Here is a 67,295-nt window from a genome sequence, read left to right as displayed (position 1 = left end):
TCACGACGAGATCCAAGCCCAAGGAGTAGGTCTCACCTTGCAACCGCAAGCCCAGGCCCATGCCACCTTGGAGCAGCGAGCCCAGGCCTGCGTCACAAGGGAACCCAGCTCGGCCCAGGGGCATTTTTACAACATTTCTCCGCGGATTTGACATTTCCCAACTCAAATCTCGCGCTTAAAGTCTACCACACTTCCACTACTCAAGGAGACGCATTTCGTCCAAGTTCTTCCAACCCAAATGGTGAACAACACTTGTCTCAACAAGTCATAGAGTTGACTCTCAAATGGTGAGTCAACTCTTGTAGCACACCAAGATGCAACGTGCCCCTGACGTGGTGTCCCGAAGTAGGATAAAAGCAGATGAAACACCTCTTAGCAAGGTTCTGGCAAGCAGCCACTCGACCAGCAACGAACTGAGCGTTCCAGCAGTGTACACTCCCGATTGGGCCCCCGAGATAGCGTATACTCTCATCTTAGAGCGTGGAGGAACGTGCACTCTGGATTAGGCCCACAAATGAGCATACCCTCACGGTTGGGACTACATTCCGATAATCAATATAAGTAACCTTCCAGGCCAAGTGTTTACTCACAGCTAGGCCCGCAAGGATCATCCTCCATCTTACATCGGAGTAGGCAGCACGACAAACGGAGAGAAGCAGTCGCTCAATCCGGTTCAAGTTCAACTAGCAGTCCGCGAAGAATCTACTTGCCTGTTAAGGATATGCCACAAGCACCGCAATCGCAGCATAGACAAACCGAGCATATAGAAGAACAACCTAGACCAGCAGGTCAAGATCGAGGGCAGCCGAGAGCTTTGCTACCTCAACAAAGGCAAATTCGAGAAAAAGTAAATAGGCTCTTGACCGAGCGATTGCATGACTTCCAATGCAACGAGGTCATCGATGAGGCATTACGATGGGACATAACCAACATGAACAAGTCACCCTTCACGAACGACATCGAGCAGGCAGAGCCTCCACGCAAGTTTAGCATGCCACATTTCACATCTTTCAAAGGAGATAAAGATCCAAATAGACACTGGAAGCACTACTGAAGCACAATGGTAATTTATTGGAACAACGATGCCCTTATGTGCAAGATATTCGCCATCACTTTGCAAGGCAAGGTGTAAGATTGGTTCCATACCCTACTGTCATAATCCATCGGGAGTTTTGATGAGTTTTCCTTGGTTTTCACCAAAGAATACTCATTTTACCACTCGACCAAGAAAAAGTTCGATCATTTGTTCAATATGAAGAAGAATCCAAAGGAGTCGCTCTCCGACTACATGAAAAGGTTCAAAGTAGAGAAGGTGAAGATAGTTGGATGTGACGACTTAATAGAAAATGCAACCTTCCAAAAAAGACTCTCAACAAACCACCCGTTATTTGGAGAATTGATCATGAAAAAAGATCTAACTCTGGCAGACTCTTTTGCACTTATAGAAAAGCATGCACTTTGGGACGAAGCTCGACGAGCAGACAAGGCACCCGAGTAGCCTCGAAAAGAGTCAGCAGTAGCTCAAAAGAAGAAAGACGGAAAGTAGTACAACAACAAAAGCAGGCAAGGGGTCAAACGTAAAGACCGATCCCCGACTAAAGGAAGCCCAATGCCCAAGAACTACTCAAAGTTCTCAATTCCAATCCACCAAATCCTTCACGACATCAAAAGCGAACCATGGTTTAAGCTATCGAAACAATCGAAGGGAGATACTTCTAAGATGGACCACACTAAGTATTGTGCATTCGACCGAGGTCCCAGTCACACAACCAACGACTGCTATACTTGGAAGAATTACCTAGAAAAACTCATGAAGGAAGGCAAGGTCAACATATACTTGGACAAGCCAGCTGCACAACCTAGAAGGAACGCAAATACAGATGAAGAGTCACCTAACAAGACGATTCGGATTAATGGCATCTTCACCGAATCTGAGCATTTGGGGGCCACAAAAAATTCTAAGAAAATGAAGATCCAGCAAGCTCTACTAGTCTCGTAGATCCAGCCAGTCAACACCCAACCTGGACCCATCATTGGCTTCACCGAGCAAGATGCCGAAGGCGTTGACTTCCTACACGATGACGCACTGGTGGTATCTGTCCAACTAGCCCACGCTATAGACGATAGGATGATAGTTGATAACAGAAGTGCAGTCAACCTACTTCAGCTCTTAGTAATTCAAAAGATGGGCCTGGAAAGCACAATCATACACCGAGCAGATTTACTCACCGGATTCAACATACACACCTTAACTGCCATAGGCCACATCACACTTGATGTGAAAACACCACCAATTGTCTCAAAGCAGATGTTCACGATAGTAAGCGACATGTCTCCCTACAATGAGATTCTAAGGCGACCTTGGCTAATAAAGCTGGACGTCATCACTTTCATCAAGTATCAAAAATCTGATCCCGCATCTCTAAATGAGGAATCGAAGAAATCAAGTCTGACCAGGCCGTATCTCGACGGTGCACTGTGCAAGTACTTAAGGAGTAAAAAAAGAAGACCTTTACCTATGTAGAGGCTACCGAGGTCCAAAGGGACAACGAAGCTACCAAATAGCAATTACAGCAAACGGAACAAGAATATGGCGTCCAAACCCACTCGTCAGCAGACGAGACAGGATGAAAATCCGAAGAGGATGCCGAGCACATCATTCTTGATCCTCAACAGCCGGAGAAGACTGCTAGAATTGGCTCACGTCTGAGCCTAAAAGAAAATGAGGAACTCTCGGCTTTCCTTAAGGAAAATAGTGACGTCTTCGCATGGTCACCTTCCGACATGCCTAGCATTAACCCCAAGATAGCTTGCCACAAGCTGCATGTCAACCCCCCTGCCAAACCGGTGATCCAAAAAAGAAGGCATTTTGCACCCGAGCGAGTGAAGATCATCGAGGCAAAAATTGACAAGTTATTAGAAGCCAGATTCATATAAGAGGTAGCACACTCAGCATGGCTTGCCAACGTCGTGCTAATGAAGAAAAAATAGAATGGCAAATGGAGGGTTTGTGTAGACTACACCGACCTTAACAAAGCATGCCCAGATGATCCTTATCCACTTCCCCGAATCGATCTATTAGTAAATTCAACTTCTGGGAACCATCTGCTCAATTTCTTGGATGCATACTCCGGCTACAACCATGTAATACCCCGTATTAAAAAAAATGAGTATATATATATATATGTACATGTGTATGTATACGTGATTAGTATTTCTATGTTACAAAATTTTTGTAATATTTTTTTATGAAAATCTATTCTTAGGTACTTGTATTTCTCTATTTTGGTTTAAAATCACTTTACATAAATACCTAGCTACTAATAGAACCGGAGGTGTTGTCATAGCTTGGAAACATGTCTTTGTGCTTACTAGTGTACTTGTAAGTAGTTTTTAGTGAAGTTTTATGAGAGAAAATTGGAGCTTTTACCAAACTCCATTTGTATGCCTATTGATTGTAGACTTACCCATGTGTTTTGATCTAGGAATATAACTTAAGCTAAAGCTCAATGCGGCCTTAGATGCTTGTATCCACCTTGCATGGTATTGATTAACTTAACACATGTCTCTTTGCCATTTGCACACATACCATTATCAATGATTAGGTTAACATTTGATGTGTTTCTATTAGAAAACATATTAGGGCTAATGATTAGCTTAACATTTGTTTTCTTTCTATTGGACCACATATCATGGTTAATGATTGGTGATGATTCATACCCCAATTTTGGAGAGGTGGGATTCTATATCCCTTAGAGTTTGGACATGGCCTTTATGTATTTGTCCACATGCATTGTAATGATGATCAATTACTAATGTTTCCAATGATTGATGTCCAAGTGTTGCAAAACAATGGAAACGTGTCCTTAAAGGCTTAGTTGAGGATTCCATTTCTTTCTCCATAAAGGCAGAAGGAAGAAAGAACACGAGAAGAAGAGGACACACTAGCAAGAATCTAGCAACAACAAGAAAAATCTCTCATTCTCAAACCACTCTCCCCACCATCCTTTTTTTTTACCTTATGTAAAGGCTCTAAGCCATCTTCATTGTATTTTGTAAATCTTTCATACATAGTGAAAACATAAATGCACATGCAACTCTAGTGGACGTAGCCAGTTTGATGAACCACTTAAATCTTTGTGTTCATTATTACAATATTTGCAAGCTTTCATCTTAATCTCAAAGATAATTCATCACTTCAAATTCCAAACCAAAATTCTGACAAACCAGTAATAATATAACAGTATTGAGTTTCAAAACGAACTACATCTTTATACATAAACAATCCAAGCATCCAACATCTGTCTTCTCCATCTTTTCATCTTTGTCTGACCACCACCACGATGCAACAACTGCTACGCTTGGCCATTCACACTCACCAATGGCAACCATGACGAACGAGATGATGGATGATGTCGTTATGGCTAAGCTCCCAATCCAAATTAAGGGGGACTAACGCCCCCGTGCCTCTCTCTCTCTCTTAATCCTTTCCCACATGAGCCCAAACTTAGCGCCCCTATCCCTCACGCACCTAGCCCATGCCGCCACACCAAGCCGACAACAGCAAGCCGCCCACAGCAGCCATGTCGTAGCCCTCTACAACCACTTTTTGACACATTCTCAACCACCGTCGAGCCAAATTTCAAGCCCCGAGGCTCCCAAAAATTACAAAGACGAGGAAAAATTAATTTTTTTTCTTACCTTGGTGTAGCATGAAGATGAAGAAAGCAACAAAAGACAATCCTTTTCATGGGCATGTGTAGAAGATTGCTAGGGAGGGGGAACAAATATCCTCTAGTTTTCTCTCTTGTAGGGTAGACTAAATTGCTCTCTGAAGTTGATTTAATAATCTACTTAAGGTAGACTTAAATAGACTTTAGAAGTAATTTATTTCCCTTTCCTAGAAGGATCTAATTTCCAATTAAAGAGATAATCTACATCAAAATAGGAAACAACCTTATGTTTCCTAAAACGAGAAAAGATCTCTACACATGCTGCCCTTTCCTGCAAGTAGCCCAACAGGTGTGGGGGCATTTGTGGAGCCAAAAATAATCAAGAAAATTATGGAGGCGACACGTGGATTTTGGGTTAAAATGACAAAATTACCCTTGAGGCACATCGAGATTCCCACACGCATACAACGAACAATAATAGCTCAATCAAGGTCAAAAGTGATCAAAATGGTATTCTTTTAAACCCTCTCATCACTCCTCATCAAATCTTCACCCACAAGGTAACTCCCAATTATTCTTTTCAAATTGGGATTAACTGCCAAAATTAATTGATTAAGTACCTAATTGATTGCAAGATATTATGTAGCTTAATATCTTGCAATTAGAGCCAAATGACCACCATAAGCGGCTGGTCCCTATTTCCCCAAATAGGACCGGCCACACCCCTATATATAGTCCCTCATTTCTCCAAAAACCTAAGTTCACTCTTCTCCTAAAATTCTCTAAACCCTTTCTCTCTCAAATTCTAACTTTGGCATCAGAGATTCTTCGCCCAAAGCCCCCCATTCATCATGGACGCATGAGGCTCTTGGCCTTGATCTTAGGTGTTAATTGTTTTGCAGGTGCATTTTCGTCCAAGAAGAAAAATGAGGAAATTTGCATCCACAATAGTCATCTTCACTTGTAAGTAAGACATTTTAGGTATGAATCTCGTGAATTTATTCTTTCACCCCTTAGTGTAAACATATCATAATATAAAAAATGGAAATGATACACATTATTTGTAAGTTCATTCCTTATAAGCAAACATGTTTCTAATTCATTCTAATCCCCTCAAAATGATGGGAATAAATTCCGTCATATTAATTCCACGATAATCATCTAAAAATAAAAAAGTTCAATCCCACACCAAACGGCCCTATGTGCTATGTCCAGTCCAGCCATGCACCATTGGGCTCTACATTTTTGCCGCTATGGCCTTCTTTTAGGTGCTGTTGCACTTTTGGGTTCTACCTAGCTATGGGCACAAGAAAAATGGGTCGGCATACTCTTGGGCCATCGGAAAGAACAGAGCCCATTGGTACATCATGTGCCAAATCCCAAGAGGAAGATTGCATTGCATTTCTTCCCAAAATATGGGTGATTGACATATCATGTCATAGAATTTCATAATTCGTATTAACACAATATTCAACAACGCATTCCGAAATAGCAACAAGTAATTTGAAATTACACTATAAACAATGTTTGCCACGAAATTTTTGGGTGTGCTACTTACTGGTATTACTAATTTATATACTAAGATACTATTATATTAATAGTATACATGATTTTTTTTCTTATGGACTCAAAGTGTACGACTAAAAAATTGGTATACATGTTACAGTATAAGTCTGAAATTATTATCATGTGATGACGAAATTGTCAAACAGAAAAGTTCACCAGCACTCGTTGATACGTTAACTCACGTGAGTGAGCAATTCGAGCTCTAAAAGCAAGTCAACATAAGAAGTCCTTTTGCACAAAGTTTCTGTGTATAGTCAGAAATTAAATCAAATTTTTGGCACATAAACTCGAAAGTAACATGAAAACGTCACCTTTGAGCTCCTTTTGTTTCCAAGCAATTTAATTCAATCTATAAAGTTTCATATTGATAATGTGATTAATGGAATTTGGAGGAGAGCTTCAAACCTTGAAAATATATTCCTCCCACTCCTACTCACTAAATTAATGTCTGCTGCAATCTACACTTGGATCGCATGCACAATTGGCATAAATATATTATAAGAAAAAAAAAGGGGATTTTTTTTATATTTATATATATATATATTTTTTTTTTTGAACAACCGATATTTTCTATACTAAGGGGCGAGGGAGTGGCTAAGTCTCACAATTGACTAGTAATAATGTTGTTCAAACTCACATTTGGTTAGAACCCAACATCCCTCTCACTTACAAGTAAAAAAAGAATATGCCTATATTGTAGTACTAAGTGGCATTTATTTATTTATTTCCAACAAAAACTCGAGGGCCTTGCTCTCCTGGCATTGGTCCTACTAATTTAAATGCACCAAACTTCTGTGTGCTTAAATTGCAAATCTCCATCCTCTAAGCTCTCATCATGTTCATGTCTCCCACACCCACCTCTCACGTTCTCATTCAAAGCTTAAGAGGACCAAAGAAAAAAAAAAAAAAAAAAAAAAAAAGGTTTCCTTGTATTATCATCCATGTACCCAACACTGCATTCAATGTTTAAATGCAAATTCAACACACATTGACTATATACATGGCCTGAAAACATAATATAAATCATGATTTTATGCAGTCAAAAGTTTGAGAATATAAACATTTGTTCGGTTACAGTTTAGCAGAGAAAAAAAAGCGCTAATAGGTTTTTGGTTCACACGAGACCCAGTGCCGCGAATGCTTGTCAAAAAGCGTTTGTAACTAATCGTATCGGGAATTTTGGTGTATTATTAGGAATTTTGGGTTTAGTGTTTAATTTTAAACAATGATGAATGAAGAGTTCATAAATCCTCACATTGCTTTCAGTAACTTTTACACTTTCTAGGAAGTATATCAATGTTATAGTTTAAGGTCTAAAATTTGAGATTTATGGAATAAAACTAAAATTTACAGTTGAAACAACGTAGTTTTGAATATAAACATATGATCCAAACTTACTTTGCTCTAATACATGTTATTATGTCTACATAATGATTGTATTTATCAATCATTTTCCAACAAACGTCGTGCATGAGATTTGAACTCAGAACATTATCGACGAAGTGAACAAATATGATTGATTGAATATTAGCAGCATGCAGCCAGCTCCATCTGATGCGGCGCCAATGATGGAGATGGAGTGCATATCTGTATAAATAGGCAATCGATATCATGAAAGTGAGTTGGCCTGCGGACTCCAATTAGGGCAAATGAGCAGCCAAGAAAAGTTGCGTATATCTAAAAACACATACATGTTTCCATGATTAGAAAAAGCCAGCTAACCCAAACATTTTCATGAGTTTGGGAATTAATATTAGGAATTTAGGATTGACTTATACATGTATAACCTAGGGTATTGAATTAGGTGCCATCACATTGGATCATGTAGTTTGTTTCACACAATGAGATATGGATCGAGACATGTAGAAATTATGGAAATGAGGAATGTTGTGAACTAGGGACGCCACGAAAGTCTCTCTTTTGAAAATGCAAACATTAAGCGTATAGCTATATATATAGGGTTAGAATTCAGGAACACATGTTGTTTACACCTATTTTGTAGGATTTATTTGGTAATGTATTTTAACGATTCGAACAGTCTATATCTTACGGAATGAGCCCCTATATCACTCAAGTGGGGATGTTAACACAATTTTGTCCATCTGCTTTCAGAATTATGTTGAACTCTTGAATTTTTCTGGCATAAATTTGTTAATTGAAATGGCTGAGTATAGGAGTAGTAGGACAAGGTTTCTGTTGAGACAAAGTAAAAGTCGTGTTCCAATGACTTAAGGAGGAACGTCGCCTCGCCTGTGAGAGGGTTACTACACGGCAATGGTCCCGCCTCCTCCTCCTCCTCCTCCTCCTCCTCCTCCACACTGTTATCCACAGCCGCATGTTATGGCCCACGGCCAGAAATAATACATCCGGACTACTGTGGAAGATTGACGTACCCATCACGGCTTCAAGATCCGACTACGTTGGAGCCCACTCTTGCATGTGATTTGGTATGCTGGAGCCCACATTAAAAGTATATGCAGGTAACTGATGGACTCAGCAGCTGCAGCAGAAGGTGAGGAGATCGTGTTTGTAAAGCGTAAAGGACTTTGGAGGATGGATAGATTTGAGATGGTCAAATAGACGTACTAGGTACAAATGAAGGTCCAAAAGGCGACGTCCTCCATGACCATTTGACTATCACGGCCTAATGTGATGTAATGCCCTCTTTCGGGGGACTTTTCTGTATATCCAAAACAAAATGTAGTACACCATATGTCATAATATAAGTAGATGTGTTGTTGTCTTAAAATATAATACATGACGTATCAGATTGTGTTTTGGTATACACAAAAATTTTCCTCTTTCAAGAAGACTTTCATTTTCTTGACTTTGTTGCCTTCATCCGTCACACCTAGGGTTTTGTTGTGAATGTATATCCTAAGTTCCTTAGTGTAACACTAGTTTATATGCACATTTCACGATCAAATTGCAAAGCTAGCACTTTTTTTCAAATTTAGCAGTAATAATATGGAGTCCGATGATAAGAGTTTCTGAAGTAATTTTGAAAAATGTGCTTGTTTTACAACTTTAAAATGCCAACCTACATGCTCTAGTTTCAAGTATTTGGTCGTGCATGTAGGAATAAAGTCATCCTAAGAACACATAATGTTAGAGAAATGCACTTCAAGAGTTAAATATATATAATTGTTTTTACACAATATTATATTTTTAAATTGATTCGAACTTGTCATTTACGATATTCAATTTAAGATATCTCACTTATAAGTGAAAATGAATACTACTAAAACTTTTTAAGAATCAAATATTAGAAAGAAAAACACACTTACCCACCATGTAACCAACCCTTGCGTTTTACTTTTACGTATACTGTAAATTATATTTTTAATGATCTACTTTTACACTTTTGTCAAACGATAATTTGCAAAAACGAATATAACTCATTCCAAAAACAAGATAGGTAGAGATTTTGTAATTTAAATCGAACCGATCATCAAGGAAGAACGCTATAACCATGGTGGATCCATGCATGTTTGAACGTTGGGGGTCCCAATATTAAATACAAGTTTTTAAGATAGGAACAAAGAGTGAAGCGTGCAAAAAAATCAATCTGTTTACTTGGTCGGCTTGTTGTCCATACATCAACAGATACCGGCATATTTTAAAGCAATTTGATTAACGATATAAAGAGAATTTGTTGAGTATTTTGCCGATGCAACATGTCAAATATGCCTAGCATGCTTTATATCAAATATTTAGTAAGCACAAAAGAAACTTGTACCAAACATCTCGAGAGTATGGGAAAGACCTTCACATATATATTTTTCGAATTCGAATGATCCTGAAACCGCCTTAATCCTTATTTCCATCCGCCCCGGACTGTAACGATGGAAGTTTTCAACGACAAGCTCAAGAAGCCGACGGATACCAACGATCCGGGCATTTCGTATTTCCGACAAGCCGTCCAGTTTGCTTTTGTTCCCCGTCTCCTAAACTTTGCGATTTCCACTATTTTCGACATATAATAGTTTATAGGAGGTCACCAGGTATTCAATCTTAGCCGCAGGATGAAATCTGACGGCCTCCAAAACTTTGGTATGAATACAATGGCGCACCGAAAATACATCGTTAACTCTCAATCTCAAAATCCCACCGTTCAATGGTTCCAGCTGACCAAACCCAACAAGATCCGATCCATTCATGCTTAGGCCATCTCCAACCGAAAGAATGTCATAGAGCTCTTTATAGGTCTCCAAAAATTTAATATTTTAATAAAAAGTGTCATGTCATATTTTTTATTATCTCCAACCGAGGGGCCAGAGGGTCATAAGCCAAACATAATCCTGTAACAAAAAATCATCTTCAACCGAAGAAATCAAAAGACTATAGGACGAAACATAATTTATATTATTTTAATTAAATTAATATGGGAATCGTAATTTATTATTAGTCAAGAATGGAAGCTTAACTAAGTCATGAGAAAAAAGGAAAAAAATATGTAAAAATTTATACCACCTTTATCGTATTCAATACAGCTTACAGGGAGAAAAAGTGAAAAATAGATGGTGAAATTTCTTTTGTACATGAACAAAAACCCAGCACATTGACACCAAAAGCTGACCCAACACTTCTGGGAATCATAATTTCTTTGCAATTTGAAAATGGTATCAAAATATCGGTATTCAAAACAAGATCATAAAGAAATTTCAATACAAGTGTAAGTTCCTCTTTCCAAATTTCAAGGGTTACTGAATTATCTTTCTGGGGTTCGAAAAATAGACAGCCAGCAGAGGTAAAATGGGGAACAGATCTTATCTTCGATCAACCGGCCGCTGCGAGCGAAGAAATTCACACATACACTAGGAGTGTGTTGTGTGTATCTGTATATATGTGTACAAAAGGGTCGCATTTTGAAGAGGAAAAATCAGCATACAGTGACAGAAACAAAATCCAAGAATAACCCACATGAGAAGACATCTATATCAACAAAACATGGATTTTACACAACTCAACAACTTACAGCTGCTATGCACTTAATTATGCCTAAATTCCAACAATTAAATTACAAAAAATAAGAAAAAAATCTGGAAATGACAGCCAGATTAAAGCATAAATAATGGGGAGAGAGAAGAGCAGAGAGAGAGAGGGAATCACCTGAAGAGATGGGGAGGATTACGTTTTGGGGTTTTTCCAAAACCCTCGGTTTGCCTCAGCTTCCTCGATTCCAGGGGAGAACCTGAAGCGGTTCCAGCCTTCGCCTTTCGCTTACAAGCCATTCTACGTATGGCCCAGCGCTAGCTGGCTGGCCCAAAAGGCCAGCCGATTGGCCTGATTCTTGTTTTTTTTGCCCGGTGGGGCCTACGAACATTTTAGCCTAGTTCTTGGTTAAAGATGTTTTTCGTGTCATTTCAGATTATTTTTAACCTTCTAATCAAATCGGTTGGAGATGACCTTATTATTCTCTCTCTCTCTCTCTGTGACACCAAAACAGCGTTACACTCTTAGTCAACTGTCATCCGTGACTTGTGAATAGTTGTGAGATGATCAAATAACGCTTCACAAACGTACGTACACACATGTCAGCATCTAATCGTGCAACAACGCCAAAAAACAAGCATTAATTGACAGCAACCAGTTCTCCCTGTCGCGAGAGGATCCTCGCCGGATCCTCTTTGTGAGGATCCCGGGGATCTTCAAATCACATCCATTCATCATACATCGTGTGGTCAGAAATCATTGTACTTTTTGTATTTTAAATTAAATATAAACAGTTGTTTGGGCCCAAAATAATATTATTGGACCGAGCTTAGGTTTATGTTCAGTCTAAAGCTCTTCCAAAAATACTATGGGCCGTCCAGTGGTCATAAACCACCCAATCAGGTCGGCCGAGTCCTATTACAAGAAGGATTAATCTGGGTAGGAGCGAATGAGTTGAATCCTAGTAGTATAAGGAGTCTCAATGGAATGAGGATGCTGAGGTTTGAGAAGTGATGTGACCGGATAAAGAGGTTGGTTCAAAGTCCTAATGGAGGAACGATTGGGCGAGATCTGTTTAGATTAGGATGAGGAATCCTAACCCAAGTATAGTTCTAGTTCGGCCATGACGAGGTTGGCTGCTATAAATAAGATAGGGGTGCATCATTGTAGCCCTTTCCAATTAAACACACAAACTGCCCTTGCGCAAACCCTCGCTTTACTCGAAACCTCTCAACAACCTTGAGATTTTTGTTTTCCTTTTTCGCCAACACATCTTCAGTTTGGATAAACAGCACTATGAAGGAAACCGGTGAACATCTTCAGTTTGGATAAACAGCACTGTGTCGAGACCGACTGATTACCTATCCAAGTCTCGGTTGAGAAGGATTTTCGAATCCTTATTGGCGGATGTCATCTCATTAGCCTTCTCGGCGAAGTGAGGTGTTACAGATTACTAGGCTCGGCACATTGAACACCGAGTTATTTTATGATTGGATATTCACAAGTAAGTTTTAGAGTTCGGAATTTTGACGGTCAAACCACATTCACCATCAAGACATACATCTCTTTTGAGTACTTGTGTCCATATAGTTTGGTACCGGTTCGACGTGCTTATACTCTTACGAATATACTCACTGTAACCAAACTCAACGCCAACGATCCGTGAACTTCGCAAGACTAGCAACCTTGTCTTCAGGCTCTAGAACCCGAAAGCCGAGACGTGTTCCTTCCTCGACCGCAGTCGCAAGATCAAGAAATCAGCAGCCCACTCAACACAATATGAACACATTTTACTCCTCGGCCGACGAGTTGGCACGCCCCGCATCAACTGAATGACGTAGTTAGCTCATTAGTTACTCGCCCTGCGCCCCGCGTAGGCTTAGTAGTTTTTAGGGTCAACAACAGTACTGGATGAAAACTGACCGCACGATGTACGATGAGCAAATGTGATTGGAGAATCCCCAGAATCCTCACAAAGAGGATCCCGCGATGATCCTCTCGCCTCCCCGTCACCTTATTCTGCCCCTCATTTATTGCCTCCACCACATTCACTCACCCATCACCACCACCACCACCACAAACATTTTCACCACAATATTTCACTGTTTGCCCAACAATATTTAAAAACAAAGGAGAACAAATAAATATGATTTTGACAAACAAACAACTAGAATAAATCTCTACAGCTACCACAAACACATATATGCACCATCTCCTTTCTTTATATGCATATGGATTATGTTCATTATTTTTCTATCAATTCTTTTGTTCAAAATAAAAAATGTAAGTGTCACTTAACCTTACGATTTAATAATATACCTCTTCATTTTTAAGTGAGCAATCTTAAATTTGATTCTCGCCAAAAGTAAATTTGAACCATATTATTACTAGCTGATTATGAGACTTGAAACATTTCCTTATATACTATCATTTGTTAAAAGGAATAAAAACAAAGTAAGCGAATTTCATTTTTTGATATTTTTAATAACAAATTAGATTTTTTTTAAGATTACATTATTCTAATTTACTCTAATGGTACAGGAATTGTAAAACCGAACATGAATACTGAAACCATGTCTTGAACATCACATTAACACAGATATTAAATTCAGAAAACTTGAAATAAAATCGATAACTCCGAAAAAGGGTCAATTTCTCCAACACTTTTTCCTTTTCACAATCTATGTTGAGCCAGACTCACTTTCTGGAATTAAACAGGGGTGGACCTGAGTCAATGCCCGAACCACCACCCTTGCCTTGTGCTAAGAACACACACGTGTGCAACTTCACACGCACGTGCAAGTTCCATGTATGTATATCCTTATCACCATGCGAGGACTCTCCACGTGCGGTTCGTTCTTGACTCAATACCCCCGCCACATTTACTCATTGTTCCCCCCAACCGCTCTCCCACACAACAAAACAAAACTACCACCACCTAAATAACTTACGCCACCGCCATGCACATGCACAACAACCGTCAACAAAGTCTCCTAACAAAAGCACAAGAGCTAGACAAAAAAAAAAAAAAATACAAAAGCTACAAGGTAAGGTTGGATCACGTGATGCCAGTACGATCGGATACGTGGATCATCAGCTCTCACAATGGAGGGACGCCTTGATCTTCTGGACCGTGCAGGATATGAGGTGGTTCACCGTCTCCACCGACTCCACGGTCAGCTTGCCCGCCGGCAGGCTATTCACAAGGATCTGAAACGTCATTGTCAGGAGGGACCCGCTCACTCTATTGCCACCGCCGTCACCGCACCCGCCGCCATTGCTGCTGCCGTGAGTGGTGCCTTTGCCGGACATGGGCCCGCGCGAGCCTGGGCCATCAGGGACGATTGCGAACCCGGATGGCAGGAGAGCAACGTACGCGGAGTCCCCGCCGTTCATGACCACGTGCATGGCCGGAATGTCAACTGGCGCGTACACCACCAGCGACCCCGCAGCGTCTATGCGTGTCTCTTGTAGGATCAGCATGCTGCCTTGGTTTGCGTTTGCCTGTACCATCACAAAAACAAGACCCTCAGTGTCCAATTAATTTACACCCATGCCACTACATAATTTAAGTCAAACCCTGTACTTTTTTTCTTGTGATTGCATAAAATAAAATAAAATAAAAAAATAGAAAAGGTGAGGTCAGAAAGTAACTGCACAAGAAGTTGACAACCGTCCTCGAACTTTGACTTTTTGGGAGGCTAACGAAACAAACACTGCCACCCCAAAACAACCCTACACATACTTCCAAATTCCAGACTTGTCCTTTCCACATTTACCTTTTTCACCCCCCGCAAAAAGACACATTTCTGATTTTTAAGTAAATTGACCTCACGCCTCCCCAACCTCCCCACCAATTATCCAAAAATAAAATAAATAATTGACAATTTCAGAGGGCGAAAAAAAAGGTACTCTGGCGCGGAGGAGGGAAACGCAGTTGCCGGGGTCCTGGCCCTTGGCGATGTGGGCCATCTCCTGCATGGGCCCGCCGTTGGAGAGTATGTCCCACTCGCTCCTCAGCCGCTCATCACGCAAGAAATCAAATAGCCTCTGCGGAGAGACCGGCAGCCAGACCGAAGTGGCAGCGCTGAGCACGACACCCGGTGGCTCGCCGGGGTCGTCGAGGCTCTCCCGAGTCATGACCCGGACGTCCTCGTCGACGTTCCCCGCGTTAAGCTTGGTCCATTTATGCACGGTCGATGCACATACTCCGGCACAGAAGTTGTCTGTCATCCGCTGCGCCAGCTTCAGCATGCTCCTCCTCCCGCTGGTAGTGATAGCTGTTACAAAAAATACTCAATTAAGAAACATTATCCATATTAATCAATCCAAATGTAGATTGACTTATTGATAAATTACCAGTGTGGTCGCGGGATGGGACGGAGGAGGACATAAGAATGGCCTGGCACTCGGATTGGCGTTGAAGGGTGGCGACCCACCGTTGAGCGCCGAAGCCCATGCCGGAACTTAACAAGGGTCGGTATAGCTGGTGGACTTGGCTTTCATCATACTCCGCATGCTCAACCCATGTAACCTGCAACGTTTTGTTACTGATCACATTAGTACATCATATGTAATTAGGTTAATTAGCTTAACATAATAACACACAATGTGCTACAGATTTGCACACTTGGAAAACTTGAACCCACCTAACAAATACCAAAAATGTGGGCAATTTAATTACAAAGCAAGAACAGTTTACAGCCAAGGTAGGCAGAAGCCAGCTAACAAAATTGAAGTCGTTCCAAAAATAGTTATTGGTGCATCCTTAGTGGTTGCAGCATTTTGGGGTCAATGACACATAACACATACATCCTTAGTGGTTTTCTTCGATACGAAAATTTTATTGCAGGATAGTTGCGGAATGTGAAAATGCAAACACAGCAAGTCGAGCAAATAATAATAATAGACATGGAATCAATCACACAGCCATCAAGCAAAAACAAGAGCTTAAAATATTTGGGTGTTGGTAAAGTTGCGCAACATTTGAAGGGGAAGAAGGTGACATCGAGATTTGTAAATGATGTTGGTGTATATAATACAATACAATTATATACACACAGATATATATATATATATATATATATTGTATATATATGTTCATATATTAACAGAACCCTAGAGAGGGGAGAAGGGGAGCCATATAGAAACAAACAAAAAGGCAGTCTTGGGAGTTTGAGAGTAGGAGGTCTTGGATTAAGAAAGGGCTGGAATATAGGGCCAAATGACAAGCATCAAAGATTGGAATAGAAACATCAAATGGATGAATAATTAATTTGACCTAATTTGAAGATTTGCAAGGCAGTTGGGGTTATTGAGGATTATATTTATATGACAATTAATGTGTTCAAGGGTACAGAAATTTGGGTAATGGAGGCTTCTGATGAATAAAAAATTGAAGGCTCAAATCGTTGGCACTGTGATAAATTAAAAATAATAATAATTTAGTGTCATTAAAAAATCGGATTGGAATTGTTTAATATTTTAGAATAAGATTTGAGGGCAGATGATAAGATTTTGAAGAAGGTTCCGATTCCTGGAGGGCATAAAATATTGGGTTGGTGAAAACCATCAAAGAAACTGAGACAGTGTGGTAATGTAGTGAGTAATCACTAGACAAACAATGTTCTTTGATGCATGAGCTTTTTCTTAATTCATTAAATTAATCACTTAATTAAGAATTGATTAAGTGGTGGCTTTGGGAATGAAAAAAAATGCGTGATATTTGGACTTAAATAATTGAGAAATGACAGGACTCTTAAAAGTGGAATTCAACTCTATCACCTCATATTTTTTTATACAATATTTTATAATATTAACACAAGAATTGATGTTAGACTGTAAGTCTATCGACAATCTCACTTTTGACAGAATCTCCTTAGTGTCACTCTAATTAATTTCAACAAAGCTCCAATGTTGCAGTTACTTCAACCGACTCATTAAAGAGCAAAGGGAGAAGAACACCCCCACTTGGGAAAAGCACAATAAATGTGAAGCAAACAAATGTGAAGCATGTAATGTGACTGAAAGTGTGCACTTGAGTTGTGCCACGGTTAATCATCCATGCCTGCATCACGAGGGCATGGATGACTTTTATCAACCATTGATGCATGTGAAGTCGAGGGTAGTAAATTGGTTTTCTATTTTACCAGTAGGGAAACTAAATTAATTTGCAAGGCATAAATATATGTAATGTACCAAAGAAGCTCATGAGAGACTGGCAAGGATATTAGTACTAGATTTACCCTAGAGTACCCATTGGGCATGTCTTGCACAACACATCCAGAAGGGAGCCTCCTGCAGTTCATAAATGTCGGTGCACTGGAGGTGTCGCGAATGACGTCAACCGACACGTCAACCACAGCCCACACGCCCTCTGCGTGCTGCTTGCAGAAACGGAGGAAATTGACCTCACGAACCGGAACCAAAGGTGATAGGACTTGCAACTCAGCATGCATCTGAAATGTGATTAATTGAGATCAACTGCAGAAAAACAAAGTACATGTTTTAATTTAATTTTTTTTCTTTAGGACTGACGATCGTATTTACCAGTTGAAGTGCACCATTTCTAGTTCCTCCCATGCCACTGGAAATCACATCTGTGGTTGATGCTCTTGCAATCACGCCAGGAAACATCTCCAACCATCGATTCTGTGGAAAAATAAATTCAAACAAGATGAGAACTAAATTTGAAAATTTGAACATAAAATAAGCAAAAAAAATAACAAGCATCGGAAGCACCAACAAATACCAAAAAAGCAAAACATCATCATCAATTGCTATAACAATTAATTGACTCAAATCTCAAACAAATAAGTGTTCGGATTATTACCGAATCCATCAAAGTTTCAACAAGAGTTAAGCTGTTGATGATGACCATTCCAGACTCCCTAGAAGCCTCGGAGACAAAACCATTCGGTTTCAATCCGATGCAAGGAGTGAAACTTCTCATGTATTCCTCATGGTTCAAAACCTCCCGTCCACCCTCCAAACTCCTCAGCCAAAGGGGCTCATCTGTCTGAGCCATCTTAACCAATTCATCCATGGCAGCCAAAGCAAGCTCTAGAAACATCGATCTCTCTATCGACCGGTCTAGCCCCGTCACACTCGGCCTACCATGAGACACAATTGACATAGCACTCCCAATCCCACCTCCAAAATCAGGTCCCATGGATATTGATGTAGCCACATTGCTCATCCCACCAAACCCATTGCTCCCAACTCCGAGCTCCAAAGTGGAGCTCGGAAGCGGAGGCCCCATGGATGTAGCCAGGGATGAAATGGGTCGGCCTAGAAACTTTCCGGCCAGTGCACAAACTCGGTCCAACTCGTCCTTCAATCGAGCATTTTCGATCCTGAGATGCTGCTCGTCTAGTGATATATCTCCAATAATTGCAGGACCACCACAGTTTGAGCAAATTGGGTTCCTCATAGCGTCACGAATCGACATGTTCTCCGCTCGGAGCTTATCGTTCTCTTGCCTCAGCAACGAGTTCTCATGGCGTTCCAGTTGCGTCTAAAAATCCAACAACCAAAACTCCATCCACATCAAAGCAAAAAATAAAATTAAGACTGAAAGCGAAACCCCAAAAAAAAAAAAAATAGGAGATGAACATATTTACCTTCATCTGGGTTCGGCGATTTTGGAACCAGAATTTGACTTGTCTGGTCTCCAAGTTAAGCCTTCTGCTGAGCTCCAATCTTTGCTTCTCATCAGGATGAGGGCACTCTTTGAACAGCCTAAAAACCACAAAAAACCAAACAAATAAAAAAAATAAAATAGTTAAGAACTCAAAAAGTTATCATTTTATGCAGCAACAATATAAATGAATAAACCAGAAAATGGGATTTTTAATAAAATACGCTTCAAGTTCTTGGATTTGCTGAGGGGTGTGTCGGTGGTAACGCTTCTTCTTACGAGGGTTGTTGTCAGCGGCATCTTGATCGTCCCCAGAAGCACCATCCATGTTATCACTCCCAGATCTGCTCTCATGTTCTTCCTCTCTGCTCCTTCTCCCGCCGTTGTTTGCCTCATAACTCTCGGCCACTCTCGTCACATCTCCTTGCCCATCCACATTTGTCTGCTGATAATAAATAATAAAAAATAAAAATAAAAACACAAATCAGAACCAAAAAATAACAAAAACACCCAGATCAGATTTCAGATCACTTCATCAGAAAAAAAGAAAAAAAAATCGATAGGAAAAATGAAAAAAAATAAGAGATTTTTACTAGGGCAAGTGAGAGTCCAGGAGAGTTGAACATGGATTTAGTGAAAGACTGAGTGACAAGGTTGGGCTGAACGATTGCACTCGATGGCATGTTGTTGTTGCTATTGGTGTAAGGAATATCAGCCACGATTCTCGTACCGCCACAACTGCCGGTACTGTTGTCAAGAAAACCCCCAAAACTCATCAAAAATAACCCCAAGACTCTCTTTTTTTCTTTGGTTCTTCAACCCTGTCAAACCAAACGCCTTTCCAGATTTTCCTCCTATTTCTTTACAAATTTACAGCTTAAATTCCTCTCTCCCTTAAAATATTTGGACAGAAAAAAAATTTAAGAGAGGCAAAGAAGACAAACGGTTCAGAGATAACCCAAATGTCTCCAAATCCCTCTCTTGCGAAAGAGAAAAGTTTGGTTTTGGAGAGAAAGAAAGAGAAAGAAGGCAAGCAAACCCTTTTTTGGTACACTCCAGCTGCTTAGCTCTTCGTTCTCTATCCCTCTCTCTCTATCTAGCTTTCTCTCTCTAAAAGCTCACCAAAACAGCTAACCACCAGAAGGGGGCTTAAATGACTGCTATTTCGTTTGGAGGACATCTAAACGGGGGAACCCTAGTTTTTACGAGTGTGTTTATCTCTGGTTCCGCTGCATGCTTGACTAGCTAAAAAGGCCTGAGAAAATTTAAAAAATGAGAGAAAGTAAAGGAAAAAGCTTTTTTTTTTCCAAGATTTGTTGCAGAGAGAAAAAGGAAAAGAAAAGGCAAGAGAGAGAAGAAGGAAGAAGAAGAGAGAGAGAGAGAGAGAGACCGCTGAAGATAAAACGCACTATGTGGACTCTTCGAAGCCTTACAAATACAAAAGCTCCAAAAAGGACCGGTTGACTCTCCACTCTCTGAAAGTCTGTGAAAAAACAGTAAAAAATTTCTAACCTTTTCGAGCTTTTTCTTCTGAATTATCAGATCTATGACGCTCTCTCCTCTCTCATCTTTCTCTCAACTTGGTACTGGTAATGGGATTTTGTACTAAAGTTTGTTTCTTTACGGGAGGTCTGGATTTTCCAGCTAAAATCTAGATATGCGCTGGAGATTTGACCTCTCTTACTTTCCCTTTGTTCAGACAATATAAAGATGCTAGATAGTTCCTTAAATAAATCAAGAATAGTTCATTTGATATGCTATTTAGTTTTTGTAAAAGAAAATATGGTATGCAGAAAATATAGAAATAAAATAAATATAGAAAATATGGTATTTAGTTTCTACAAAGAAGGCCTAATTAACTTTCATGCAAAGGGATAATATATTTGCGACAGTTGATTATCGTGGAAACTTTGTAGGAGTGATCGCTTGAATATTCGTGTTAGTTAGGTAATTGGATCGAATCTAAACCTTATGGATCCCTATTTTTCTAAAAAAATGAGGACATTCTCTTGACCGTTAGATTTGACTTTAATAAAATTATGTAGTTAAGATTGTATGGTCTATGATTTAATCTCAATTACACAATTTCATTAAATTCAGACCTGGTTTGGTACTAAGGTGATTCTGAAAAAAGCTGGTATCAAAAAAAGCTGGGAGCTGTTTTTGTGTTTGGTAAACATTCAGCTTCAGCTTTTTTTCACAGTTTTGGGTGAAAAAAAGCCAAAAACAAAAAGCTGCAAAACCCAGATTTGAAAAATCAGTTTTTTTTTCACATCTGTTTTACATAAAAGTTTACCAAACACTATAATACTGTTTTTTTTTTTTTTCAAAAGCACTTTTACAAAAAAGTTTACCAAACACTCTACTGCTTTATTTCACAGCCGCTTACTCTCACAGCACAGCAGAATCAGCTTTTTTTCAAAGCACAGCAATACCAAACCAGCCTTCAATCTAACGGTTAAAAAGATGTCTCCATTTTTATTTTATTTTTAAAATGAGGATCCCTTTTGTTAAAGGATCCAGAATCAGTTTGAGTCATTGAAGATAATTTGACTGCCAAAGCGCGGTTGCTCGTTTTTTAAGGGCTGGTTTGGTATTGCTATGCTTTGAAAAAAAGCTGCTTCTGCTGTGCTATGAGAATAAGCAGCTGTGAAATAAAGCAGCAAAGTGTTTGGTAAACTTTTTTGTAAAAGTGCTTTTGAAAAAAAAAAAGCAGTATTATAATGTTTGGTAAACTTTTATGTAAAACAGATGTGAAAAAAAAGGCAATTTTTCAAAGCTGGGTTTTGCAGCTTCTTGTTTTTGGCTTTTTTTTCACCCAAAACTGTGAAAAAAAAGCTGAAGCTAAATGTTTATCAAACACAAAAATAGCTCCCAGCTTTTTTTTATACCAACTTTTTTCAGAATCACCTTAGTACCAAACCAGACATAAATTTGGCACGCAACTTCCCATAAACAATAAATAGATAAACGCGCTCAACTAAGGAATACAAGTGAGGAGTGACAAATGAAGCAAATAGTTTCTAAAGTGATGTGAAAATTTTCTTAAGTGATGATTGTAAATAAACTACATATTACTTGTTGGTTACAAAAACAAAAAGTTAGATCCAATAAAAATAGGGAATTATTATTAGCACTTCAAAAATCTCATTCTACATTCTAAACTTTTTATATTAGGAAAGAAAAAATACTTTTGTGAGTAGTGTAGAATGAGATTTTTGGAGTGCCAATAACACTTCCCTAAAAATATACAAAACATGCTCTTTAGTTGTTTTTTTTTTCTTCAGATTTCGTATGTTTTAATTTTGCCTTTCAAGTTAGGATATTGTTATTCACACATCTATTTTTACCTTTCACATATTCTTGTTAATTTGGGGTCATTGATCTTCTTTAATGTTGTAAAAAGATTTTAATGAAATTTTTCCAAAAAGAAAATGAAGAAAATACCTTTATAATGTTTTAATTATTTGAAAGGTAAGAATTGTGAACACAAATTCAAATAATGAACTCTTTTCCATTTCTAAATAAAAAAAAAAGTGTGAAAGTGCTAGATAGTTTTTAATACAACCATATATTTATATTAAGGGGGTGAGAGATTTTGGTTACCTCACAAAATAGGTCAATCATAATAATTTTGTATCAAACTCGTCATTCACGGGAGTTGAACCTAAAGTCTCTCACTTACAAGTGGATAAGAAATCATTAACCATAGTGCTACGTGATGAAAAAAATTTCGAATTCTTTACCCATTTCCATGTTGTAGATTTTTTATATAACATGTCATATTTTACACTTAAATTCACACAAAAAAAGAAAAGAAAGAGAGTTCAAATATGTCTTGAGTGTGTCAACCAATTGTATCACTTTTGTGTCTCTAAACAAATTATTGAATATTCTTAAGCTTCGTTTGAAATTACTTTTTCTTTTTTTTTCCCCTAAAAACCACTTCGTTTTAAAGTGAAAGACCTAAAATCTATTTGGTAAATATTTATAGACCTGCTCATTTTTAAAGTTTGAGCCCTTTCACAACAGCTTTTAAAAGTTACTATTAGATTGCTTTACATAGTCACTTTGAAAAACATAGAACACTGAAGGATTAAAAAAGTTTCTCGACGCCTGCAATGCTCCTTCTATTTTTCTAAACGACTTCATCTACCCCACTTTTTTTACACGCTATTATATATACAAAAAACCCTATCTAATACGTGAGCTTTTGCACATCCTCGAATCCATCTCTTTTGACCTCTTTGAAGGTACATTACTAAAGATTTCATTTTTCTTGTTGGGATGTTATTCTACAAAATAACTCATGGGTTTGATAAATATTGATCTATTAATCCTTATGAAGCTAATCATTTAATTTAAGGAACTTTAACGAAAAGCTCCCAATAATGTTCACTTTAACGAAAAATCACATTTTTACACTAACAAATCAAGTATGATACTATTCACTTTACCCTTTATTTTGTTCTTATCGTTAAAACTCAAAGTTTTGAAACCCTTTTTATTAGTTTTCCTTTTAATTTATTAGTTTGAAGTTGGGAGGAAAGTTCCGGCAGCATAAGTTTTTTTTTTACTTTGATTTTGCAGTAATCTTTTGCCATATTTTTGCTTGTATTTTTGGGCACCCTAGCAATCCGTAACATAGTAGTTCAGTAAAAACATAACATGGCAACAATCATGTTATTTCTTGCCATCATTGATGGTAAGCTTAAAAAATAGTTTTTGTTTAATAAAAACAGAGCAACAATTTGTGTAATGCTCATTTGTGTCATTATACAAAGATACAACACTTTTATATTAACATTTACCAAATGTCTTTATACTGCGTACTTACAACAGTTTTAAAGGTTTACCCAACGCTCAGCCGCTTTACTTTATAGTTGATTATTCTTAAAGCACAACAGAAGCAGTTTTTTTTTAAAACGCATCAATCCCAAACTGACCCTTAATGACTCACTTAGATAATAGATTGTCTTAATATTCATGCCTAAAAATCTATTGTATTAAAAGATGTCCCAAATCCAAATTCTCGTAGTGTTGATAATATATATATATATATATATATATGTGTGTGTGTGTGTGTGTGTATAGGCCCTCTCGATTCATAGATCATCATTGTAAAAATTCAATTCAATTTGAAACCATTTGCCTATTTAATTATCATGATAAAATTTCATTGTCTCTTATATAACAAAGTATTCATTAATTTCTTTGAACTCAATTAAATGTCTTAAACATTTTCGACTTGGCTAATATTTTGTAAGGATGATCTATGAGGTGCAACTTGAAAAATAGACGGTTTGGATCGTTAAAATTCGATGTGGTGTAGACCCTACAACTAATCCTCATTTTTATAAAAAAAAAAAAAAATAGGAATCTCTTCCCTTAAAGATATATGTATATATATAATATATATGTACATATGTATGTGTATGTATATATTGATTTAGAGTAACCCTTGGCTCTTTTATGTCCAAAATGCAAATTCTACTTGTTTGATATGCACGTCTCTATCTCCTGGGCTTTGGTCAATGTACAATTGTATCCACTATTCATTTCTCAATCACAGTCATATTTATATTGGTGATGCTAGAGAGATTATGTATTTGAATAATATTTTGTAAACTACATGACGTGTCAGTTGATGGTTGAACTCCTTCTTTAAATCATTAACAAAATAATTCACTAATTAACCGTCATATCATGTGATCTCCAAAATATGATTTAAAATTATAATCTCCTTATGATTTTCCATTTTTATTTGAATCCCTTCATTACCCACAACCAATTTTCCTCGTCACACCAGTTAAATTCACTGCATTGGTATTCCTTGTAAAGTTTTACCTCACAAAAATGTCACTGCCGGCAAAAGATGTTTATGATTGGGTGGTACTGTTTACACATCTTTTTGACCTTTTACGCATTGTTTTTTTTTTTAATTTTTACATTCACCTTTTTTAATTATTTCAATTAGATAGTCAAAATTAAAAAAAAAATATGTAAGAAGTAAAAATATGTGTGTAGATAACATGATCTTAATAATAAATATCCACAAAGAACTGTGTCGTTTTACATTAAAAGAAATCACTATGTACCATGACATGTCAAGGATGCAATTGTAAACCATGCATGTTTACATGACCAGTTGAAACTCCAATTTAGTATAACTTGTCAAACATTCATTTACTTGTCCTTCAAATGATATAAATAATTCATACTCAATCGTAGGGGTGGGCATTTGGAATTGAAAACTGAAACCAAAATACGAATCGAATCGGACCGCAGCAAATGGTTCGGTTTGCGTTTTGAAACGGTTGCGGTTTCAAAACCGAACCGCAGCTAAGAAAATAATTTGGTTTCGATTTTGGGTTTTCAAAACCAAAACCACACCATATATTGAATGTTATGTTCTAATTGGTTCTTTATTAGAGTCCATACATTTGTAGTCTGGACTGAACTACACTAGAATAGAATGTCATCCAATTTTGCACCTCTGTTTGAGTCTATACATCTCTCTCTCTCAAAACTCATGTTCATCTATTTGGCCACACACAAGAAGCTGTGCAGTCAATAGTACTCATATTGCAATAGAATTACTAATTTCAACCCTTGATAACAACACTTCACTCGATCTAAATAAGGCACAGTGTTCATAGATGAGCTAGAAGCTTGAACCTAATTAATGCAGCACACCTGTAATTAGCAACATTCTTTTGCTTGAGAAATGTGCTTCATAACAATGCTTATCTTGCTAATAACTTAAACAAATTGTGCATTATGAAAGATGCATACAAATATACTTTCTTTAATGCTTGTGTGTTGTAGATTGGTGCTACTTTTGCATATGGTCATACAAATCTCTCTATCTCTGACTTCCTTTGCTGCATTTTTTTTTTTTTTGTGAATTCTTTTGTTGCAGGTTTGCTGCTGTTTTGCTGTAGGTTCATTGATTAATTTACAAGGAAAATGAGAATGTCTTATGCGTAAATAAGTGTAAATTTAAAATTGTAATTTTTTTTCTCAAAAAATTGAATCGAAACCATTTGAAATAGCACTGAACCGAATCAAAAGGTTTGATTTCATTTCAGTTTTGGCTTCAAAATCGCACTGAACTGCACCGCAAAAAGTTTCGGTCGCCCACCCTTACTCAATCGGCAAAGAGAAAATTATAGCAGTGGTCTCTTAACTTTAATCCAATTGGAACAATGGTCACTCAACTAAAAATCCATGACCATTGGTCCCTTAACTCATCAAAACAAGTAGCTATGGCCTTTTTTATCAACTCCAGTAAAACTTTCGTCAAAATGAGTCACATGCTACACATGTGAGGTTAATATCGAGGGGTAAATATGGGAAACTAAATGAAAAAATTGTAGAAATGGTCCCTCAATTTTAACCCAATTAGAGAAACAATCCCTCAACTTTAACCCAATTGCAATAATGGTCCCTCAACTCTAATGCAATTGTAGCAATACTTCTTTTAACACTACTCATTTTGACGGAAGTTTTGACATAGTTGACGAAAAGGACCAAGATGCATGTTTTAAGGAGTTAAGGAACCATTGTTCATGGATTTTTAGTTGAGTGATCATTGTTCCAATGCAGTTGAAGTTAAGAGATTATTGCTACAAATTCTTAATCTGAAAAAGAGAAAGGAAAATTCATAAATAAAAAATTCTACCACTTTTTTAACCAGAGTTTTACCATTGTAGTAACGTCTCTTTTATTATAAAGCTTATTTTTAGCTACGGCCCCTATAACTTGATTTTAATCTCATTTTGCTCTATGTAACTAAAAAATCACCACTTTATTTCCTGAAACTCAAAGTTCGCTTTATTTTGCCCCTTGAAACTCAATTTTGATCTCATTTTGCGTCCTAAAACTTGAGAATCGTCTCTATAAAACTCAAAATTCGCTTCACATTACTTTAGATATGTTAATTTCTTATATGTACTTGATTCGGGTGCGCCCAGTTAATTAATTTCTTTTTTATTTTTTCATCTTTTCAATTACTATTAAACTTAATATTCTCTGATTGTTGGATCTTAATGCATAATGGAGATTTATAATCAAATTTATTGCATATGTGGCATAGTCTTATTAGGTGTTAGGTCCCAAATATGTTTTAGGAGGCGACTTATAAGTTCCAGAGATAAAAGAGACTTTACAAGTCAAAGTAGAATGAATTTTGAATTTCAAGGAGTAAAATGGTGACTTTTGGGTTATAGAGGACAAAGTAAAATCAAAATAGAGTTCTCGAAAGCGTAACTAAAAATAAGTCTTATTATAATGAACTTTTGTCACAATTAGAGAGTGGGCAATGAGTCGTGTTTAGTTTTATTCATTTATATTTGTGTTATCTCACGGATTGATCAACACATAAAAAATGCCAAACTCATACTATTCATCCAAAATTTTGAGAAAGGTTACCATCTATTAATGAAATATAGATTTTTAGTAGAACGATAAAGTTAGTGAATTAGATAGTTAGTTGTTAGGAGAAATAAAAAATCAATGAAAAGCGAATACACACCAAAATACATATGCATAATTATTTTCCGTCACTACGATAAAGCAACATCTAAGAGCATCTCCAATGTACACATCAGCTATAACAGTAAAAAAAGACCATACTAATATTCTCCAACGAAGTGCCAAATCATATGTGGCGATGACATGGATTGGCAGCAAAAGAAATTGCTGTCAAATTTGACAGCAGTTTCAAATGTTTTTTTTAATTAATTATTAAATCATTAATTATAATTAATGTTGAGTTGACCAATGCAATTATCTTTTTTTTTTCTTCTTTTCAATCAAGGAAGGTGAAGAAGAAGATAAACGAGTGTGTGAAAATCACCAATGATGATACATAAGTTGGATCAATAAGTTAATGTGTATAAGTAGTTAAGTTTGTCCAATCCCATATGGCGGTGTACTAGGAGTAGGAAGGAGGTCTCGAAGCCTCTAGTTTTGGCAAAGAAATATCATTAACTAGTTGGTTGATCTAGTTTATGTATAAATTTATGGCTTAAATGTTAAAATAGTCTCCGTGTTTTTGTTATTAGGTCAATTTAGTCCTTATGTTTTCAACTTAGCCAATTTGATCATTGTGTTTATCTCCGTTAGCCAATTAAAGATATTTCCATCTAATTTCTATAAAAAAAATATAAATTATTATAAACTTATTTATAATATTATAATTTATTTGATTTAAAATATTTAAAATGAAATAAAATTAAAAATTAAAAGAAATATTATTCTCCTCCCAACTCTCCAACCTCCTTCCTAACATTACTCTCTTTTCTATATCACAACCTTAATCATTTTTCAAATTGGAAGTTTTATTTCTTGTATCTGTTATTTCTCATTGATTTGCATTTTTCTATAAAGAAAACATGTAATTATTTTTTATATGATTTTCTTTATGAAAATTTTCAAAGAGATTGAATGAAATATTCTTAATTGGCTAACATAGATTAAATTAGCCAAATTAAAAACTTAGAGACTAAATTATTTAGATGACTATAATTCAAGAATTATTTTGACATGTAAGCCTAAATTTATATAACTCTCCATTTACGTTTAGAACACTCAAGATCAATAAGTAAAAAGATTCAAGCTAGACATGAGTCACATCATTAGCTTAACTATTTCTTGCAATAGTTCCGTAGAGCATCTCTAAAAACTAGCCATATCACCTTTCATGATCATCTCCCAAAATTTAATAAAAGACATTTAATAACTATTAAATCAGGGCCGTTCACTTTCTTTTTTGAACAAAAGGGGACCGTTCATTTGGCTTGATTGAAAACACCCAAGAGGCAAATGCATTGGTCAACAACAACATTAATTATAATAATGATTAAACAAATAAAAAATTAATAACAAACATTAATAATTAATTTTAAATCTGTTGTCAAATTTAACGGCAACCCTCTTCTTGCCAATTTAATTTATTTTATTGACACATAGGAATTGATATTTCGGTTAAAGAACATTAGTGTGGTCTTTTTTTATTATTACAATTTATATGGACATTTTGATATATTCTTTAGAGATGCTCTAACTTCTCAATTTACTGCATCCTAAATTCAAATCCTCCCCTTATCCTTAGTAGTGCATATTACCGCTTATTAAAAAAAACAGTAATAGTGAGAAAATTAGAGAATCCTAGTAGTACACCAAATTTAATTGTGTATTCTTATCTATATAAGAAAAAACACTAATTAGGGGATTAATTAGTATCCATGTATACATCAATGTCTCAAATCAAGGACAAGAAACTTTGTAATCTTTTCGAGGACATCCAATTGCATTACATTTAGTAATGTGATAACTCGTTAGTGTGATCATTATAGACACTGGCACTGCATCAGATTAAGATTGTTTATGCAGCGAAATAATAGTTTTAATTATTTAATGTTTAAGCCTCATATTTTTTTTTACAAATTTATACACAGTCACAACCTTTTGGAGATTATGGCTATCCTATACTTATCATTGTTTTTTTTTTCTTCTTTTCAACAAACGACATTATCTGTACTAAAGAGGAGATGGGTGAGTTTAGTCTCATAATGAGCTAACAATAATGTGATTCAGTGGTTTAAATTCGCTTTTGGCGAAAATCGAATCTAAGACTTGTCACTTACAAGTGAAAATAAATGCCCTTAAACCGTAGTACTAAGTGACCCACTTATCATTGTTTTTTATTTTTTATTTGAAAGGAAGCGTTGTATTGAATACCTAAACTCATCCAGAGTTACAAATGTCTTGGAATAGAAGCTTCTGAATAAGAGTTGGAGGCTCCTCAAACCAAACTAGGTTATTTAGTACTAACCAAAGCAAACTTAGCAAGACGATGGACAACCCCATTACAAAATCGAGAAGCACGAATAAATTTCATTCTAAAGAAAACGGAAGCCAGCTGCAATACATGCTCCGCGATCATGCCAAGAGCTGATGAGTCCACCACGGTGCCATTGAGGACTGAAATAACCTTCAAAGAATCACTTTCGATTACGACCTGTTGAGTTGAGACCCACTTATCATTGTTAGGAAGGCAAATTTTATACATCAATCTAAAGCACTAAATATTCATATTTTATGGCTATCCACTCAAACATAACGTCTACGTGGTTTAATTGTAGTTAACAAATCACTAAACCAGGTAATTATGGTGCTGTATATATACAAAATAGTATAGAGCGCAATTTAGTTACGAGATACGATTTGTTCACATTATTTTTCTTTTTATGCATACACTGTTCATTTTGTGTCTTTGGTTCTACTTAAATTTATGAGTAATGCTAGAAAGATAAACTTTTTAGACCAAATTTGTAAACTATATGATCTGTCACTAGTAAAAAATAAACACGTCAATCAACACTTAAAAAATAATCTAATCATCAACAACCACGTCATATAGTTTACAAAATTTAATTTAAAAATTAGTATCTCTAACATTACCCTTATAAATTTAAGGAAAACTAATGAAAATGACTTAAAAACTTTGAGTTTTAATGATAAGGACAAAATAAAGGGTAAAGTGAATAGTAACATGATTGACTTTTTAGTGTAAAAATGTGGTTTTTCGTTAAAGTAAACAGTACCGCAGATTTTTTGTTAAAACTCCCTATAATTTATTCTATCCAACTTTGAAACAATTAGAGTTGTGTAAGGAGGAGATAAACAAGTGTGTGAAAATCACCTATGTTGATACATAAGTTGGATCAGTAAGTGTTTTTTTTTCTTCGAACAAATGACATTATCTACATTAAGGAGAAGAGGTGGGCTTAGCCTTATAATGTGCTAGCAATAATGTGCTTCAAATTTGCCTTTGGCAAGAATTGAACCTAAATGCTCTCACTTACAAATAAAAAAAAATATCATTAAATCGTAGTACTAAGTGACAGATTCTATTAATAAGTTAATGGGCTTAAGTTTGTCCAATCTCATATGGGGGTGTACTACGAGTACGAAGGAGGTCTCGAAGCCTTTAGTTTTGGCAAAGAAATATTATTAACTAGTTGGTTAATGTAGTTTATGTATAAATTTATAAAACTCTCAATTTACGCTTGGAACACTCAAGACCAATAGGTAAAAAGATTCAAGCTAGACATGAGTCACATCATTTAGCTCAACTGTTTCTTGCAGTAGTTTCGTAGAGCATCTCCTAAAGACTAGTCATATCATCTTTCATAAAACATTTCTCAAATTTTTTTTTTGACGCATGATATTATTCATATTAAAGGGGAGGAGATTGGACTTAGCCTCACAATAAATTAGTAATAATGTAATTCAAATTTATCTTTGGTGAGAATTAAATCTAAGATATTTCAGTTACAAATGAAGAAGAATATCACTAAATTGGAATACTAAGTGACAATTTTTCAAAATTTTGGGAGTATTTTTGCTCACCACCATGTAGTGTATGTTCACCATCCTATTTATTACCGTTAGATGAGTTTGAATTTCAAGATTCATGTAGTGGATAAACACAAATATCAAAATTCAAACTCATCCAATGATGATAAATTGGATAATGAGCATACATCACATTTAATGATGGGGAGCAAAAATGCATTCCAAAATTTTATAATTGGGAGTTACATTATCACGCTCAAAAAAGCTATCAAGTTCATAATTCTCTTGATTACAATAAATGATAAAAGAAAATAATAAGTAATGGAGTATGACACGCCACTTTCTTTAGAAAACGAACAAGTATTTATGAATCTACCAAGAAACGTGTAAATAAAACTCAAAATGGTACCAGCTTTTGGAATTTAACAACAATAATTTTGCCAATCATATAGTTACGACAGAAAACCTTTTTGTATATTATTTGAGATTATTTGACATGAGGAGACTTATTTGAGGTTATTCATAACACTGAGTGTTACATAGTATTAAAGTCACATTCTTAATTTTGTGCATCAACAGTCACATTGTAACTTCAATTTTAACTTGAAATTTGAATAATATTATATGCTTGTTTCTTCATATCCATCAATCATTTGCTTTATCTAGATTTAAAGCCAATTGTGGTTAATGAATTGGGTTTAACATCCATTTGCCCCAAAACTAAACTATATATCCATCTAAATCATCGCTTGGGCATTCATGCAGCACTCCTCCATCGACATGTCACGTTGAGCCGCACTAATTTGCTCATCTAGACTTGTCGTATAAGAACTTGGAGAGTGAATCCAATGCTATGTATCATTCAATGTTATAGATATTTCAGTCGTTAAATTTGATTCCGACAATTGTTTAAATTTTTTATTTTCAATCTCGAACATTCAATATTATAAAAACTTACGATGGATTTAGTTTTTGTTTAACAATGGGTATGCACATGCTAATGTTTGGTGACAGACAAAACCTATACATACATATCCCATTTAAATCTATCTATGCATGTCCAACACAGGAACAATCATTTCACTTTTATTTGTGTATTCCCTTTCAACATTCCAAAAGAGTGACTTTTTATAATTAATTAATTACTGTGATGTCAACCTCTAGCTATCATCCTACAAAGTCATATATATTCTCTCCATTGTTAATTTTTCTCAATTAGGCTTTAATTAAAGCTTTGACCTCCCAAAACCCTAGTTCCTTGATCAGAGTGTGAAAGGAAAGCAACAGGGACTGACTGCAAGGTTGATGCTGCCAACTGCAATGCAGACAATTAATTTGAATAAGTTGAAGAGGTATTGCCTTAGTCTTCAATCGTTATCAATTTAACTTCACCATTGACGTTTGACAATCTTCAAAAAATCCGATGCAAAATTTCATGCACCCTTTGAAATATTTCTTTCCTTTTCTCACCGGAATTAGACAATGATGTTTGGAAAAAATTCATGCAAATGTCATCAAAACGTTTTATCCATTGTGAGTTTAACTTGAATTGCGGTGGATGAGAGATTTCTAGCTATAGGTGCATGTGAGTTCCGCAATCTCCATTTGTCTTAAACTATTAATAAATGTGGAAAACTTTTAACACAAACAGTGGCTCTCACAATAAAATTCACATAAATCAACGGTTAGAAATCAGATACGTGCTTACTTAACAATCCATAAATTTTCTTTTGCCCCAAATACTGGTCCCTTCGTTACTTGTTCCACAAGCATCCATTCTAATCACTCCCCTTTTCAAGCCAGGCCTTTGGGAAAACTACAATTGGAGCAGTTGAAGCCAAGGTTCTAAAAGATGCTAGGCGTTAGTCAGGCAGTGGGTTGGGGCCTAGTGCCTAGGTGGGCTCCTAAGCGGACTAGGGGAATTTAAGTAAATATATTGTATTTCGTGTAAATACATGTCTGTTTATACTTAAAATATATATAATTTCATCATAAACTAGAAAATAGAATGATACATATATTATGAAGTATTGGAATATAATGAAAATATGGGGAGCAAACATATAATGTGTGTTTATTGAAGTGTTCAATAAGTCTCTTACAATTTATTGGAAACAATAAAATGCAAAAGGAAAGTTATCTATTTTCTATCAAAGTGAGTTGCAACCTAGGCATGTGTCTAGGCGAGGCTAGGCGGTCTCGATGGACACCTCAACAGGTCTAGGCGCCCTTTCTTAATTTTCAAACGCCTAGGTATTAATCGGGACGGTGGTTGGCCGCCTAGCACCTAGGCGGGGCCTAGGCGGCGTTAGGCGAAGATTTTTAGAACTGTGGTTGAAGATGAAGTTCTTGCTATGTTATTGACTTTAACTGCATCACCATCTTAATGAAATGTTTAGCAGTAGCAAAGGGTCCAGGCGTGGTGTCGGGACAGATGACCCAAGTGAAAGCAGAATTATAAACTTCATGGGTGTTGTCAGACTCAGATGAGAGAGAGAGAGAGAGAGAGAGAGAGAGAGAGAGAGAGAGAGAGAGAGAAATGTTCCCATCAATGAAATGAAATGTTCCCTCCCAATCCAATGACAACGGAATAGTTAGACGCCGGTTCAGTTTGCCACCTACACCAACATCCACATGCTTCATACTTCTACTTGCATGAGTCTCTTTCCCACATGACTCATCATCTCACTTTTGAGCTTAAAATATCCTTGAATACCATACTTTCTACAACGACCTGGTTTCTACACATCATTTTTCATCTTTTGCACATTCCTTTTTAGTCCTTGATTGTTCGTTGATTTGTTCAATCTAATTACTAAAGACAAAGGTAAGTAGGAAGTAAAAAAGTATGCAGAAATCACTTCCCGACTATGTACGGCATCATGTAAACGGGATTTTAGATGAGTTTACATTGCTTGGACGGCAAGAAAAGTCACAAAAAATGAAGGGGTATCTCATAGGTTAGAGTTCGGCTCTTGCCTTCTCCTTAATTAAAAAATACGTTTGTATGTACCTTCCAACAATCCATCTATTGAACTAGCGTATACGACCGATTTCACCTAAGATTCTTTATTTTAGGGAAGGTTTGCGAATGGGATGACCAAAATTGAACTATTCAAATAGAATGGTTCCACACTTTGAAATTTGCCAACCTACCTACCATTGTCGTTTTTCTTGGGAATAGACAACTCAAATTTTGTAATTATAGCATTGCATTTAGTAGCCTCAAACGGTTGATAGGAGGAGCAAGTAGGTGGACTAAAATATTTTGAAGACGCCATATAGTACTACAACCTAGTGATATTCTTCTTCACTTTATAAGTGATAGACCTTAAGTTCGATTCTCGCTAGAGGCAAATTTGAACTACATTAGTGCTAACTCATTGTGAGGCTTTGGCCACCCCCAACTCCCTTATTATAGATAATGCGTTTGTTAAGAAAAAAAATTATTCTAAAGACAAATGCGATAAAACATTTTTAAAAAAATTACAAAAAAAAAAAAAATCAAATTTACTGAAGAAGTAAAATAAAATTACATTATCCTTGGAAACTAAACATATAGGTTGCCTTTTTTTTTTCCTTTCATTTTTTTCCTGTGTAATCTAACAAAAAAGAAGTGCATGTCTTCCCATCTTTCAAGCACTCCCTATTCTCAACCTATTAACTCCTTGCACAATAGGAAATGGTTGATGATAAGAAAGAAACTGCATACTTTGATGCATGAAGATGAACTTTCACATCGGATAAAAGATTAAATGGAGAATAGGGATTTATACCAACATTTTAATGGAAAACGGCTGTCAGTTGGACGCCGAAGGCAACTGCCAAAAGATTTTCGTTGCAACGAGAACTCTTTCTCTCCCGTGCGATTCTGCTTCTTTTTCATGTATGGTAGCAGTCCACCTTACGGCATGAGCTATCCGAGCTATTTTTTCAATAACTTCAGGGGAGTCTCTGACAACAACGGTTCCTTCGGGCCGCAACATTCGATCCATCTCCACCATCAAATCAACTATGTTACATCTGCAGAAAAATCAAGTCATGAGCATAAGGTTACAATGAAACACGTGCAACAGTTTAATACTTGTATAAGAATGTAGGAATCTGAAGGTTCAAATAAAAATAAAAATAAAAATAAATAAAAAACGGCTGAGAAACTAGAGCTCAGGGTTTGCCTTTTTAGGTAGTACCTGTTCTTGGTTGAACCTGGATGTTTTATGAGTGATTCGATGCCCGTTACATGGATGAAATCATAAGAACGAGGGTACGTTGAGAAAGGCTCACACCTAGGGCAATCAAGCAAAAACATCAGGACACCAGTAGAAGTTCCCTCAAAAGTATAATTATTCCATAAAATTTAGCATAGCATATCATGAGCAAAAGAGGACTAATCAGAAAAAACCATGCATAGATAGGAGACCGGGACTAACATCAATTATAATAACAGCAAACCGAGTAAAAGTTTTGGCTATCTTTGGTGCTCAAAATTATCACCGCTTGGTCAACAATTTACAAATTAGGACACGGAATAGATATGGTGTGATGTAGCAGGTTTAATGTTTTCTAGCATATAAAGCAACTGAAAGAACACATACAAGAAAGACTTGTTGATGCGATAGTATGATACTAAATCAGGTATAAAAACAGGCTGACATCAAAGGTGCACTCTTCAAAGGACCAACTTCAAGTGGAACAATGCATTGGTTGGTTCCATCACAGGACTCGTGTTTGGAGAACTTGGGGTGAAAATACAACACTCACCAGTCATGGTAGACTCCAATAAGACCTCTGTCAAAGATTACAGAAAGCGTTGAGGGCTTGCGGGCTGGAACAACATTCATCACCCACGCAGCGTCAGATTTCAGTGCAGCAGCAAAGCCTCCAAAAAATGCATTCATGTCCATGACATTGCGTACAGCTGGAGTTCCAAGCTTCAGGTTTAGGGTGTTCTTATAGTACGCAACTCTTCTTGCCCATCGTCGTGTGTCAGCCTCAAACACGTCAATGCCATTTCTCATGAGTGTGGCTCTTGCAGGAGCTTTTGTCAGCCTCTCTGGCCACTTTGGAATCATCCCAACAGCAAATTCTCCCTTGACAGAAGACGTCCTACTCACACATTTCTTTAGCGTGTAGTACCTGTATAATGATGGAGTTTATTGGTACTGATCTCAGAACTTCTTTGAATACGAGGTTTGTTGATACTAAGGTTGTTTATCCAAGGTGCTATAATGGTTACACTACAAGAGCTAATTTTTGGCCTGATACATACAAGAGTTTGAAATACGATGACACAATAAGATTTATAAAAACATTTGGAAAACAATCACTTCGTACCAACATAAAGGTTCCATTTTGGGGAAGGGGTAAGAAACACTAAGAAACCAAGAACAGATTCTAAGACAATTACCATGCATCACTTGTGTCATCTGATTCATCACACAATTCAAGACCAAATTCATTTTGGTTAGGAAGGCATGAATCACCAGCAGGCTTTTTCCAGACAGCTGTGTTTCCATCCACAGCAATCAGCTCATAACACAATGCTCTTGCGACAGCTTGGAGATCTGCCCATTCCTTGTCTTGATTAGCCCATTGCACGGGAGGACCAGAGATTACTAGGTATCCTCCTGGGCGGAGTAACCGATCCACTTCAAGGAAATATGTGGCATCTGCAAAGTTCAGATTCCTTTATGATTAGAGCAAGTTTCAGGGGTGGAAAAATTATAGCAGTAACAGAGGCTACAGTGACAAGAACTCACTATAGGCAGTAAAAGGGATCAAACATCGAGAGCAATGCATCAAATCAAATGAGAAAGCAGGAAATGGAAGTCTGCGAGTGCCAAGCATGGCAACAAATGCTGGAATTCCTCTTTCAAGTGCAAATTGTATCTGTGACTTGTGTGAATCTCTTGGGGCAAAAGACATTGCCAAAATGTCTTTGGATAGAAGATAACCCCCAAAACTGGCAACCTGTAAAGAATCAAAATTTGTGAGATTTGAAAGAAAAAATTAATGTTGTCTCAATGAAAAGAGGAACATTGCTCTTACCCCACAACCCATATCGAGAGCAGTTCTCAGAACACCATCATTTATAGGGATGTACTGTCCAAGTTTATCGATATATTGTATAGCTCCATCGGGAAACATAGTGCCACCACCAGGGAAAATGAAGTGTGGGCCTTCCAGTTTCATCCATCCCTGATGACCTTTCCTGTCTGCTATTTTGTTGTGTGGCATGTTGTCGTGCCATATCTGTACACAGTTACAGTATTTAAAGATATGTTGATACAGAACTAATGGTGATGCTTTGATATATCATAAAATGAAAGTCATTCTATCTCCTTAAGACGACACTGGACATATATTCCACAAGAAGATTACTCAACATCACAAAGGGAGTTATCTCTTCATTCTGAATTTTTCACAAAGGACTAAAAAGACAATCACATTTGAAAGTAATCAGCAATTACATTGGGCAGAAGAAAAGAAAAGCCTCACGTAAGCAGTCCAAGTTTCACTTATTTGGTTAGCTATTACCAATTATTTCTGAGCTAGTTGGATCTTAAAATCAAAATTCAGGAACATAAAACCAAGAATGAATAATACAAGGCTTAACTGTAAAAGTCACAGGGTTTTTAAGCAGCCGTGAGTAAAGTGCATTGCTAAATCTCATCAACAATGAGCAAGTGATATTTGAATTCTTCTAGCATATAAAAATGTTCTTTAAATACAATGCACATATCCTAGTTCCGAATCTACGTATTACACAAGTAACACAACTTTTAACTCAAGTTGTTTGCATTGCTATTCTCAGTTCAAGAGCATGCATTGAAACAATTAACAAATCTCTCAGACCAAGCTTATCGACAAGCTCGGTTGCAGACTCAACAGATCAAACTTGCTGCACCACCTCTCATCAACAGATCCTCAAACCAACCATCCATTGAAATATTCAAATCATATAACAGCTGCAAATCCCAATCCAAAGTTCCAAACTTCCCATCACTCAAGACACAAGTTTCAATCTTTCGAATACTAAATCATGGATTAACCCAAGAACTAAATTGATAAATTGAACGAACCCAAAATCACACGAACCTTGGTCAAGCTGTCGGGCCACCGGACTGGAATCTTGTAGCCATTGGGAGGTGGGATCAAGCAGAGCGGGGTCTCCTCAGGCAGAGGGCAATGCCTCTCTCTGTAAAAGTTCATTTCCCGACTCAACTGGCTGTTGCGCCGGGGGTCCTCACAGGGCATGTGGTCAACGGCATTGGCCGGGCAGGCTTCAATGGGCTGGTGGTGCTGTCCGAGTTCCACCAACGCCACTAGACGGTGCCGTTGCTTCGGATCGGCGTTGGTCGATAAGAGAAGAGCCTGGCGACCTGAGGCGGCGAGCGAGTCGCCCAAGGGAGTGAAGACTAAGACGAAGAAGACAATCACTATGCCGAAGAAGGCCGCCGAGATAAGGTCCAGGAGGCGCCACTGCCGCGGGCTCCGTTTCGATGCGGGCAGGTTCAGGTGACCCATTAGGGTTCGGATCAAGGGGGTTCGGATCCGATCAAATTGGCATCCAGGTCGGAAAGTTGGACGGATTTGGCTTCTGGGTTTTGAAAAAGAAGGGATTTTAAATAGGGATGGGCAGAATTACGTCGGTGGATTGTTAGGGTTTATGTGTTGGTGGTGAGAGAGTGGCGATGGGAGGAGAAAGATAGTGGGAGTATAGATGATGAAGATGGAGTGTGACCAACTCTGCTGTGTTGCTTACCGGTGGCTCTCCATTTCAATTTTAATTTAATTAAACCATTTTTTTAATTTAAATTAAACCAATTAAATCTAGAAGTACCAATAAATTAATGAATATGGGAAATTATTCCCCGAAAGGTTTTTCTTTTTCTTTTTTATGATTTGATAGATTTATATGGCACATGACGTTCAGGAGAACGACATGAAACTTTGTAACAACTATACATTCTAAATTTTTGGAAATTTTAACAAAAAATTTTCGGTATTGTTCATTTTAACGAAAAATTATATTTTTTACATTAAAATGTCAATCATGATACTATTCATTTTATCTTTTATTTTATCTTTATCGTTAAAACTCAAAGTTTTCAAATTATTTTCATTGGTTTTCCTTATATTTTATGTTGAACGGTATGAGGCTTGAAATTTGAACTTGAAGCAAGTAGCATGTGATGGACAGCTGGTGTGGAGGTGATGGAAAATGAATTAACTTGGCTTTTCAATATTTGTGGAGTTTCTTCTCAATTCACTTCGTAATTAATTTATAAAATTTAGGGTTTATGATCAAAATCGTTAATATTATAAATTATTTTATAAAAATTAATCTCTGCAAGAAATTATTAAAATTTGAGATCATTTAGTCACGAGACTATAAAAACAACAAATGGATGAATATGGTAAAAAGATTATGAACTATTTATCTTTTTTGCTACTATTGATTAACTAAATGACTTTAATTTTAATTAATTTTTTATAAAGATATAATGCACAAAGTAAGTTATAATATAAATGATTTCGATAATAGATATGAAGTTTAGTAAATCCAACATAAAGTAAGTTGAGGAAAATCTCTTCCTCGATCTTAAGAAGAACCTCATCTCGGTGGAAAGAATTCGAGGAGCTCACAAAAATATAATTAAAAAAATAAAAAAAACTCACGAAAAATATAATAATATTGGAGTTTTCTGCTTTCCAAAGGAATATTAGAGGAGGTTTTTAGAGAATCATTTAATAATTAACAAGTGTGTATAATTTAAGAGAAAAAAGGATTAGCATTAAAATTTTCAAGCCCCAAAAATAAAAGAAAATGAGGGGTACTAATTTCACCTACACGCGTTTATGGAGGTAGACTGGTAGGCAACTAGTAGTGGGACCATGTTTTTTTTTTTTTTTTTTTTTTAAAGGGGGATAACTAGTGTTAAACAACGGTTATTCAGTATTTTCGGAGGTCGAGAAGATTCATAGAGGCATTTCAGCCTCCCCCCTAGCCACAAGTCTGGTGTCAAGCTATGATTATCCGCCCATTCTGGGGGTTGGGAAGACTCACAGATGCATTTAAGCCTTCACCTGGCACCAAGTCTGGCTTCCACACCAGCAACGGGTTTCAAACCCAAAATCTCCAATTTTTAATTTGAAGAAAACCTCGTAATCCGTCTTTTACCACTAGACCATCAGCTCGTGGTTGTAGTGGGACTATGTTGAACATTGTAATCTTTTGTTACAAGAAAATAATTGATTATTATTGGCATCTAGTCTGAGGCAGGATTTACTTTTGTGCTTATATTATGTATTTATGTAATGAATCCAAGTCATTGTACCAACATCTTACATCTTACAACTTAAATTAAAATGTCAAATTTTATTACCTAAGTTCTTGTTTTAAGGACCTGTAATGAATTATTTCATATAAATTTGTAGATTGATCTGAGGGTAAATAAATTCATGAGTTTAAAATATCTCCATTATATCTAAACAAAATATAACCTGAGAATTGATTAAAGAAAAACGGATTCTTGTTTGCTTGATTCCCATGATTTCTTATCTCTCTGTCTTCCCCAAATCTTAGATGTATGGATCCATTTATATTTTGTTTCCAATGCGATCTACTAGATTGTTGGATTGTATCTAGATTCATATCTATTGTATTGAGTACTCATATTAGATTTTGTTTGTACCATACTTGACCAATCCCGAAACTACCAAATACCGGTCAACTTCATACCTTCAAGGACTCACTAAAGGGTGTTGAGGCACCCCTGCCGAAGCATAAGAGTTTCCCTCCACCCAGGAGGTCAATCACAATACGACACGTGTCAACATCAGAATAAAGCTCTTAGAATCCCACATCGACCGCGGATGAAAGCCGGAGACTCTCCTCCACTATAAAAGAAGACCCATTCTCCTACAATTAGGGGGAATGTCATTATCGTACTTAAACTAGTCATTATAATCAACTAATGATGATTATGCTTGAACCTATGTATTTGTGTAAACCCTTTACTATTAATGAAAACTCCTCTATTCCGTGGACGTAGCCAAACTTAGGGTGAACCACATACATCTTATGTTTGCTTCCCTATCTATATCTCATTACATTCCTCACTAGGTGACCGGAGCAACCGAGCGAAAGTCACAAACTTGACACTTTACATTGTTCCAAAGTCTCGTTGATTTTGTACATCAACATTTGGCGTCGTCTGTGGGAACGACATTTATTCCTACTCTTACCAGCTTCGTCAAGCTGGTTTCCATTGTTTGTACACTCACTATTGGTCAGGCATCCCTTTCCAACATGGGGAGTGAATGAAGCCACAACAAGCACAATGACACCCCTTTCATGTGTAGTGTGAGGTAGCGAAGGAAGGAAAGAAAGAAGTTTGCTCTTCAAGCTAAGGTCGAAGAGCTTGAAGCTCAAAACAACAAAATAACGATCAGAATGAGATCCTCCAAGAACAATATAAGAAGCTATTCGATATGCTTCATAAGGCTAGACAGACTCAGTCTCATAAGCCTTTCACCCCCGTGACTATAGATCACCACATGACTACCCTCCAACGCGAAGGTTCACATGTCTTTAACATGGGCGCTCTTAATGAGGAACAACATTCTCACCAAGATATTGATCAACACGAGACTTCTCTCAACCTAGCTGTTTCAAATCGAAGCAAGAGAAGCTGATGAAAACATTTCTTTGCAAAAGGAATGGAAGGGTCAAAAGCTGTTTATCGTGACCATTAAGACTTCTTGAGGCAGTGTCAACAAAAACCTATCCACATAGGCTCAAGGATCAATGACCCAAGGATCATCGAATAACTTGTTCCCTTACCGTAACCCAGGCCAGCCCCCAATCCAGGAAATGAACGGATAAGCCTTAGGGCAATAAAAAGGCAAAGACTCAGAGGACTTTCAACAGGCACATTCTGACTGCCAGTATGTTGAGTCCAAGAAAATGCCACATGTCCTTGACCGATCTTCCATACTTTCAAGAAATGATGGAAACTTACAAAAGAAAGCTTCAATTGTGCCTGACTCCATTCAAGATCCCCTTATCTTGCAGCTCCTTATGGAAGTGAACAAGCTGAAGGCCGAGCGTCAGGCCAGGATACTTGATTGGAATTAGCCAAGGCTAGGCCATTTGACAAGGAGGATCCTCTGCACCCATCTACAAAGAGAAACAAAACAGAAGCTTGGCTTGCAATCATATACTAGGAGGGAAGATCCAATTGAACATATCCACCTTTTTGAATCCACCATGGCATACCGGAGACATAGTGATGAGGAACGATGTCTCATTTTTCCCTCCACTCTTTTTGGTGGAGGTCTTAATTGGTATTGTCGTCTTCAACTTGATACGATAAATTCCTTAGCCAAGCTAAGGAGACTCTTTATGGCTCAACACATCTTCTAAGCTAATTGCTTACACTTTACTGATGAGTTATACACCATTCGTCAGAAATCAGATGAGTCATTGCATGAATATGCCCGTTGATTCAACCACGAATACTCTCATTGCGGTGAGGCAGATGACAAAACAGTACTCAGGGCCCTCATGGTAGGCATGCGTGAATGCTTCTTCAAGTACATGATCAATGTTAACACTTGGAAGACTTACTCTGAGGTGATGACGCAAGCTTACAATCATGCATTTACCGAGGCAATGACGTACCAAGGGAATTCTTATATGGTAAACCCTTATCAATAAGCGGGGAGCGAATGTCGAGTTCTACCAAGTGAGAAGGTTTTGGCCATCTAAACACTTGTTGCATCCCCTCCTACCCCACATAGCAACCTGCCAGGTGACCAAGCTTATTCACCTTTTGGCAAGAGGAATAAAGGTTTGTATCAAGACAATCAGGGGTGAACGTACCTTCAGCTGTTATGACGATGGGGTTAAGCATCGCTTTTTCAAAGTGAAGGACTGGGTACTGAAGAAAAGGCTATCATAGAAAGGCATATGCATTACAAATGTTTCGACCTTCAACTGTTTGGCATCATTTGTAACATAAACCATTTGGCAAATATTTGATGAAAAGGCAATTCAGACAACTTTGTCGAAGTCTTTTGCATTCTTAACACTAGAACACTTGGTCTAATTCTGACCTACCTCTATACTCTAACTTAGAGCTTCAGCATACGCACTTCAACACCAAGTGAAACTAAGTGGTATAACCAACATGGTTCACATATCTAAATAATGGATTCCTTCATGCATAGCAAAACATTCATAAATAACATGCATATCATGAACATCCCTCATGTCATAAGCATTACTCATGTCAATCAACATAAACTTCATACCTTTCAAAACATTCATACATAAGCCAACTGAGCTACGAAAGGGTGTCAACATACCTTTTTTTCTTTTCGGAATGTGCTACAATGTGCCTCGGCAAGTCGCCATTCTTTCCACCAACCAGGGGATGAAGACACTCATCTTTGTATCACCAACCAGATGATGAAGAGTACAACTAGTACTCTAAGAAACAATTTTGAATTTCGACAACTTGCCACTCTTCTTACCAGCCAGGTGATCAAGGAACTTACCTTCATATCACCAACCAGGTGGTGAAGAGCACAACCAATACTATAATAAACAATTTTGAGTTTCGGCAACTTGCCACTTTTCTTATCAACCAGGTTATGAAGGAACTCACATTCGTATTACCAACCAGGTGATAAAGAGCACAACCAGTACTCTAATAAACAATGTTAAGTTTCAGCAACTTGCCATTCTTCTTACCAACTAGGTGATGAAGGAACTCACCTTCATATCACCAACCAGGTGGTGGTAGATACAACTAGTACTTTAATAAACATTTTTGCCTCGACAACTCACTACTCTTCTTACCAACTGGGTGATGAAAGAACTTACCTTCTTTTACCAGCTAGGGAAGAACAATACAACCGACACCTGTGGATTCTTAGTATTTATAAGCATTCAAAAATTTTCAAGCCTTACAACTCGGAAAAGGCATATACAAACTCAACAAAACCTTACACACACTTGCTCAAGAGTGTGCAAGCAAAATCATATTGTATGGTTCCTCTGAACTTTCAACCACTACAACATGTAGATTACCTTCCACACTCTTGCTCAAGAGTGTGGAAGCAAAATCGTATCATATGGTTCAACAAACCTTCAACAACTACAACATGTAGATTGCCTTCCACACTATTGCTTAAGAGTGTGTGCAATGCCCCACCCCCACCAATTTTTTTTCGGAAATGCATTTAATGGTAGGCCAAAAAATGTCATTGTTACCCTTTTGGTTAACAACCATTCTAACATTTCTTTCTTTGATGATTTTCCACTAAAATTTAATCTCGTTTATTTTATGGCTACATTTAACTTCTCATTAGACTGCCTACGTAACCTTTGGAGGGATCAAGCCAATCGTAGTTCACAATTCACAACCGTAGATCAATGGCAATAAAATAAAATAACAATTCAATATAAATCACCTATATTATTTTCACTCGTACTTAAATTAAGACACATGTCGTCGCAATGAGCCCACTAAGCTTCATGAATTGTCAACAACACTTTGAGATAAACAACACGTTAGAAACTCTGTTTAGTTGACTATAAGAAGTCAACCATCGATCAAGATTGAGGATAGGGTTCACAACCCTAGAAATCTAAACCGGAAGATCCGCTTATCAAATTTCTAATATGTAACTTCCCAACGTCCACATTACGCTTCTAAACAAATAAACCAAGGAATCAATTCGGTTCATCTGTTCTCGACGATGCGTCGGGAAGATACATGCAACGTTACACAACCCGATAGGATTTTGTGATTTTTTTTTTTTGACCTAGCCTCCAAATTTGGCAACAAAGTGGAAAATACAATCCATGTAGGACTTTGATATCTCCTTAGGAACCAGAAACCACCTTTTTTTGTCAAGACAATCCATATAAAATTTTTGACATCTCCTTTGGAGATACTCTTACTTGAGGTCATAGATAGTAAAATGCTGGATGATATAGTGCGTATAAATACATATAGTACTTGATAGTTTTCTTAATACAAATGTTTGTTTTATTCCAGTAAACTCTAATAGTCATAGTCTTATTGGGTAAGCAAAATCTGAATCTCTCTAGCATTCGGAAGATAACTCACATAAAGGATTTGCATTTACATATAAAAATAGGTTGATCTTACAACGCTCAACGAAGCAAACATTTGTTGCTACATCTTCATGTCTCTCAAAAATACATATATCTATGAAGCTAATCATTAATGTGTTTTGTTAAGACGAGTGGTCCATTCGTATTCGGAGCGCATGTGATCAACTTTTAGAAACAAAGACTCCAACTATCATGCATGTTGATAAAACAAAAAGGAATGTTTTGTGAAAAAGGACAAGACTAAACTCATGTCTTCAAAGTTTTTATTTTTGAAGTTAAAAAATTGTATCGACATGCATCTTAAAATATTGTATCAACATGCATCGGCTTGATAACAAGCTAGTTAATCCACATTTATTGTAATTAGAGAGAGGCGTCGATCAGGGAAAGCATCTAAGAGTATGCTCTATTGGCCATATGAGAAAAGTTTTTTTTTTCGTTTCCTTTAGACAATCCATTCATTTCATGAGTTATTATTGGAGAAGTTCTAATGAGACTGTACATCAAAGACTTGTGACCATCCAAAAAGGATTGTTGTAACCGTGGATGACCAACTCTAATGATATTGATTCATCCATGTGAAAAAACCAAAGCATGAATAGTGTAAAACATATAAGCGTGAGCCGTAAAAGTGCTAACAAAGTGGTGGATAATTCACAAACCACTAGTAAAGTCATTTTGTTTGTACTTCACACCATCTACTATAAATAAGTGTGCCGTGCTCATTTGTAAACACACCAATTCTCATCATCTCCATGAGAAAGCCAAAAGTTATGCCAAGGCTCGAGAGAAGCGAATAAAATACGTGAAAGTTATCTTTATACTCCTATTATTTCAAATAATGAAAAAAGCCACTACTGCTGCCCACAAGATGTAAGGACACTTGCTGAACCTCGTAAATATTGTGCTTTATTTACTTTATACACCACTACACATATGTCATCTTTTTCACAACATTTATGAAGTTAAAGCCTGTAAATTTAAATGCGCACGAGTAAAAGAGTGAAACATTGCACGACACTTGCTTGTGTGAGTGAAATCAAGAAACTGAAGAATAACAGAAGCAACAGATGACACAATAATCAGAATCAAAATAAAACTCTGGATATACAAGACAGTAACCATTTCATTGCGTAATTTTCGCATATATTTGCATCCTGGTTTTCTACATGTGTCCAATCCTCCACCATACTACTTGACCAAGCTGATGAACGTCAAATATAAAAAGTACAAACGCAAACCTTGGCCAGACTGCCAGATTTACACATTGTCCAAAAATAAATTCAGTGCTTCCTCGCTGCCCTGAGATTGTACTCGTGCTTTATGAGATTTACCCTGAGCAGCATCGACTTAACATCCCGATCAAACTCATTCCCTGTCTGTAGCACCCGTTGAAAAGTTGCATTCCTTTGATCCGCATGCCGTGCATAGAGGATTTTGTTGTGCGAGTCAATTCTAGCCTGCAGTGTTGTCATGAATTGGGTCAATAAAGAACAAAAAACTAAATGTGAAAAACAACAGATCCTCAAGTTTCACTTCAAACCCACCACCCCAAACCCTACCACAAAAATTGATTTTGATTCATCGTGCATCATACCACAATTAACCGATTGGGTTCCAAACTCCATGCCCAAAATACTACACATGAAAAACAGACTCTGAAGTTTTCACTTCACTTCAACCCCACCCTCCAAACCCTACCACAAATGCTGATTCATTGTGCATAATACCTCAATTAACCTATTGGGTTCCAACTCCGCGCCTCCTAAGAGGTCAGGTAAAGGCCCACACTTGAGTGAACCAATATACATATGAGGTCCATTTGACAATTGGGTATGGAGTGAGTTACCAAGATTTTGTAACGTTACAAGCTAGGTAAATATCCCATATAAGTAGATACAGCAGATATCATTGAAAAGCACACCTGGACTTGGTTGTCAGTGATCAAAGCTTCAAGTTCTTTCTCCAGCCCTGCAACATCAGTTTTGAACGCATTGGCCATCATGTTTAAATCTACCGACACAAAGGGGTGCGTATACTGGATGAGGGCCTTGTGGCGGATCTGGCCATAGAGCGTCTCAAGGTGATCATGTAAATGGATATCAAGCAGCAGATTTGCTTTGAGATTCCCAAGGTAATCCAGGCATGAAGCATAATGGCTGTAAAAGATGAGAAGATCAATGTTACTAAAACTGAATCTCCGAGCATCATCAGATAACAAGCATTCTACACTGCCAAGTGCCAACCGATAACAGCAATTGCACAAGCACCTTCAACTTTTCATATTCAATCCAAATGAGGAATTGGAAAACATTAACTCATTGCAACTGAAACTAAGAGTAAGCAATGTTTAATGCTATTGCAAAGTAATGTTTAATGTCACTTGATAAGATTGTTTAAAAAGAACAACTAATATTAAGAACCTCACATGATTGAAACCTATAAATCTTTCAGACTATTTCTTAGTATAACTTGAACTTCCCCCACCATATCCATTGTGCATGTCGAAGCACCATTGCCAAAATTAACACACTGATAAAGCAAGTCAACAACTAAAAAGATCACATTACAATAGATTACCTTGTGTAAAAATCATTGATAAGCTCCCTGACTTCAGGTACCAACTCTAAAAAATTCCTGAAATTCAGGTTGTCTATAACTTTGTTCTGTCATATAAAATCATTTACTGAGAAAGAGTGTTGTACTTCTGATAAAAAAAACCCAAAAGATCAAAGGGAGAGATAGTTGAAAGGAAAGAAGGAATATATGCCTTCAGTTCCATGCGGTCAAAAGTTGCAAGTGCACAAAGCCCACCATATGTTGCTACATCTTGAGGAGCAATCACTTCATTGTAGTGATTTCCCAATTCAGGCCCGGTTTCCAAGAACTGTAATGTCACAATGAATGAGAGTGATAAAAACATTAGATGTCTCACAAGAGCAACAGATAAAGAAAAGGCATAGACTACTACATTGACAAAACACTGCAGTTGATTGATTTTACAAGGTAATGGGGGTAATAACACTCTTCAAGTTGGATAGACACAAAATTTAGGGAACCGGGGACAATCTTAAAACTTAGAGACCAAAAAAAACTAAATTAGCAATAATTAAAGACCAATTGTTTCCTTTGATTTTAAAGGCATAAGTTCAATATTATCCGAGTATCTGTCATATATTCTGCCCAACAAGAGCATATAGATTACAACTGAAATAAGATTACAAAATGACGACATAGTACAATTAAAGCGAGTTGTAAACAAATAATTACACTATGAAGGTTCTCATAAGGCATATTAAAAATGATCCAGAAAATCAGATAAAAAACAAAAGATGTCATTATATACTGAGCATGTACATGAAAAAGTTCATTGTGTGAAGTGTGAACACCAAATGCCGAGCATCCAAACACTCCCTCACGGTCTGCACTTATATCTTTAAAGATACACACACAAACACAGACATATCAAGTCATCAGTAACTCAATCACATCTTCTTAGTTTGCAGTTGAAACAAATTTAGTGCATGAAATCATTGACTGTTAAATCGTTAATTGACCTTCTGAACATCTGTAAATCATATTAGCATACCAAGCATAACATGCCTAACCAAATAAAGGAAAAACACATGGATCATAAACTTGCAAGTACTTTATGTCAAAGCACAAAGCTACAAGATTTTATATCCATTCCAAGAATACAAAAATGACAATAAGATTAAAAAAAAAAAAAAAAAAAACAATAAGAAACATCCACCAAACCTTACGAGCAGCAAGTTTGTACTTTTTAGATTCCAATTGAGCCAAGCCAGCAGCACAACGAAGTTTAGCAACAGTGACTGGGTCAAGGGCTTCTGGTATTTGTTCTGCTTTGGTAATATAGCTTGTGACATGAGTAAATTGACCCATCTCAATGCTGACCAAAGTTGAACTCATGCACATGTGAACAATATGCTTTGACGTAGTGCAATAATCACGAGTCCGAACATAATTTTTAAAAGCATCCCCAAGTTGACCATGAGCATAATAAAAATCTCCAAAATCATTGTAACCCATTCTTATGCTTTCTTTGATCAGATTTGTCTGCACAAAAGCATTTGAAGGAAGAATGAGAAATCATGGTATGAGATAATGGGAGCCAAAGAAGATTCAATCACATATATTGCATTTATTTCACCATTTATGAACATGAGCAAGGAAATATGCACAACAACCCTCAGAGAGAGAAATCCCAAATGTAGTTTTTTTCCCACCATTAGAGATAGCAGAACCCTAATCATTGCATATGAGAACTGATTAGAGCCCAATAAGAAGTTACAAAAAAGAAGTTCTAAGAGGATAAACGGTTGAAAAACATGCAATATGTATAAGTTAAATGTGTCTGAAAAAATCTGTGATGCATTAACCAATGACAATGTTGCACTTGGAAACCTCCATTTTGAGCCCAAAGTTGATTATTACCCGACAGATTCACTAGGTTGACGAGAATAATGACCACTGTCCATTTCAATTAACTAATCATCAAAACCCCATATTCATTTACTTGTACAAAACTGTAGTCCACCATCTCCTTTACTTCTCCTATACCCAAAAAAAATGAAATCCATTCTGTCCCTTTAACATCTTTTCACTCATCCACCAAGGCATCCGAAAGCAAGTTAAAGTTGAGGGGTGAACAAGTTGTTTACTTACTACCCAACATTGCCTAAAATACAAACCAAAGGACCATGACTACCCTGTATCCTGAATACAACATCTCATCCATAACCACATTCCCTCGTCAGGTGTCAAATGTGATGCTGTACCTGATCGTTTAAATCAGATCTCTATTTCGGTACAGCGAGAGGGAGTTTGCTATGGTCAGTGTATACATATCATACTCCGAAAACGATATACTATGACAAACCATACAATAAAACACAGACTTATTACAATAAACCCAGCAAATAGACTATAGGCACACCATATCAGTTATAACAACATGAACAAATGGAATTAGCTAGTTTTTCTATTTGGTGGATTTCTTTTCCGCTTGTTGTGATTCGTTCTATTGTTTTTATAAAATTCTACCGGTTTCTTCTCAAAACAAAAAAATATCAAATACATAGCAACATGAACAATTAAACACAAATTACAAGAAACCCAGCAGAAATCACCACAAAAACCCATATACTATTTAATCACATAAATCCTAGAAATTCCAGAGTCATAAAACTACATACCCTGTAGGCATTGAGCTCGTTCTCGAGCTTCTCCTTCTTCTGCTCGGCCCTCCTATCCACCGCGTCGCACCAAGCCACGTCCATCCCATACTCGGGCCCCAATCGACCACCGATCTTCTGCACGACCTCTCTGTGCAACTGGGTGTTCTCCCCCTTCTTGATTTCGTCGTAGGCCATGCGGAGAGCCTCCAACTCCATGGCCTGGTTGCTATGGCTCCTCTCGGCGATGAAAAGGAGGCGCATGATCTTGGTACGGCCGCTGTACAGGCTCGCGTAGGCCTCGATATCGAGTTGCTCGCTGCTGATGATCGGTCGGCTGCGCTTCTCGTCGTCGCCATCGACGCCGTTGGCGTAGATCTCGTCGTCGATCATTGGTCCCGATGTCTCGTCATCGCTTTCCATTTGGGGGAAGTCTGAAACCCTAGGGCAGAAATTTGGGGGGAATTTTTGTCTACGTTGTACGGGTAGTGCTACAGTGCTGCTCCGCTCTCTCCCTCCCTCTTCACTCTTCCTCTTCGCTTTCTACTTCTTAGGAGAGCGAAACGAATCGTGGGCCGACCGGACTGTTCCTATTCCTCGGCTTTTGGATTGGGCGGGCTTTTGTTGAAGGCTTTTGAACCCACTTTGAATTAAGAAGCATACATGCAAGGGAATCATAATTCATCCCAAAAAGTATACACTGCTATACTTATCACATATTTGTATCATTATTTATATTATAATTTTAATAGATGTATGGTCTACCAGTACATGCACATCCTATATCTATTAGAGATGGTAGAAATATATGGAAGATTAGCATTTTTGCCCTAAAAATCTAATCAATACCTGCATCTTAATTTTCAAAAATGTTATTCTTATCATATTTGTATTAGTTCTCTAATAGAGATGAAACTCATATATGTTGATGTACTCTACTTTTATTAGAAAGATAATACAAATATGTTATGAAAAATATGGTAAATGTAGTATTACTCATTAATTTTATAGTAACCCTCAAGTATCATGAAATTTCAACTTTCATACATAAAACCTTTTTGTTTTACTCATTTTTTTTCGTCTTAATTTTAGAGTAACTCTGTAGTATTACTCTTTTTTTTTTTTTTTTTTTTTTTAATTTTTATAAGAGAGATTTAAAAAAAATAAAAATTTAGTAAAACTTTTATTATTTCAGTTTTTCATTTTTTATTGTGTCCCTCTCCTACTCCTTCTCTATCTCCCCCACCTCTTACCCCAGAGTCATCGCTTCTCCTGTCACCACCAGCCACCTCCTATGTCACCACCAACCACCTCCTATGTCACTACCAACCACCTCCCATGTTACCACCAGCGCGTCCCATGTCAGCAAGATGCGCTCAACCCCTTTACTGCACGCAATGCTGAGATCTATCGTGACATTATCTTGTAATTCCCTCCTTCGTAAGGCTATTACACTCTTTGTTTAACAAACAAAAAAGGAGAGTTTCGTGACCAATAAGTTAGATGGGCTTGGTCCAAATTCTAGTTGTAATGTCATAGGCGGCCCTCCTTTTAATGTGGGGATTTAGGCCCACTTATTTTTAGTGTTTTTGTTGGGCTTCCTTCCATCACTTTGACAAAAAAAAAAAAAAATTACACCTTGTAAGTTAGAAATGTTAAGTTCAATTTTTATAAAAGACGAATTTAAATCGTATTATTACTAATTTATTATGAAGCTTATTGTAAATAATATCGATTGGCTAAAAAAAAAGAAATATCTGCTAAACTTAAATTATTCAAGAAGAACAAGTGACTCTGGTACTCCATAATTTGGACGCATGTCACGTGACCGGACAATCATTGAATTTTGCTTTAAGCCGCGTGTCCCTGGTGAAAAAGGCGCGCAAAAGCCGTGGGTTTGTTCCTTTGCCCCTTCTTGTTCCTTTGCCCCTTCTCCTCATTTCTTTATACACACACATTCTGCACCACTCCCAATAACATCCAACATTGGATTCCAGAAATCTCTCTCTCTCTCTCTGCAACTTCTCTCTGAAATCGAACAGCAATGGCGAGTCCAACTCAGGACATGATCGACACGTACATGAGCATCACCGGCGCGTCTCATTCACTCGCGCTTCGAAAGCTGGAGGTTCGATTCTCTCTCTCTCTCTCAATTTTCAGTGACAGCATATTGTTGAGTCGCTGTGCAAGCTTTCATTGCGTTCCTTGAATGTTTGTTTTGTAAGATTATTATAAGCTTTTGTTCTTAATTTTTTCAAAATTAGCAAAAACGGCGCCGCTTTTCTGCCTAGGGTTTCTTGATCCATTCTCTTTAGTGCAAGATTGTGCAATTTCTTGACTTCTTGATGAAATGTAGGTAGTCATGCTTGTGTAGTTTCTTGAATTCTTGGTAAAATGTTGTGTCTTGCATAAGTTCTTGAATTCGGGATCGTACATTATTTCCGGTTAGACGTCTGAGATTTGGTACTTCTTTCTGCAAATTAAAAGGTTTTAGTGTGCGATGTTAAGGGAGATGCACAAGTATTCGTCGATTACGAAGAACAGAGCCTTCGTGGATTGGATTCCTAACTGAATTTGCTCTCTGTCTGGCTGGCATTGCAGCATTCGATGAGCTACTCTAATTTTCGTCTTCTAGGATAACTCGTGTGTTGAGCGTGTAACAGTCTTCGTGTTTTATTTTTGAATATATGGTTTGAAAAATCTATTCCTCAGCACCATAAGTTTATCAGTTAGTGATACCTCAGGCCTTTTACACCAAGTGCTACCGCTAAGGCTTTGGTGGCCTTGGTTGTGAGGTTGAATGTGGATTATCTAGGGTCACAGTGCTATCCTGCTCAAAAGTGGTGTTTAAATGTTTTGCACCCGGTAATGTGAATTGTATTTTCTTTATGTTGGACTTCTATGTTTTCTGAGTTGTCTGGTGCGTCTTGGCTGGTAAACAGGAATACGGAGGAAATCTCAGCGAAGCCGTGAATGCACATTTTGGGGGAGTATATAGAGACTTGTATTGCATCTTGAGTTCATCTTAATCCTCGTTATCTTCGTGCTCAACTTAGTAGTACATTTTAACATTCTACACTAGTGTTTCTTCACTATTTGATAATTGTTTTACTTCTGTTCTTCCGGCTGCAGTACAAATCTGGGGTCGGCTGCTAACCCCCAGTACAATTTCTCTCATATGGATGGCCAGAATCAGGTTGCACCACATGCTTACCCGCAATACAATAATATGAGTGCTCAGAATCAAGTTGCACCACAAGGACTTGGACCACTTCTCTCTGCTGCTAGGAGTTTCAGGCCCTCGTTACTCCTTGATCCTAATTACAGTAGACGTCTCTTTAATCGAATTACTGGTCGTGCACCATTAATTTCACAGCCAGGAGCGGTACCTGGGGTTCCTGTGGAGTTTAACAGAGGGAATGATCAGCCTCATCTCTCAGGACAGAGGCCTCCCATTCAGGACATGACAGGAAATCTACATGGAAATGATGTGGAGGAGGAAATGATTCGAGCTGCTATTGAGGCTTCAAAACAAGATGCTCAAAAGGCTTATCTTCTGAATATGCAAAGCAGGGCTCAAAATGTACGCTATTGCCAATTTAACTGAAGTTTTGTCATTCTTAAGTTATGACTCTTGTCAGATTTTTTCATGCAGGTGTCTCCTGTTAATGGGCTTCCAGATAATCAAATTCACCTAGATAACAATGATTTTGATCGTGCAGTTTCACTGTCCGTGAAGGTTCCTAATCTTGAATGCTTTGCTTTGTTTGGGGGGGTTGCTTCCATATCTTAGAGGGTATTGATCTATTTAAAATTGAATTGAGTTCAGACAGCAGAACGAGAGAAAGTGATGCGTGAGCAACAAATGAAAGATAAGAATCAAGTACCAGGAACTTATAGTACATCAAGGGTATGGCCTCTACTTATGGTGGGTGTGTGTGTGTGTGTGTGTGTGTGTGTGTGTAATAGTGTGCACATACAGTGAGAAATTTAAGGAAGAAAAAGACTTTTGAATAAGAATTGTATAGGAATTTTCATTCAGACAATTTCACTACAGGTTATATGATCTGGGAAAGGAAATTGTAGGCTTTTGCACCATACACGTTAGAACCTTTTGCAGAAATTGTTTCAGATAAATTTTAGGCAGTTTTTCTGGCCAAAAATGTGATTAGTATTCTTGCTGAACTTCTGAGTATTATACATTCTAAATCGTAAATAGAAATATTATTTTCTTCCCATTCTGAAGGAAAAGGTTTTGTTTCTTCTAAAATGGTTGTTCCTAATTTATAGTGGGAAACCTCAATGCACCACGATGGAGATGGAAATGTAGAAAGAAAACAAGCGAGTCAAGAGTTGAAGCATGATTCTGGGAACAATCTTCAGCAGGGTAACCTTGCCATTAGTTCTGAAGAGGTATCATTTTCTTGTTCTAAATGTTTTTGATTTAGCCCATTTAAAGAACAGGGACTGCTATACTAATACAATTGTTTACATATCCTTGTAGTTAGGCGGCATTTCTTCCAAAGAGCTTGACGAAGCTATACTGCTTGAGAATGCACTTTTTGGTGAATCCTCGTATGCACCTAATTTTCCAAGTGGTCCAAGTAGAAATTTGGATCCTAATTTGCAGCCTGTTCACGGCCCTTCATCATCCGCTCTAACAACAAGACAATTGCTTAGAGAACAACAGGTTTTAAAATCCTTCTTGAAATCACTATCGTGAGTGTTGGTATTCCAGTTGTCCAACTCTTGACTGCTAGAAATATTGCTTGCAGGATTGTGAGTATCTCGCATCCCTCTTGGCTGATAAAGAAAAGGAAATGAATGGTGTTAATGAAGTTGGAACTTGTGACATAAAGGATGTCGGCTCTGACAACAAAAAGATTGATCCATTGGTATCTGTCAATATTGTTGAATTGTTTTATGCTATTGTTTACAATTGATTTTTGGATTCCACTTCTCTGCATAAAACTTGATATTGTGATGTTTTCCTCAACTTTTAAGTGTTGCAAGAGATACTAGGAAACAATTGTAATTCTTGATTGTCTAATTTGTTCCCGATGTCCTACATGTTGAAGAAGTTTATTAGTGTATCTCTATAAGAATGGTTCTTTGATATTCATGTGTTTTTAGTGCTTAAGTTCATGTAGTTCAGAACTCATGGTGGAATTATTGATCTGAAGAACCTTAAAGTTCGAATAAAGACAAATGTATAGTCAAAGACATAGGCTGCTGACTTCACGACTGCATATGATAACTAAAATGTGTAGTGCTGTCTGCATCTGCAGATACAAAGCTGTAAATTTTGTTGCACAGGCTTTGGTCACCTTGAATACGAGTATTCCTTTTTGTTGTTTGGTAGTTTTCAATGTGTTCCATGACTGTATCAAGGAAATAGAATTAGATTCCTGTGACTTCTATGACTGTCTCTGCACCCTCAATTTACACAGCTTTCCTCTTTCCCAATATTACACAGCTTTCCTCAATGAGGTTGAGGTTTATGATGGAATGATTACCATTTTGATTTTTCAATGGCATAATGTTATAATTCTTTTCCCTACAGTCTAATTGTCTCACTGATGGCAGGAACTCGAGAGTAGGCTTGCTGCGAAAAGGGCTTCGCTTCCTTGTGAACCAGCAATAGATGATCAGAATGCTGTGACTCTTCTTGTAAGGATGCCAAATGGAACTCGCCTTAGTCGCCGCTTTAACAAGTCTGACAAGCTTCAGGTACAATTTTAAAATCTTTATAAGTTAAAAAGAACGTCTCTTTGTCTCAACTGACCAAAAATCTTGTTCCATTTTAGGTTCTGTTCGACTTCATAGATGTTGGTAGAGAGGTTAAGCCTGGAACTTACAGAGTGGTAAACACTCCTCTTTTCTTTGGCTTTTTGTTTTTTGTCTGTTTTATTTTTTTTATTTTTTATTTTTTTTTTAACGAAATTGGATGAAATTCATAAAATAAAAAAGTAGAAAATAGTAGAATACTTTTAATTGGTTTTCAGATTGGGGCATTAGCGAACTGTTAAGGCATGGGCTGTTATATCCAGTTGCAGGATTCAATACAGAATCATGGGCTGTTAAAATGGAATATTTGATCCCGAATGTGGTAATTTAAGACGGGGACAATGCCGTAGACTCTAAATCACATGCGGTGTTTAATTTCAGTAGACATGACATGGTTGCCGTACCGTCCAGCAAAAGTTTGGTTGTTTTTCGTCATCTAAATAGGACAAAGCTGCACGTCTACTTTCTTGCAGACATGACATGATTGGCATCCTGGTTGAGGTTTTTTATTTCTGTGAACAGGTGAGGTCATATCCTCGGCGTGCTTTTACTGTTGGTGACAGCATACTATCGTTAAGTGAACTTGGCTTGACAAATAAACAAGAAGCTCTGTTTCTGGAATTGATTTAGAGTACAGCTCTTCCTTCGAAGTTTCGTCTCTGATCATACGACACAAGATGAAAGGTATGGTCTTTGTCTACGGTTGATTCATTTTACTAGGGAGCTAAAGGGACATGATCCGGGCCAGGTTTGGAACCTAGATCATGTCCTCGGAAGGTAGTGGACGTTGAACTGGTTGACCATTAATGCTGTTAGTAATCCTTCTCATGGGAGGTAATGTCTCAAACAACTTGCCGTACCTCAAACCTTGTAAACCAAAGAAAAGTGACATGCATTCATCAGGATAATGCCGGTGTGTATATGATTTACCTTCTCCATGTTGCATGCCTTCTGAGTTTATACGACATGTTCGATCTTGTAGCATGCTCTGTCGGTGGAACTTCGATTACCGACACAAGAGGATGTTTTTGTTGTAGAAAAATTGCATTTAAACTGCTTCTTTTCATTGGTATAGAATTCTTAATCCAAGTTTCACTCCACAAATCTTGAGCGCATGGGAAAAAAAAAATCATTAAATTTCAAAATTATCGACATAAAAATTGGAATAATTTGAAGTAAAATAAAAAAAAGGGGAAAGCCCTAAAGGTAGAGGCTTATGTATTCGATTTGCTTTGTTCTTGATTTTCTTGGGCAGGAGCTGGGGCAGTCCAGTACTGCTTGACCGCCAACAAAATCTTCTCTCTCACCTTTGGTCCGTTTTCATGGTCAACGATTCTGGCATCGTATTGCATTGCATCCAAGATGCTTTTGACTTTCACCAACACGTCCACGTCATCGCGGAAGATTATACTGCCCTCTGGCCTTAAAATCCTATCCATTTCTAAAAGAATATCTTCCGCTTCACATCTGCAACACAAATGAATCATGTTCATGTTAGTAATTTTAAATGCTTTTGATGATTTTTTAGGGATGGATTGTTCGCGCGACTGTTCCAATGAGACGCAATCAGTAGGTGGTGCACATTTGACGTATATTGGGATTAAAAGCATCAATGAGACGCAATCACTCCACGTATCAAAAGAGTATATGCGCGTGAACGATTGATGCTGAAATAATAGTTGAAATCATATAAGTAGACTAACTCAATGTTCAAGAGTGCGAGGCTGAGGAAGTCACCTGTCCTTGTAGAGGGTAAAAACTGAATCAGAGTGAATGAAGTCATAGGTTCTTGGGTAAGTAGACATAGCTTCACACCTGCCAAGTAACAAGTCATTAGCAGCACTAACAAAGCAATGCATATGACAAAACGGTATTCCGTACCATATCTCTAATTGACGCGGAACCCACTTGTATGCATAGGTCCCACCTCGATTGGAGACGTGGTTCATAACATGATTCGTAAATGCGGTTCAAATAGTTTTATAGTTATTGCATGGGCAAAGAGCATACCAGTTCTGATAAGTTCCAATCAATCCTCGTTCATAAATGGCTCCAAGGGTGTTAACCTCAGCCTCAACAGGGACAATGTTCATAACCCACACAGGGTCATGAACAAGTACAGCTGCAAAGCCGCCCAAGTAAGCGTTCATATCGAGCAGATTCCGGTACCTCCCGGGCTCTGCCAACTGATAATCCACGGTCTTGTAATATTCTACTCTTTTCTTCCATAGCTCTGTGTTTTCTCTGAAGCTCTCAGCTGTGATTCCAGTCAGCCTCCCACTGCTGATTCTTGGAGGGACTGTGTTTAGCCTCTCTGGCCATTTAGCCAATTGCCCTCCTGCAATTTCTTTTATGTTGTTCACTCCGGGAAGTGGGGTTAAACAATCCTCCATTTTCGTATACCTACCAAAAAAAAGAGATGCAAGGATGTTGAGTAAAACTTAAACAAAAAAAGATTAAAAAAAGATTCGAGTAAAGAACAAAAAAGCAGCAACAAAATACGAGTGTATGGTTGGTTCGACTTGGACAGTTTAACTACTCTACCTGCCTTTGCTATCAGGTTGGTTTTGGATCAATGCCAAAGTGTACATTCTTTAACAGCTGGAAAACTTGTCTTAACTATACCGGGAACGCTAGTGGGATGGTATCTCAAACTAATAACGTATTGCTATGTGGAAAAGTTAAATTGCGTTCTAGGTATGGAATATCGCCAGAGACATGTTCGGTGTAGGTAAGTTCTAGTACTATAGACACCAAATTTTAAGATATCAGCTGATGTGTTAGTGTTTCATGCTAGGCCCATCCTCGACCTTATTTGTTCAAAGCAACTAAGAAATAGTCACATTTATTGCTAACCAAAATTTAGTATAGTAAGTTCATGTCTCTAGTACTATTGTTAGAGAGCACAAAAAGATAAAACAAAATTCTAATCCAATCAATAACCAAAAATCTACGAAAATCTAAAAGAAAAATTATTTCAGAAATTGCAGAGACTAGATAATTTAAGAAGGGAAAAGCACATTACCATGCAGTGTCAGGATCTTGAGCTTGGCAGAAGGATGGTTTCTTGAAGAGCTTTCTGGTGACCTTACAGTGAACATGGTTGGTGGGTTTTTGCCAAATTGCAAGGTCACCCTTTTGCTTCAGTTTCTTCCAACATAAGCTTTTTGCTACATTCTCAATCGTTGTCTGCTCAGCTTTAAGATCTTCAGCTGTTCTTTCCCATCCTTTCCAGTGATTCTCCCAGTTTATTGGTGGCCCGGAAAGAATCCAGTACCCACCGGGGCGTAAAACTCGATCAACTTCGATCAAGTAAAGTCCATCTGCATGATCAAAATCCTAAGTTAAACATCTTCATCTTCAAGCATCATATATAATAGAGCAAAGAAAATGTTTTAACCTAAAGTTGATCAGGGTTTACGGTGAATTTACCATATTGGCCCCAGGGGATGAGGCATCGAGAGCAGTGAGCCATGTCAAAAGCTCTTGAGGGGTAAGGAAGTCTTTTGGAAGCAAGAATGCCAATCAATGCAGGAACTCCTCTTTCGAGAGCAAATTGAACTTGTGCTTCATGTGTGTCTCTTGGTGCAAATGACACTGTTAGAATGTCCCTGGACAAAAGGTAAGCTCCCCAACTTGCAACCTTAAAGGAAAATTATAAGAATATTCGTCACTCTAATTACACATGACAAATATCAGCATGAGAAAATCTTCATTTCAAGCGGTTACATATTCCATGGTTTTTGTCACTCTTACGTGACTGCACCACGAATATTGAATGTTAAAGAAATATGAACAGGTAACGGAACGAGTAATTGACTAGTCTAATTTATTTTTTCATAAAGGGAAGTGATTTTCACACAATTTTTTTGATCTCTTATACACTGTTTACCTTTTATTTAGTTATAGCAGCTGTATCAGTATAAAAAGTAGTGTGTGAGAAGCTAAATCAGACATGTCAAAAGCACTTCCCTTTGTAAATAAACTTTCAATTAAATAAAAGTTATTGACAAAGAATTCTGTTGAACTGTTAGAGGGTGACTTGTACAAAATAATTAAGGAGATAGTTGGTATAACTAAGGAAGGTTGGAAAGTCTATGAACAAATATTATGTAAACATATCTACATTTAATTTCGCATTAAAAGCAGATTAAGTAACTACCATTATAAATAAGTACATTGCAAGATACATAGAATCGCTTTTTCCACAAGTCAATGCTAATTAATAGTAAAATAAACGTATCATGTTGACCGATATCTCTTATGCACTTTGCTTCAGTGCCAAGGGTGCATATATAAAAAAGATTTTCAAATTATTTTCATTCATTGTCTAATTTCTACTAGCCAATTCTTTTCCAGAAATTTTAGCATTGACTGAAATGGATTTTTTTATTTTTTATTTTTGAACAAATGATATAACTTGATGAGGAAAAAATGGGCTGAAATGGATATTTAAATGTATAACTTTTCACTACTTAATTAAGACAACATGGTTTTCAAAAACCATTTTCCAATTTGGTTTTTCCCAAAATAATGTAGAATAATGCTACCCACCACCCTGCCAACCCACATTTTTGCTAATTTCTTTCCATAATATCATGCTAAACAAAAAATATATTTTTTGTTTAATTCTTAATTTTGATTTCTACAACTTACCTTTCTGGGTCCACAAAGGCAACTCAACCTTATATGCCTCTATTTAGACAACGAGAATTAATATTCTTAAAATAGTTATAAAAAAAATAATTAAAAAAAAAATTAAACTGAGCTGCAACTTCCTTTTTTTTATTTTTATTTTTATTTTTTAGTATTAAGTTTCTGCCCATAAAAGGTGGAAATTTCTGTAGTTTTCCTTAGGATTTCTCTTTCCTTGAATTACTCAAGTTATCAAAAACAAAAGGAAACAAATAAAAAGAAAATTCCCTCACACCCTATCACCTTTAAGACGCTTACTTTCTACTCAAACAATCCTCAATTAAAAAGAAAGAAAAAAAAAAAAAAAAAAAAAAAAAAAAAAAACAGACCAAAGGGTCATATTGGCCGATTCGGCCATTCCGGCTGGCAGATCACAGTTCGGACAAGTTATGCAGCATAAACGTTTTCTTGTCAGATAATCAAAGCACATATCCAAAGAAAGAATGTGAAATACTCAACCCAAAATACAACTCATTATCGTTTCAATTGACAAAGAACCAACCTACCTACTCCTAACAAACATATGCATTTACAAATGAACATTGCGGCCATAGCCAAACTACCATTCACCAAACTCGTAACCATAACCATGATAGCTTTTCAAACCGAAATAATAAATAAATAAATAAAAAGTAAACAAAACTTGCTTACCCCGCAACCGGTATCGATGGCGGTCCGTATAGACCCCTCTCTGAGATTAATTAACTTTCCGATATCATCAATATACGCATCTGCACCGCGAGGAAACATGGTCCCGCCACCAGGGAATCTAAACCGATCCCCTTCGTAATGAACCCAGTTCTGCATCTTCTTCTCCACGGTCAACTCCTTGTGCGGCACGTTTGCATACCAAACCGATTCTCGGCTCTCCGGCCACCGAAACGGCACCGTGTAGCCGTGAGGTGCTGGAATCCGACACTTCAGGAGTTCCTCCTTGTCCGGGCAATGCCTCTCCCTGTACACCAACCTATCCCTGTCGAACTTGAGCGATCTCGTGGCGTCCTCGCACGGGGTGTACTCGCTGTGCTTGGCGTCGCAGGCCGGCAGGTGAGCCACACGCGCAGCCACGGGAGGTAGGGGGAGGTCCTCGGCGCGGTGGTGGGCGTTGAAGTCGAGAGTTATTGTTGTGTTTGTGGTGATTGGAGGACATGAGGCGACGGCGGAGACAGGTGTGTTAATTACGGCGCGGCTGGTTGAGTGCTGCCAAATTCCGACGAGGTAGCAGATCGTGCAGAGGACTGCGGCTACCGTCATGAAATAAAGGTTGGCTCTTTTGGGTTTCAGTGAAAAGTACTGTAGTGGAGTTTGGAAAGCCATTGTTTTAGAGAGAGAGAGAGAGAGAGAGAGAGAGAGAGAGAGAGGGTGAGAGGGTGTGTGTGTGTGTATATATATATAGGGAAAGAGGTTGATGATTTGAGTGAGAGGGTTTCAAGGTTGATATTATAAAAATTTTCTACACCTGTCCATTTGGAAGAGGCGAGTGAAATACACCCGTGTATGCCAGTAGAATATATATAACCTTGTTAATGGTCGGCTGAAACTTAACTGTTTGAATATGAAACTGTTGACGCAAGAGCTTGCGGGAATCTAAATTACCAACAAAAACGTGTATCCGCTTGTGTCTGTCTCTCTCGATCCCGACGCTACCACGACAACTTGGTATTGATTTGAAGAACATAGTTTGCCTCATGCACACGAGACGAGAGTGTAGGAATTTATTCAAAGAATGCGTGCAATGTGTGTGAATGTGTACTTACTATAGTAAATGCATAGTCAATATGGATTTCAAGGTAACAATGCATTTACCATAAGTCCATATTGACTTCGGATTCTGTGCACCTTTTATTACGCCCATTTGTTTTCGGAATTTGCCTTTCTTGGCATGTCCACTGAAATTTCTTTCTGGTTTTTTTCACTATAATTAATAATTAAGATTTCCCATCAAAATACGAGGAATTTTAATAAACGCACTAAAGATTATTTCTGAAAAAAAAAATGACAAAAATTGGAAAACCAATTTGCTATTGAATTTGTATCATCACATTTTTAGTGTTATTGTATTTATTGTGTTTGTCTATTTATTTGATTATAGTTAAATGAATTTATTTATATTTGAATGCTCTTTCATATATGTAATTAATTATAGCCATTAAAAAACTACTATTGTGAGGTGGGTCAAACACTGTAGTTCGTGCGATATCAAGTTAAAATAAGTGGTGAATGATTTTAGTGGTTAGCGTCTTTTTTTTTCAATTCACTACGTACTTAGTTTAAACCCTCCATCTCTTTCCATGTAAATTAGTATAACATATCTTTTATGCTCAAAAGAATTCCCATCAAATCATACAAAAATATAATTTTAAATCGAAATGACGTGAATTTAGATATAAATGCAATAATATATATATATAACTATAACTTTAGTGGGTTAATTAGTTAATTGTTAGGGGAGAGGAGAATCGGTGGAGATCAAACTCACACTACAATGCATAAGCATGATTGATTTTCTCCATTGAGGTAAAGCGTCATTTGCGATTTTATGTAATTCTTAAGATCATCAAATTATTCCTTCTTTGTAAATGTTATTCAATTCCTTTTACTATAGTTACTATTGTGCATTATAAATGTTATTCAATTCCGTAACGAAACCGAACCAAACAAATCTCGAATCGACAATAATGAAAAGTTTTCGGATTTGGTTGAGATTTAATCTCAATTGTTCAATCAAAATTAACCTCTCTCTCTCTCTCTCTCTCTCTCTCTCCCCCCTCACCTCACTTTGATCACTCTCTCTCTAATCTTCCGCGTAACCTTGAACCTTGAATCCCCGATATCTCCTCCTCTTGATCTCTCTCTCTCTCTCTCTTCTCTCTCTCCTCCACACACAGTGGGTTCTTTCTTTTCATTGCAGTAAACGCTCGATCATCTCACTTCTCTCTCTAGAAACAAAGGAAAACCCTTGGGGGCTAAAACCACAAAAACTAGAAGGCAAAAACAAGGTTTCAAAAAGCACTAGGCGCTAGTCGGGTCCCGCATAGAAGATTTTATAATTATAATTAATTTATTATGTAATATATAAATAGAATATATAGATTATAAAGTGTTAAAACATATTGAAAACATGGGGAACAATCATATAATTAGTGTTCATCAAATTATCAACAAGTATGTTACAATTTAATGAAAAATAAAATGCAAAATGAAAATTATCTATTTTTTTATCTAAGTGAGAGTTGCAATTTAGGCAGGTGCCTAAGTAAGTCTGGGTGGGTGCCTCCTAGGCAGTTTTAGGCATTTATCTTAATTTTCAAACACCTAGGGATTAATCAAGGTAGCCTTGGAATGGCGTAGGTAGCAATAGGCCGGTATTTTTAGAATAGTGGACAAAAACAATGGAAGAGCAGCAATAACAACAATGCGGCTATCAATGTCGCCCAAGCCATTGTCATAGCTCTTGATTGGAGCTCCACTCCTAACATCTGCAAAATAGATGTTGTTTTCCTCAAATGGACTCTGTCTTCTTCCTCTCTTAAGAAAACCTTACCTTGTGTTTTATTAGAACTATTAGTTGTCTTTCTCTCTCTAGATTTAAGGATTCAGGAGTGGAATTAGGGTTTAGAAAATCCCTAATTTCAATAACTACCTGATTTCTTTGTATTTGGTTTCAATTTTCTGTTTTTGATCATGGGTTTTTCTTTGATATTCGTATTCGATTGCTGACTCTCTGATTTTTGGGGATACCAAACCGAAAAATCAAAATAATTTCAGTATATAGAATTTCGAGAAAACCAAAATTTAGGTTCGATATCAGTATTCAACCTTCATTTGCGAACAATTTAGGTTCGGTATTCGGATCAACCACTTTGGTTTGGTACCGAACTAAACCAGCCCCAATTAACAATATATCAATCAAATTTATTCTCATTATAAGTGGGTCAATGAGACTTTGAGATACATTATAGCACCTTAATCAAACAAAATTTACTAATTCATGCCGCTACAGCTGGCATCATGCAGCTTTTTTTATATTTTAAATCAGGTCAATCCCATGCATCACTCACATGTCTCATACGTTCATACCTTGCATGACTTTGTGGATTCAAACGTTGCAACGCAGTGTCTGTTTCTTAGTTCTATTTTTTACATTTAGATTCATACACTGCATTATAGTGTCTGTTTCTAGTTTATCTTCTGCAGCTTCCATTTCTTGTGATGCTTTTACATTTGGATTCAGACTCTAAAATGCAATGTCTGTTTTTTGTAATTTCCTATGGATTATCTTCAAGTTTCCTAGAGATGCAAACATTGCCTTCCACCATTCCAAACATATTCATTACAAATTAAATAGTAAAAATGACCTAAAATTTGAAACATGAATTCCCAAGATTTGATCCACCGCTTAATTTTGTCCTCAAGCTCCTTCCACGACATCTTCTAAACCTCATCGATACTTAGGTTTAACTTCTATCACCTTAGCCTCGACAAGCTTTCTTCTAGAAATTCTTTCCGACATTTGATGTGCGGTCATCTTCCCTGAATCCCGCCGCCACCATCTGCTTCACGATCTCATGGAGGTCGTTGATGGTTCTAGAATGAATCTTGTCAACGACAATATTGTAGTCGCTAATCGACTGAGCCATTGTGATATGGTGCTACTCGCGTCACCAATGACCACTTCTTCATCAAAAAGAAAGATGAGAGGGAGAGGATGAGATAAGGACGGGAGAAAGTGAGAAAGGAAGGGGGGAGAGACATGAGATCGAAGGCATGGAGATAAGAGAGTATATAAGGATAAGAGCGGGAATGAGAGAAGGAAATCAATAAATTTAAGCGAGATAAGGGTAGAATAATTATTTTCTAACTACCCTAAACCCATGTGGGTTGTGAAATGCTTCATTGACCTATGTATAATTATTTTAAATATTTCATTGATTATGTCCAAAAAGAAATTGTCATTGACAGATGGCTATTTAGTAAAGATTTGATTGACCTTTGACTAAACAATTTTTTTACTACAAAGACATATTTTTAGGTGGGTGATTTGGGTTAAGCCTCATAATGAGCTTGACATAATAATTTAGTATCGAACTCACTATCTACGAGAGTAAAACTTATGATCCTACATAGGAGTGAAAAGGTAAATTATTATACCAATGCACTAAATCAATTTCTAATTTAGAGTGCACAATTAGATTTCTGGAATGCCAATAATAGCTTATTTTACTATAGCATACATTGTCTCTTCAATGTAAGCAAATTTTTTTCTTCACATGGGCAGTTATCATTGGGTAATTATAATTCTTAACATTTGTTTAATTGGCAATTGCTTAACTAAGAAACATTTATCTTTGTCTCATAGTAAATAGGAGGTAAATTACGTTCCTTTATGTTTTCTAAAATTTTATTTCTCGGATAAGTAAAAATAGCTAATGATATTTTCTAAGTTTGATCACTTCCATAAGTTGTAGTGGTTTCTGTATGTACATCCTGCTAAAACCACGTTAATTGTTGTAAGCTGATACCAGAAAAAGTAAAAAGTTATAAGTAAACGGCACAGTTACTTTCTCGTCTTGTATTTACATGAAAATTCTGTCCTGAATGTTTGAATTGTGATTCTATTTCTCTCAAAAATAACAATTGTGATTTTATTTCCTCTATAATACATCCACATATATGTTTAAATTGTGATTTAATCATTTTCTCTGTTAGGAATTTAGAAGATGATCACACTGGAAATAGAAGACTGAAAGCCATTAAAATTGGTCTTGAGTCTCTTCACGAGCAATTAGTTTTGAGTTAGATGCTCTATTTTAACATGATACCAAATCCAACTATCTATATGTTGAGTCTAATAGCCTCACATGCTCCCCACACTGTTTGCAATGGACTATGATAGGCACTAGATATGTAATACTCTGATTATGATATGCTCCCCAACCGAACAAAAAGATCTGTTATTTGTAGTTGCGTTGCCTCCATTGCTAAAGAGTACTTAACTTGGTTTAACCGTAACTGTTCAAATAAGATGAGAGGGAATGAGAGGAAAAAAAGAGAAGAGAGAATCATACTTCTATGTATATAGAAACACAGTTATTGGCAGTTATAAAACAGTAGCAAATGGAATCATTTGGAGCAGTGTCAATACAAAATCCTTTACTATTTAAACTTATCTGCTAATAATAGGATTGAATATTTCAAGTTCCGGGCACCGTAGTTTGCTATTTAATTAAGCAACCCATAATTAATCAATTGATTTGAAATCACATATTTTGTCGCAACCG

The 67,295-nt window shown here is 37.1% G+C and overlaps 5 protein-coding genes and 1 long non-coding RNA gene across 12 annotated transcripts; 1 reads left to right on the top strand and 5 right to left on the bottom strand.

Moving 5' to 3' along the window:
• Positions 1 to 10,678: 10,678 nt before the first annotated feature.
• On the bottom strand, positions 10,679 to 11,495 carry LOC148699197 (uncharacterized). Its single transcript, XR_015954618.1, has 2 exons — positions 11,352 to 11,495; positions 10,679 to 11,029 (listed from the first exon to the last, which is right to left on the bottom strand). It is a non-coding gene; the product is annotated as an uncharacterized LOC148699197 (long non-coding RNA).
• A 2,223-nt stretch (positions 11,496 to 13,718) lies between these two features.
• Positions 13,719 to 20,753, bottom strand: LOC137720539 (homeobox-leucine zipper protein HDG1). 4 transcript variants are annotated; one of them, XR_015965068.1, is made up of 9 exons: positions 19,407 to 20,753; positions 19,038 to 19,258; positions 18,797 to 18,914; positions 18,007 to 18,690; positions 17,724 to 17,825; positions 17,420 to 17,632; positions 15,534 to 15,708; positions 14,829 to 15,454; positions 13,719 to 14,678 (listed from the first exon to the last, which is right to left on the bottom strand). XR_015965068.1 is itself a non-coding variant. In XM_068459623.2 (9 exons), exons 1-9 carry the CDS (start codon positions 19,587 to 19,589, stop codon positions 14,268 to 14,270), a joined length of 2,475 nt encoding a protein of 824 aa, XP_068315724.1. In that variant the 5' UTR covers positions 19,590 to 20,753; the 3' UTR covers positions 13,719 to 14,267. The 4 variants fall into 4 exon arrangements, 2 of the variants coding, with proteins under 2 accessions (XP_068315724.1, XP_068315725.1); XR_015965075.1 differs by having other exon boundaries at positions 19,038 to 19,255; positions 19,407 to 20,127; XM_068459623.2 differs by having other exon boundaries at positions 15,087 to 15,454.
• Positions 20,754 to 34,665: 13,912 nt separating this feature from the next.
• Positions 34,666 to 39,008, bottom strand: LOC137720385 (putative pectin methyltransferase QUA3). Its single transcript, XM_068459450.2, has 7 exons — positions 38,278 to 39,008; positions 37,228 to 37,431; positions 36,939 to 37,149; positions 36,587 to 36,848; positions 35,941 to 36,315; positions 35,370 to 35,465; positions 34,666 to 35,202 (listed from the first exon to the last, which is right to left on the bottom strand). Exons 1-7 carry the CDS (start codon positions 38,704 to 38,706, stop codon positions 34,980 to 34,982), a joined length of 1,800 nt encoding a protein of 599 aa, XP_068315551.1. The 5' UTR covers positions 38,707 to 39,008; the 3' UTR covers positions 34,666 to 34,979.
• Positions 39,009 to 46,442: 7,434 nt separating this feature from the next.
• On the bottom strand, positions 46,443 to 51,239 carry LOC137720418 (COP9 signalosome complex subunit 1). Its single transcript, XM_068459487.2, has 6 exons — positions 50,554 to 51,239; positions 49,094 to 49,414; positions 48,105 to 48,221; positions 47,915 to 48,000; positions 47,259 to 47,493; positions 46,443 to 46,794 (listed from the first exon to the last, which is right to left on the bottom strand). The coding sequence occupies exons 1-6, from the start codon at positions 50,953 to 50,955 to the stop codon at positions 46,618 to 46,620; spliced, it is 1,338 nt and encodes a 445-aa protein (XP_068315588.1). The 5' UTR covers positions 50,956 to 51,239; the 3' UTR covers positions 46,443 to 46,617.
• Positions 51,240 to 52,409: 1,170 nt separating this feature from the next.
• Positions 52,410 to 57,423, top strand: LOC137720851 (UBX domain-containing protein). 4 transcript variants are annotated; one of them, XM_068459961.2, is made up of 11 exons: positions 52,410 to 52,660; positions 53,475 to 53,536; positions 53,665 to 54,115; positions 54,188 to 54,271; positions 54,362 to 54,442; positions 54,823 to 54,945; positions 55,037 to 55,222; positions 55,308 to 55,427; positions 56,119 to 56,262; positions 56,340 to 56,396; positions 56,842 to 57,423. In XM_068459961.2, the coding sequence occupies exons 1-11, from the start codon at positions 52,577 to 52,579 to the stop codon at positions 56,947 to 56,949; spliced, it is 1,500 nt and encodes a 499-aa protein (XP_068316062.1). In that variant the 5' UTR covers positions 52,410 to 52,576; the 3' UTR covers positions 56,950 to 57,423. The 4 variants fall into 4 exon arrangements, with proteins under 4 accessions (XP_068316062.1, XP_088554346.1, XP_088554342.1 ...); XM_088698216.1 differs by having other exon boundaries at positions 52,454 to 52,660; positions 53,475 to 53,518; XM_088698218.1 differs by having other exon boundaries at positions 52,481 to 52,660; positions 53,020 to 53,536.
• On the bottom strand, positions 57,345 to 62,829 carry LOC137720850 (putative methyltransferase PMT15). The gene is made up of 6 exons (XM_068459960.2): positions 61,666 to 62,829; positions 59,752 to 59,962; positions 59,345 to 59,642; positions 58,330 to 58,722; positions 58,057 to 58,134; positions 57,345 to 57,786 (listed from the first exon to the last, which is right to left on the bottom strand). Exons 1-6 carry the CDS (start codon positions 62,329 to 62,331, stop codon positions 57,534 to 57,536), a joined length of 1,899 nt encoding a protein of 632 aa, XP_068316061.1. The 5' UTR covers positions 62,332 to 62,829; the 3' UTR covers positions 57,345 to 57,533.
• Positions 62,830 to 67,295: the final 4,466 nt, after the last annotated feature.

The sequence above is a fragment of the Pyrus communis genome, chromosome 1, assembly GCF_041283825.1.
Source record: "Pyrus communis isolate YQ-2024b chromosome 1, ASM4128382v1, whole genome shotgun sequence".
NCBI classification, from domain to species: domain Eukaryota; kingdom Viridiplantae; phylum Streptophyta; class Magnoliopsida; order Rosales; family Rosaceae; genus Pyrus; species Pyrus communis.
The sequence above is the reverse complement of the archived record's forward strand: the minus strand, read 5'-3'. Positions and strand labels throughout refer to the sequence as shown.

Excerpts from the sequence above, each read along its gene's own strand:
- LOC137720539 (XM_068459623.2), bottom strand. The coding sequence starts at position 19,589 with ATGAGTTTTGGGGGTTTTCTTGACAACAGTACCGGCAGTTGTGGCGGT. Across the intron at positions 15,709-17,419 it reads TGCCCAATGGGTACTCTAGG|GTTACATGGGTTGAGCATGC; the intron begins GTAAATCTAGTA and ends AAAACGTTGCAG. Across the intron at positions 14,679-15,086 it reads TTTCCCTCCTCCGCGCCAGA|GCAAACGCAAACCAAGGCAG; the intron begins GTACCTTTTTTT and ends GTGATGGTACAG.
- LOC137720385 (XM_068459450.2), bottom strand. The coding sequence starts at position 38,706 with ATGGGTCACCTGAACCTGCCCGCATCGAAACGGAGCCCGCGGCAGTGG. Across the intron at positions 37,432-38,277 it reads GGCCCGACAGCTTGACCAAG|ATATGGCACGACAACATGCC; the intron begins GTTCGTGTGATT and ends AACTGTGTACAG. Across the intron at positions 36,849-36,938 it reads GATCCCTTTTACTGCCTATA|ATGCCACATATTTCCTTGAA; the intron begins GTGAGTTCTTGT and ends TGAACTTTGCAG.
- LOC137720418 (XM_068459487.2), bottom strand. The coding sequence starts at position 50,955 with ATGGAAAGCGATGACGAGACATCGGGACCAATGATCGACGACGAGATC. Across the intron at positions 48,222-49,093 it reads ACAAACTTGCTGCTCGTAAG|TTCTTGGAAACCGGGCCTGA; the intron begins GTTTGGTGGATG and ends GTGACATTACAG. Across the intron at positions 47,494-47,914 it reads ATCAATGATTTTTACACAAG|CCATTATGCTTCATGCCTGG; the intron begins GTAATCTATTGT and ends CATCTTTTACAG.
- LOC137720851 (XM_068459961.2), top strand. The coding sequence starts at position 52,577 with ATGGCGAGTCCAACTCAGGACATGATCGACACGTACATGAGCATCACC. Across the intron at positions 54,443-54,822 it reads GAACTTATAGTACATCAAGG|TGGGAAACCTCAATGCACCA; the intron begins GTATGGCCTCTA and ends CCTAATTTATAG. Across the intron at positions 55,223-55,307 it reads AATTGCTTAGAGAACAACAG|GATTGTGAGTATCTCGCATC; the intron begins GTTTTAAAATCC and ends TATTGCTTGCAG.
- LOC137720850 (XM_068459960.2), bottom strand. The coding sequence starts at position 62,331 with ATGGCTTTCCAAACTCCACTACAGTACTTTTCACTGAAACCCAAAAGA. Across the intron at positions 59,963-61,665 it reads CCATCGATACCGGTTGCGGG|GTTGCAAGTTGGGGAGCTTA; the intron begins GTAAGCAAGTTT and ends TTTTCCTTTAAG. Across the intron at positions 58,135-58,329 it reads ATTGGAACTTATCAGAACTG|GTGTGAAGCTATGTCTACTT; the intron begins GTATGCTCTTTG and ends GTTACTTGGCAG.